General features: G+C 40.1%; 2 protein-coding genes, 1 long non-coding RNA gene and 3 pseudogenes across 3 annotated transcripts; 4 read left to right on the forward strand and 2 right to left on the reverse strand.

The window, feature by feature from the left end:
- Positions 1 to 7,068: 7,068 nt before the first annotated feature.
- LOC117080312 (mas-related G-protein coupled receptor member X1) lies at positions 7,069 to 8,306 on the forward strand. The gene has a single exon (XM_033205260.1). It carries the CDS (start codon positions 7,281 to 7,283, stop codon positions 8,247 to 8,249), a length of 969 nt encoding a protein of 322 aa, XP_033061151.1. The 5' UTR covers positions 7,069 to 7,280; the 3' UTR covers positions 8,250 to 8,306.
- Positions 8,307 to 14,893: 6,587 nt separating this feature from the next.
- Positions 14,894 to 26,965, reverse strand: LOC117080949. The gene is made up of 3 exons (XR_004436018.1): positions 26,955 to 26,965; positions 21,993 to 21,995; positions 14,894 to 15,041 (listed from the first exon to the last, which is right to left on the reverse strand). It is a non-coding gene; the product is annotated as an uncharacterized LOC117080949 (long non-coding RNA).
- A 2,410-nt stretch (positions 26,966 to 29,375) lies between these two features.
- Positions 29,376 to 30,727, forward strand: LOC117081285 (annotated as a pseudogene).
- Positions 30,728 to 41,009: 10,282 nt separating this feature from the next.
- Positions 41,010 to 41,717, reverse strand: LOC117080628 (40S ribosomal protein S8-like). The gene has a single exon (XM_033205825.1). The coding sequence runs from the start codon at positions 41,696 to 41,698 to the stop codon at positions 41,072 to 41,074; it is 627 nt and encodes a 208-aa protein (XP_033061716.1). The 5' UTR covers positions 41,699 to 41,717; the 3' UTR covers positions 41,010 to 41,071.
- A 7,099-nt stretch (positions 41,718 to 48,816) lies between these two features.
- LOC117081286 lies at positions 48,817 to 51,438 on the forward strand (annotated as a pseudogene).
- Positions 51,439 to 57,384: 5,946 nt separating this feature from the next.
- LOC117081287 lies at positions 57,385 to 58,417 on the forward strand (annotated as a pseudogene).
- The last annotated feature ends 13,672 nt before the right edge of the window (positions 58,418 to 72,089 follow it).

The raw sequence follows: 72,089 nt of genomic DNA on the forward strand, positions 1-72,089 counted from the left end.
TAATTCTAGAGGGCCTTTTATATTAGGTTTGTTTTTTTTTTTTGGGTAGCTACAGAGTATTCCATTGCACAGATAGACCATAATTTATACAGTATTGATGGCCATTTTGGCTGTTACAAGTTTTTGACTGTAAATAACACTGCATTTATTAACTTAGTACATAGATCTTTTGAACATGCACAAATATATCTGTAAGATAAATTCGTAGATGAGGAATTACAGAGAGAAAAGGATGATACTTTATACATGCTTTCATATGTTGAAAATTCCTTCACTGGAAGTTGTATCCATCTGCATCCTCAGGAGAAATGAGTGAGGGTACCTGATGCCACTCCATCCCCACACTGTATGCTATAAAACGTAATGGTTTTTAATATTTTGGTAAGTAAAATATAACTCTGTAATTTCAGTTGGCATGTCTTTCATTATGAGTTGAATTTCTCCTCTTTCCGTATGTTTAGGAGCCATTTTTATTTTTTAGAAATTGTGAATCATGACTTAAAGTTATTTTCTTATTAGCCTTTTCAATTTTGAATTATTAACATCATTTAGAAAAATTTGTATCAATAGAGAAAATTTATACTTTGGCTATAATATACATTACCAACTGTTCATTTATTTATTTAATTTTATTAATTTACTAATTTATTTTTTGAGATGCAGTCTCGTTCTGTCACCCAAGCTGGAATGCAGAGGCACAATCTTGGCTCACTGCAACTTTCAACTACTAGGTTCAATCCATTCTCTTGCTCAGCCTCTTGAGCAACTGGGATTACAAGCATGTGCCACCACAACCAACTAATTTTTGTATTTTTTTTTTTATTTTTTTGTTTTTTATTATACTTTAAGTTCTAGGGTACATGTGCATAAAGTGCAGGTTTGTTATATATGTATACTTGTGCCATGTTGGTGTGTTGCACCCATCAACTCATCAGCACCCATCAATTCATCATTTATATCAGGTATAACTCCTAATGCAATCCCTCTCCCCTCCCCCCTCCCCATGATAGGCCCCGCTGTGTGATGTTCCCCTTCCCGAGTCCAAGTGATCTCATTGTTCAGTTCCCACCTATGAGTGAGAACATGCGGTGTTTGGTTTTCTGTTCTTGTAATAGTTTGCTAAGAATGATGGTTTCCAGCTGCAACCATGTCCCTACAAAGGATGCAAACTCATCCTTTTTTATGGCTGCATAGTATTTCATTAATTTTTGTATTTTTAGTAGAGACCAGGTTTCACCATGTTGGCCAGGCTGGTCTCATACTCCTGACCTCAGGTGATCTGCCCACCTCAGCCTTCCAAAGTGCTGAGATTATAAGGGTGAGCCACCACACCTGGCCACAGTTTATTTATATCTTGATTATGATGGTTAATGTTGTGCTAAAAAAAAAAAACTTTTTTTTTTTTTTGAGACAAAATCTGACTCTATCAGTCAGGCTAGAGCGCAGTGGTGTGATGTTGGCTCACTGTAACCTCCGCGGCCTGGGCCCGAGCTGTCCTCCCACCACAATGTCCCAAGTGGCTGGGACTATAGACATGCACCACCCCACGTGGATAGTTTTTGTATTTTTTGTAGAGATGGGTTTTCACTATGTTGCCCAGGATGGTCTCAAACTTGTGAGCTTAAGCAATCCACCCCACATGGCCTCCCAAAGTGCTGGGATTACAGGAGTGGGCCATCACAGCTGGCCTTCTTTTTGTCTTTATAAATATTTTCTTTAATATCTTCTGAATTGTATCCCATAGTTGAAAGTCTTTTTCCACTTTGATTTGAAAACTATTTGGTTATGGCTCCTCCAGGTAATTGTATTTTCATTATAAAATTTTAAGTACTGTATTTGGATTTATCCTCAAATCATGTGTAAAGTATGTTTCCACCTTTATTCATTTCACACAGAAACTCAGTTGTCCCAATCCCATTCATTCAACAGTGCCCATTTTACACACTACTTTGATATACAACCTTTATCATAATAGGCATACATTGAAGACATTGGAAGTCTGCTTCCACTACTGCAATAAAGCAAATATTACAATAAAGTAAATCACATGAATTTTTGGTATCCTTGTACATGTAAAAGTTATGCGTACACTATACTGTAGTCTATTGAGATGCAATGGCATTATGTCTAAAGCAATGTGCTTGCATTACTTAAAAAATACTTTTTCACTGGGAAATCATAATCATCATCAGAACCTTTATCAGCCAAATGCTTTGCTGCTGGAGGGTCTTGCCTGATGTTGTTGGCTGTTGAGGTGGCTGCTGAAGGTAAGACAGGCTGTGCCAATATCTTAGAACAAGACAACAGTGAAGTCTGCCACATCAACTGACTCATCCTTTTATGAAAGATTTTAATGTAGCATGCAATGCTATTTGATAGCATTTTATACACAGTAGAACTTTTGAAATGGGAGTCCATTCTCTCAAACCTTGCCACTGTTTTTATCAAGGAAGTTGAACAAGATGGAATGTGATGGGAGAGGCTTATCTGTACTGAATATGGGACAGAGGCCAAGAATCATCTCAGGTAGGGTTTGTGTCTCCAATACCTCTGGCCGCTGATTTGTCCATAGTCCTCATACAGGAAATAACAAGTCTGTCCAGCATCTTCATAAGTCTGGATTGCTCACCAGCTTTGACTCCAGCTCCTGTGGGCATCTCCTGAATTTAAGCAACACAGAAGGCTCCTCTGAAGTCACTGAATCCCAAAAAGGCTCTCCACCTTTAGAACAAGGGGAGTCTTCACCACTGGACAAAAGAGAAAAAGATAAGGGTAAGTACCAAGAACTGTCTTCTTCCATAGTCAGTTACGGTTTTTGCTATAAGATCGTTTCTGTTTCCACCTAGGTGCTACAGGCAGGGGATCATGAGCTTGTTTTAGGAAAAGACAGGGGACATGAAGTTTCCTTCTGGAAACTGAGTGCTGCCAACCCAGACTGTGTGAGTTTCAACTGGGGTCCCCTCTTTGATTTATCTCTCCATATCACCACCCTTATTCCAATCACTGAATCTGTACTCATGGAGAGAATTCTGCCTCTCACATTCATTTAAGGAGCTAGAGGACATGCAGGCATTGCTTCGCAGAGTTGAACTGCTGTAGAAGCAGATTTTGTTGTTTTACTTACTTTTCTAAATTGTTAATCCTTGCCTGTCTGGAAAGGTTCAAGGAAGAAATAGATGGTCAGAACTGAAATGACTGAGGAGTGTTTCATGAGGAAAGTATTTACAAAGATGCACAGGGTTAAGGGAAAGAGACAATGCACGGGTCAGCACCCTAAGCAGCAATACATAGGGGAGCACTAAGTCCTCCCCTAGGCTGAAAGGGACAGAGAAGGAGCAGTTACCATTGTCGCCATAGCCGTAGCTATAGCCATAGGGGTAGAAGAACACCAGCAGGCAGGTGGAGAAGCCCTGCATGGCCAACACACAGCCACACAGGCTGATATGCTTTGGATCGGTGTCCTCCGCACCCAAATCTCATGTTGATTGTAATTCCCAGTGTCGGAGGGAGGGCCTGGTGAGAGGTGATTAGATCGTGAGGATGGTTTCTCATGAATGGCTTAATGCCATCCTCCTTTGGTACTGCTATAGTGATAGTGAGTGAGTTCTCATGAAATCTAGTTATTTAAAAGTGTGTAACACCTCTTCCCTGTCTCTCTTGCTCCTGCTCTCACCATGTGAGATGACTTGCTCCCCTTTTGCCTTTCACCATGATTGGAAGCTTCCTGAGGCCTCCCCAGAAGCAGAAGCTGCTATGCTTCTTGTATAGCCTGCAGAGCCATGAGCCAATTAAACCTGTTTGCTTCATAAATTTCCCAGTCTCAGGTATTTCTCTGTAGCAATTTGAGAATGAACTAATACACAGGCAGAGAACCAGGAGGTGGAAATCCCAAGTGGCTCTCCTGCTGTCCTCCAGTATCCTGCTGGTGTGTCCCAGTGTCACAATTCCACCAGATACTGGAACTAAAAAGAATCACACTGATGTGGTACATCGAAGCCACTCTCTTGGGATGTCAAACAGGATAGAGAAGAATGGAAAGCAAATCCTCATAGCAAATGAGACTATCCTCTCACCATCTTATATTCTCTTAATTCCTGGGACAGTCTCTGTCTACAGGTGATTGATTCCTGTCTCATTTCAGCTCTATCAGACTACTTTAATGTTTGGCATGTCTTTCTCTACTGTCACTTCTATGCAGAAATGTTTGCATTCTTCAAAAATGCATAGAAAATAAAATACAATTTTAAAAAGGGAACATATTTCTTTTTTTAGAATATAAGTTTGACCCCTCTCATAAAGACACGAAGTAGAAATGTCTTAAATAAGAAAGTACAGTTGTGTCTCCGGGTCACTAGGTCCAGAATCTGCAGATTCAACAAACTACAGGTGGAAACTATTCCAAAAATAAGGGTATGGTGGAGGTGTGTATTTACTGAACAGGTACAAAATGGTTTTTCCTTGTCATTACTTCCAAAATAACACAGTAAAACAAGAACTTACATAACATTTGCATTTTGTCAGTTATTCTAAGTAACTTAGAAATGATTTAATGTATCTGGGAGAAAGTGCATAGGTTTTGTACAATTACCACATGATTTTATATAAGGAAACTGAGCATCTGCAGATTTTGTTGTGTGCTGGGATTGCAGCACACACATCTGCCATATAGGAAAGGCCCTGTGAATACCCAGAAAAGACTATCTTTGAGATCAGTGTTGGAAGCTCCAAGGCATCGTACATCAGAATTCCAAAAACTGCTACTCCCCAGTTCCTAGAGAGCTGCCCTCATCCTTGTGATCCTACATGGTTCCAGCCACATCAGCATTCCAGCATGATGGAAAAAAAAATAAGGAAAGGAAACGTGTTACTCCTGCTATTGGTCCTGTGAGCCAGGACTTGCTCATATCACTTTTGTGCATCTTTTGTTGAACAGAACCTGATCATACAATGGCACCCGACATCAAGGAAAACTGGAATGTGGGTCCTTGTGCTTCTTTTAAACTCTCAGAATTTTTATGTGACCAAACAGGAAAATGAGCAATGGGGCAACCTAGCAGTCTCTTCTGCCTCTGACAGTCTCTGATTCTGTGCTCACATCAAGATTTTTCAGGAACTCCTCTAAGATAATGAATGATGGGGCAGAGAACAATACAGAAGTCTCATGCAAGGCTCCAGGGACCAGGGGCTGGTATTGAGCCTGCTCTTCGTGTTGTGAACTCACGAAAACACTGTAATTCTCTAGGCCTTGGCTTCATCTTATGTTATATTAAGATAATACCATGGATGATCTTTAAGGAGCACATGCTAAATGTTGGTAATACCACAGTGAAAAAGACAGGCATGACTAGTCGTTATGAAGCTTCAGGTTTCATGAGGAAGACAAATACACCATTACCCTAAATATAGATGGACAATGTGTTTAGTGCCGTGAGTGTGTATAACAGAGGTTCTCCTTTTCCTCCCATTTCCTTTTCGGGTCAAGCAAGGCTGTGGCAGCTTGTCTTTCTAAGAGAGCTCATGATGGATGCACTCACTCCTGATGCTCCTCTGTACTCCCAGAGGAGGGTGAGTCTTCTTTTCACCTGGAGGCCTCCTGCCCCTGTGCATTCTCGGGATTCCAGAGCAAAGGTGGCCTCTGATAGGCAAAAAGGAACTCCTGAATTTGTTACTAAATGACTTTCATTCTTCTCTATTTTGTTCCCTACTTGACTTGCTTCTCTTTCTCTATCTGAAGTTGTTCTAGGTTAGTTTTTTTTTTCTTTTCAACCCACAATTTTGCCTGCCAACTTGGATTTAATCTTGAGAATCCCTCCTCTCCTTTACCCCCTCTAACATGTATAATTGACACAGAGTGGTGCTGGGTGTAAAGGGCTGCTCAAAGACTGGGTCATGAGTAAGCCCTGCTGGTCTCAAATTCATACTATGTAAGTCCCAGAACAAATAATTCACTCTTTTTGTGCTCCAATGCATGATATTCCATATAGGAATAATGCTCATTCTTACCTCCTAGGCTCTTCAGATAATTAAAACAGACAATACCTAATAAACTCTCTGTCAGCTGCTCTTATTCTCCCAGATTAGACCTAGTCCTCATTCTCCAGTTGAAATCTGCATGAATATCTCTCTTTATACTCCAAGCCCTATATATCTCCTATTTCTCCTCATGGACTCCTCACATACAAATGTTTGCATCAACAAAGAAATGAACCAAAGATCTCCTGAAGGAGAGAATGAAATAGGTTTACATTGTGTATACTCAGCAGAACACTTAGTAGTTTCCCATACATATTCCCACACTTCAATTACCTGCTTCAGTGGCACTCAGACTTCACCCTCACTTAGTCTTTCCTTTGCTCCATTGCTGAGCAATTCAGCTCAGACCCACACCCTACCCAAACATTGTGTACAAAAATGCTTCTAGGTGTTCAGTAAAGCCACATTGGGTCCTCATTTCAAAGGCACATCAGTGGTCAATTTCAGGTTTGGGGCACACATGAATAATTCTTTTTAACACAGATAGAACTGTCCACAAATAGAATTCTGATGAATGAAATTTTCTATATCTAATTAAACATGTGTGTTCTAATAACTTACATTGTGCTTTCATTTTTATATTCCATTTCACCAAAATCTACCATTACCATTAGGCTCCTCATGCATGCATTCATTCATTGAATGAATATTTATGAAGAGCACAGTGTGCTGCTCAGGGAAATAGGCACTAGGATTATAAAACGTAAAATGTGGTCCTGTCTGCAATGACTGACACACTGAGTTATTTCTCACCCACTAGGCCCAGCCATTTTCATACTTATTCTAGCAAAGGTCACATTTTCCTCTGATTCATAATGAGTGGTCTTCTTTCCTGTCCATGGATGATCAGTCCTAGTCATGAGGGTGTCACAACCACCTCTTTGCATATCTGAATTCCTCCACCTAAGAGAAAATGTCAGGCCCAGGATAGAGTAATTATCGGGTCCACAGTCCTGGCCACTTGAGTGGGGGTGTTTTGATCCTAATGTTATTCCCACGTCAGTACAGAACTTGTGTGGCAGTAGAGAGAGGTCAGGCTTCAGAGTCAACAAGAACTGTATTTCGAACTGGATTTGAGGACCCCCACCTTTTGATAGGTGACTTACTCTCTGCAAGTCTCTGATCTCTCCTCTTTAATTGAGGAAGTAAATCCCACATGGCAGGGTGGTGGGGAGAATCAGAGATCATATAGCTGGTGATCACATCTGGTTTCTGTTTCCAGGGTCACCAAACTAGGGTTTCTGAGCATGGATCCAACCATCCCAGCCTTGGACACAGAACTGACACCAATCAACAGAACTGAGGAGACTTCTTGCTACAAGCAGACCTTGAGCCTCATGGGGCTGACGTGCATCATTTCCCTTGTCGGGCTGACAGGAAACGCGGTTGTGCTCTGGCTCCTGGGCTTCCACATGCACAAGAACGCTATCTCCATCTACATCCTCAACCTGTCCATGGCAGACTTCCTCTTCCTCAGTGGCCGCATTATATATTCCCTGTTAAGCTTCATTGGTGTGCCCCAAATCATCTCTAAAATCCTCTATCCTGTGATGATGTTTTCCTACTTTGCAGGCCTGAGCTTTCTGAGCGCCATGAGCACCGAGCGCTGCGTGTCCGTCCTGTGGCCCATCTGGTACCGCTGCCGCCGCCCCACACACCTGTCAGTGGTCGTGTGTGTCCTGCTCTGGGTCCTGTCCCTGCTGCGGAGCATCCTGGAGTGGATGTTCTGTGGCTTCCTTTTTAGTGGTACGGATTCTGTTTGGTGTCAAACATTGGATTTCATTACAGTCGCATGGCTGATTTTTTTATGTGTGGTTCTCTGTGTGTCCAGCCTGGTCCTAGTGATCAGGATTCTCTGTGGATCCCGGAAGATGCCGCTGACCAGGCTGTACGCGACCATCCTGCTCACAGTGCTGGTCTTCCTCCTCTGTGGCCTGCCCTTCGGCGTTCAGTTTTTCCTGTTTTTATGGATCCACGTGGATCAGAAAGTCTTATATTGTCATGTTCATCTAGTTTCTATGTTCCTGGCCGTTCTTAACAGCAGTGCCAACCCCATCATTTACTTCTTCGTGGGCTCCTTTAGGCAGCGTCAAAATAGGCAGAACCTGAAGCTGGTTCTCCAGAGGGCTCTGCAGGACACGCCTGAGGTGGATGAAGGTGGAGGGCGGCTTCCTGAGGAAACCCTGGAGCTGTCCGGAAGCAGATCGGAGCAGTGAGGAAGAGCCTCTGCCCTGTCAGTCAGACGGGACTTTGAGACCAACACTGCCCTGCCACCCTTGACAATTATATGCGTTTTTCTTAGCCTTCTGCCTCAGAAATGTCTCAGTGGTTCCTCACCGTCTTCCAATAGATGTTTATCTAACCTGACAGTTGCAGTTTTCACCCATGGAAAGCATTAGTCTGACAGTACAATGTTTAGATTCTCCTTGATATTACCAACATATTTTCCCTGTTATCTTACACTGAGTCTTTCCTTCTGAACACTTTTTCTGCACTTTTCATTGTAATAAAAGGAGTTCCTGTCCAAAACCCTAAAATAGTCTTTATGCTTGTTTCCTACCTGATAGTATCAAAAAGGAAGATTCCTTCTTAATCTCTCAGACTGTGTTTCCCTGAAAACCATGTTCCCTTCTATGACTGGAGGCATTACTGCAGTTGGAAGCTTGATTCTGAATAAGTGAGTTCTGCTATCTCTACATTCCATTGAATTCTCAGATACAGAGCAAAATAATGTCCTTAGAGATACTCTCTCTTCATAAAAACACTCTCACCAATTGGTTTTACGAAAAGTCCTCTCCTGTCATTTGTCCACAGCATGGTGACATGCTGGCCTTGGTTTCTAGTAAAGACAACCATGGCCCTTTCCCCTGAGAACTGGTAAGTGCTTATTTAGCTCTTCCTGAACTAATGGACCAGTGAGGAGCCCATAAATATGCCCCAGCTCCATTTTGGCCATTAGAAACCTCAATATTGGTTTCAAAGTGGAAATTGTCTTGAAAACCATTTATTATTTGCTTACAGACTCTTTCAGTTGTAGAAGAATTCTTCATACTTCCAGGTTTTGTACAAATTGTTCTGGCCGTAACTTTCAGTTAGTTAAATGGCCATTAACATGAGCGGCAAGACTGATAACATCTGACCTTTCCATGCTAATGTCAATTGTGGTATCTTGATAATAACTTACAGTTGGTACAGAATTCTGATACATGCTTGACATAGATGAACCTGCAAACATTGTGCTAAGGAAAATAAGCCAGATGCCAAAGAACAATATTGTAAGTTCAAATTCTACTAAGTATCCAAACTAGGGAATTCGTGAACCCAGAAACTAAATTAGGAGGATCCTGGTGCTGGATGACGGAGAGAATATGTAGCCATTATTAAATGAACACAGAATTTCTGTGTGGAATAATGAAAAGTTCTTAAAAGGGACAGTGGTAACCGTTACAACTTATTGTGAATATACTTACTGACACTGATTGTACACTTAAAATGGTTAAAGTTATAAAATGTATGTTATGTAAATTTTACCACAATTAAAAACAGTTAATTATAGAAATGAGATCAGTACAAAATTCAGGACTGTTCACCAGTGGTTATCCCTTCCACAGATAACTCAAGCAGACAGAAGAGATTATCAAGAGAAAATGTGACATCACAGCAATTAATCCTCACTGAGGGGAGCTGACAAGTGAAATTTGAGTATGCAGGAGACAGTACAAAGTAGCTAGGAAAGCAATAAAGAGGTATATAGTTTTCAATTTGTCCAACAAAATTTATTGGTGGATCTTATCACACTGTTCACGATGTTGAATTCAGGTCCCCTAAGTTCAGATCCATTGCTCTTCCAGGCCCAGCACTCTGCTGATGCTGAATCCTTTCTGTCCACCCTCAATTTCCAAATGCTGTAGTAGGACATGGCTGTAGGCAAGGGTTTTCTACAGGTCGGAGGAAGCAGGACCCAGTGTTTGCAGCCAATGCTCCATGCCAAGAGCTTTGATTTGATGTCTTTAGTTCAGACCGAGGGTTATTGGGAGAGTCCAATCAGGGAGTCTGTGATATCAATTGTACAGTGTTGGCTAAAGATGTTGTCTATCATGAGGAATTCTGTAGAGAATTTTCACCTGGCAATTGAATCAAACAGTGTTGGTCCTCACCTGGGAAACTGCTTATCTTGCTGTCAGTGACATTTCTTTTCTTTCGACGGAAGAAAACTTCAACTTCGGGAAGGCTTAAATTCTATCGCTAAAGCCCATTCTGAACTCACCTGATCTCACACATTGCTCTACTACAGCACTTATAACAGTGTATTGAATTATTTGTCCTCACCTCTTTCTCTTCTACTGCACCCTCAATTCTTTAAGAGCAGAGAGCATTTCTTTGAATTTCTAGTGCAACAGACTAGGTGTGGAATTTAAAAGATGCTTGGTAAACATTTTTCTCAAGCACCTCACACCTGAAAATCACAGGGTTGTCCAGCATCTTGCAGAGGCTGGCTCAGTCACCAAGTCTCACTGGAACTCCTATAGGCACCTTCCACTTAACAGAGTGTCCTCTGCAGTTGGTCATTCTGAGAACAGCTGTTCCCTTTTATTGCAGGTCTGCTCACTGCCTCTGGGAAGAAGAATGGAGGAGATCTGGGAGTCTGCTCATGAGCTGCCTTCTTTCCAAAGTCAATGATTTCATTCCCTCTCAGGTACATATCAAGGAAGAGCATGCAGGACATCCAGGAGTGTTCTCCAGAAAGTAAGAAATGATATGAAAATCTCTCATGGCACCTTTTGGGAGCTGCCATTCATGACTATATTTTAGGCATGAATTCAACAAACATTGAATCGTAATTCATCAGACACTGTGTTAATTCTACGTGAAAGCAAACACCTTTCAAATAAGCCTCTCACTAATACATTCTATGTCTATAACCAATCCTTTCACCCTCATGAAGAAAATACATTGATTGATTCCAAGCAAATGCTGAGTCTTCAGGGTAATTCACTGATGCTCTAGTACACCTGGGCTCAAGGACCCTGAGTCATCAACTTCACAAGAACCAATTGGATCTGTTTCTTGTCCTGCGTTTGCCAATTAGGTTTGTCAATATAATTTCCTAATTTATCAAAATACAGCACAAGTTAATGAAACAAGAGTATGAAAGAAGAATTGTGGTTTCCATAAAACTAATGTGAATGCTTAAATGGACAATAAAAGCAGGTTCCAAAATTATTGTTTAGTAGCTGTGAGTCTTCTAACTCTACAAGATTAAACAAAAATGAAAAATATTGAACAATATTTTTAGACAGAATCCTATGCATCTGATGCTAAGGTCTACACTTAAACTAATCCAACCTGCAAATCACAGAGAATGATTGATAGATATGCTTTCAGCAAGACAGAGTAGAATTCTATTTGCTGAAACCTACACAAAGGAATGTTCTTTAGTCTATTTCTATTATACCGAACAAATTATAGGTAAAAATGAAATATTCATGTTACAAATGTATCATTTTTTATAAATACTGATTAACAGACATTTCCAATTAACCTATCCACTTCTATTCCTGAATATATTATGACTGGGCTTTTCATAGCAATATCTCCCACTTATTTTACTATTGTTAAAATACATACTGAGCATCTTCTACTCTCCGGCTTGCATGCCAGATGCTTGGGAGTCAAAGTAAACACACCCACATTCATAGAGCACACAACATGTGAAGGAAGGACACTAGTGCAGGAAAGACAGCCTCCCAATGTGACACATGCTATCCAAGCATTGTATTTGTGGCTCAAGGGTTCTCACAGGAGAGGATATCTAAAAATCCCAACCTATCTTGCTGCCATCCTGAAGATGAGTGTCACACCCAAGCACCCAGCTGAAGCAGGACAACATGATTTTAATAAATTAGAGAATATTCACCAGGTGGCTGCCCATGCAAGACAACAATCTCCGCAGCAGTTTTGTAATTAATGACATCACAGAACGGATAGGCTGAATCTTACAACAGCCCTCAGTCGATAGTCCAACATCACACCAACGTACAATTCCTGAAAAGATTTTCAAGAGACCCTGCAGTTGTTTAGGCCACAGGCACTGCAGAACTACCTACTACCATTACCCTGTGTTCCAGCAGAAGAAACTCTTGCCTCCAGGCAAACCCAATTCAGCATCTGGAAATCCCAGGATAGGTAGGGAAGCAGGATGCACAAGTGCTAGAATGGGAAGAACACTCACCTGATTTCAGGGATTTGGGATTCTCAAGCTGACTGCATGGCTGACATGGGTCACATGCTCATTCCAGGTAAGCCAAGCAGATAGTGAGGTTATGGGATTGCCCCAGTCTGAAACTGTACCATTTGTGCATTTGCGTTCAGGTATCTCTTTTAAGAACATGTGGGTAAAGTGTGACTTTACCATAACCATGGACTGAAGAAAACTAGTGTTGTGATCCAGACCACCTGAGCAATTTACCTCTCTACACAGTGACTATAATCACAGTAAGCGTGTGTTCTTCTCATCTATGCGGCAGTGACCTAGAATCCGAAGAGACGGCTCTGATGCCTGTCCTGTATGATGGTGTGGAATCAGTTGGGCACCATTATTGTCAATGTACTAATGCTCACTATAGATATAGATGGCATTTGTTTGCTCTTATCTAGCTGTGACAGCAGAGTATGGAAAAAGAAATCTCAATGCTCATGCCCATCATATTGGTCCAATTGTTCTGAAACCTTGCAGGATGCAAACACAAGGAAGGAGAGTAGAGACAGAGCAGATTTTATTCCTAAGTGTGTATGTAGAAGTGAGTGGATCATGGAAGGCTTCGTGTAATAGGTAGAATTTTAACTGATGACTACAATTGACCTAGCACTCTTATTATAATTGTACCCTAGTAAATTTTGCCAATTACCTAAATTTTTGCACTGGGCAAGGAGAGGTAAATAGAATCTGGACAGATGGAAATGGGACAAGAGATAATTTACAGCAACACTGTTAATAAAAGCATAGAGTTTTTTGGGGAATGGTGAATAATTCATACATGAGTTTTATTCCTCGTGTCACCCCATGTATTTGGTCATGGTGGCAAGATCCCTCTTAAATAGAATCACAAGACTGGAGTGCTCTGAATAATGAGCATTAACTTTTGTGGCCTTGAAGTGATAGGGGTTGGTGTTAGTTTTGTGATATTCATAGTGGTGAACTCTATAATAATGTAAAGTCCAGAGAGGGCCAAGCAGGTCAGCCCAACAGGACAAATCACAAAGTCAATGCCCTGCTCTCCTTACCCTCCTCACAGTGATATGTCTAGCCCTGCAAGGTCAGAAGGCATCGATTAAAAAACAAAACACAAAACAAACAAACAAACAAAAAAAAAAAACAAGAAAAAGTGGGGGGTTTAAGGGAGAAGAGAGAAGCAATGGAATGCAGCCCCTTCTCTGGAAATTCAACATTGTAATTGTCACATAAAAATTCAAACCTAAACTTTGCATAGCCTTGATATGGAGGCCCAGAAATTTCTATTGAAATTCTGTCACCTAGCATCTCTTTGTAATGTAATATCTATAGTGACTTGACATTTAGTTTAATAATCCTGTTTTAACATCCTGGTACACAAGTGACAGAATAATACATATGAACTTCAGACGTTCTGAAGTTGAAGAAAGTTATTATTTCCATTCCAGGTGTGCAGGCACCCTTGCCTTCTTATCAAAGACGTGTACAATTATTGCTGAGAGTAGAGATGCATGATTCAGCCTTAAGTTGTCTGTAAAAGTGTATGTATTCATTTTAAGAGTTATTGGAAACAAATATGATAAAAATTTAGTATGTGCTTAATTTTGTGGAAGGTGTCTGTTAATACTTACTACATTATCTTCTAGCCTATGTGCCTGGTTTACAAACTTCCTTCCAGCATACCCCATGTCCTCATTCTTGGTGACTTCAATATCCATGGAGATAAGTCCATACAATGAACAGGACTTTGTTTTTAAGTTTTCATTCAGAATTAATTGTGGACTATGAAGAAGTTACAAAAACAGCACAAAGAGTTCCTGTATACCCATCACCCAATCTACAGCAATACTTACCTGTTAAATAAATGTATTATCAAAACTAGGAAATTGACATTGATACCATCTAATTATCTACACTTATCAAATTTCACCAAATATCTATAGTACCATCTTACTAAATTTTAGCAGTATTTGCATGCACTCGTTTTTGGAGTGAGATATTCTTCTATGTTTCATTCCATAACATTTTGTCACAGGTGTAGATTCATAACCACAATCACATTGAATTTAAAAGACTTTCTTCACCACAAAGATTTCCCTTGGGCTCCTCCTACTGTCACACCCACAGTATGCTTCTTCCCAAATTCCTCTGATGACTGATCTATTCTTCATCTCTATAATTTCATCATTTCAAAAATGTTACATAAATGGAATCATATAGTATCTAATCTTTTGACTTTCGCTTTTTTCATATAGCATAATGTCCTCAGGATCCACCCAACTTTTTGCAGGTATCAATAGCTTATTGCTGACTTCTTTTATACTACTGAGTAGTGTTCCATTGTATGGATGTACTATGCTTTATTTCACTATTCACAAGTGGAAAGACATTGCTGTTTTTTCTAACGTGGCATTTATAAATAAAGCAGCTACACACATATGTGCACAGACTTTTTTATTTTACTTTAAGTTCTGGGATACATGTGCATAATCCACAGGTTTCTAACATAGGTATACATCTGCCATGGTGGTTTGCTGCACCTATCAACCCGTCATCTAGGTTTTAAGCCCCATGTGCATTAGGTATTTGTCGTAATGCTCTCCCTCCCCTTCCTGCCTGCCGCCCGACAGGCCCCTGTGTATAATGTTCCCCTCCCTGTGTTCAACAGTTCTCATTTTTCAACTCCCAATTATGATTGAGAACATACGTTGTTTGGTTTTCTATTCCTGTGTTAGTTTGCTGAGAATGATGGCCTCCAGCTTCATCCATCTCCCTGCTAACATCCATCTCCCTGCTAAGGACATGAACTCATTCTTTCTTATGACTTCATAGTATTCCATAGTGTATATGTGTATATGTGCCACATTTTCTTTATCCAGTGTATCATTGATGGGCATTTGGGTTGATTTCAAGTCTTTGCTATTGTAAAAATAGTGCTGCAGTAAACATACATGTGCATGTGTCTTTATACTAGAATGATTTATAATCCTTTGGCTATATATCCAGTAATGGGGTTGCTGGGTCAAGTGGTATTTCTGGTTCTACATCCTTGAGAAATCTCCTCACTGTCTTCCACAATGGTTGAACTAATTTACACACCTACCAACAGTGTGAAAGCATTCCTATTTCTCTCCACAGCCTCTCCAGCATCTGTTGTTTCCGAACTTAAATTACCATTCTGACTGACATGAGATGGTGTCTCATTGTGGTTTTGATTTGCATTTCTCTAATGATCAGTGATGATGAGCTTGTTTTCATACATTTGTTGCCTGTATAAATGTCTTCTTTTGAAAAGTGTCTGTTCACATCCTTCACCCACTTTTTGATGTGGTTGTTTTCCTCTTTTAAATTTGTCTAACTTCCTTGTAAATTCTGGATATTAGACCTTTGTCAGATGGTGAGATTGCAAAAATTTTCTACCATTCTGTAGGTTGCCTGTTCACTCCGATGATAGTTTCTTTTGCTATGCAGAAGCTCTTTAGATTAATTAGATCCCATTTGTCAATTTTGGCTTTTGTTGCAATTGCTCTTGGTGTTTTCATCATGAAGTTGTTGCCCACGCCTATGTCCTGAATGGTATTGCCTAGATTTTCTTCTAGAGTTTTTATGGCTTTGGCCTTTACATTTAAGTGTTTAATCCATCTTCAGTTAACTTTTGTATATGGTGTAAGGCAGGGGTACAGTTTCTGTTTTCTGCATATAGCTAGCAAGTTATCCCAGCACCACTTATTAAATATGGAATCCTTTCACCATGCTTATTCTTGTCAGGTTTGTCGAAGATCAGATGGTTGTAGATGTGTGGTGTTATTTCTGAGGTCTCTGTTCTGTTCCACTGGTCTCTATATCTGTTTTGGTAACAGTATTGTGCTGTTTTGGTTACTGTAGACTTGTGATATAGTTTGAAGTCAGGTAGCGTGATGCCTCCAGCTTTGTTCCTTTTGCTTAGAATTGTCTTGACTATACAGGCTCTTTTTTGGTTTTAAATGAAATTTAAAGTAGTTTTTTTCTAATCCTGCATAGAAAATCAATGGTAGCTTGATGGGAATAGTACTGAAACTATAAATTACTTTGGGCAGTATGACCATTTTCACAATACTGATTCTTCATATCCATGAGAATGGAATTTTTTTCCATTTGTTTGTGTTCTTATTTCCTTTAGCAGTAGTTTTTGGTTCTCCTTGAAGAGATCTTTCACATCCCTTGTACATTGTATTCCTAGGCCTTTTATTCTCTTTGTAGCAATTGTGAGTGGGAGTTTACCCATGACTTGGCTCTCTGCTTGTCTATTATTGGTGTATAGAAATGCTTGTAATTTTGGCTGGGCGCGGTGGCTCACATCTGTAATCCCAGCACTTTGGGAGGCCGAGACAGGCGGATCACGAGGTCAGGAGATCGAGACCATCCTGGCTAACACGGTGAAACCCCGTCTCTACTAAAATACAAAAAAAATTAGCCGGGCGTGGTGGCGAGCGCCTGTAGTCCCAGCTACTCCGGAGGCTGAGGCAGAATGGCGTGAACCCGGGGGAGCTTGCAGTTAGCCGAGATCGTGCCACTGCACTCCAGTCTGGGCGACAGAGTGAGACTCCGTCTCAAAAAAACAAAACAAAAAAAAGAAATGCTTGTAATTTTTACACATTGACTTTATATCCTAAGACTTTGCTGAAGTTGCTTATCAGCTTAAGGTTTTGTGGCTGAGACTATGGGGTTTTCTAAATATACAATCATGTCATCTGCAAACGGAGACAATTTGACTTCCTGTCTTCCTATTTGAATAACCTTCATTTGTTTCTCTTGCCTGATTTCCCTGGCCAGAACTTCCAATGCTATGTTGAATATGAGTGGTGAGATAGGGCATTTTTGTCTTGTTTCTGGTTTTTAAAGGAAGTGTTTCCAGTTTTTGCCCATTCAGTATCATTGGCTATGTGTTTGTCATAAATACTTCTTACTATTTTGAGATATGTTCCATCAATACCTAGTTGATTGAGAGTTTTTAACATGAAGGGATGTAGAATTTTATCAAAGGCTTTTTCTGCATCTATTGAGATAATCACGTGGTGTTTGTTATTGGTTCTGTTTATGTGATGGATTACACTTGTTGATTTGTATATGTTGAACCAGTCTTGCATCACAGGGATGAAGCCAACTTGGCCATGATGGATAAGCTTTCTGATGTGCTGCTGGATTCAGTTTGCCATTATTTTATTGAGGATTTTTGCACTGATGTTCCTCAAGGACATTGGCCTGAAATTTTCTTTTTTTATTGTGTCTCTGCCAGGTTTTGGTATCAGGATGAGGCTGACCTTATAAAACGAGTTAGGGAGGAGTCCCTCTTTTTCTATTGTTTGGAATAGTTTCAGAAGGAACAGTACCAGCTCCTTTTGTAGCTCTGGTAGAATTTGTCTATCCATCTCTCTGGTCTTGGGGTTTTTTTCATTGGTGTGCTGTTAATTAGTGCCTCAATTTCAGAACTTGTTATTGGTCTATTCAGGGATTCAGCTTCTTCCTGGTTTAGTCTTGGGAGGATGTATGTGACCAAGAATTTATCCATTTCTTCTAGATTTTCTAGTTTATTTGCTTTGAGGTGTTTATAGTATTCTGTGATGGTGGTTTGTATTTCTGTGGGATCAGTGGTGATATCCCCTCTATCATTTTATTGTGTCTATTTGATCTTCTCTCTTTTCTTCTTTCCTAGTCTAGCTAGTGGTCTATCTATCTTGTTAATGTTTTCAAAAAAACATTATTGCTATGGCTAGCTCCCAGATTCACTGATTTTTTTGAAGGGTTTTTGGTGTCTCTATCTCCTTCAGTTTTGCTCTGATCTTAGTTATTTCTTGTCTTCTGCTAGCTTTTGAATTTGCTTGCTCTTGTTTCTCTAGTTTTTAAAATTGTGATGTTAGGGTGTTGATTTCAAGCTTTTTTAGTTTCTGATGTGGACATTTGGTGCTATAAATTTCCCTCTTAACACTGCTTCAGCTGTGTCCCAGAGATTCTGGTACATTGTCTCTTTGTTCTTATTGGTTTCAAAGAACTTCTTTATCAGCTGCGTCCCAGAGAATCTGGTACATTGCTTTAGCTGTGTCCCAGAGATTCTAGTATGTTGTCTCTTTGTTCTCATTGGTTTCAAAGAACTTCTTTATTTGTGCCTTCATTTTTTTATTTACCCAGTAATCATTCAGGAGCACCTTGTTCTATTTCTTTGTAGTTGTGCAGTTTTGAGTGAGTTTCTTAATCCTGAGTTCTAATTTGAATACACTGTGGTTGGAGAGATTGTTTATTATAATTTCCAATATTTTGTGTTTGCTGAGAAGTGTTTTACTTCCAATTAGGTGTTCAATTTTAGAATAAGTGCTATGTGGCGCCGAGAAGAATGTGTATTCTGTGATTTGGAGTGGAGAGTTCTGTCGATGTCTATTAGGTGCACTTGGTCCAGAGCTGAGTTCAAGTCCTGAATATACTTGTTAATTTTCTGTCTTGTTGATCTATCTAATATTGACAGTGGGGTGTAAAAGTCTCCTGCTATTATTGTGTGGGAGTCTAAGTCTCATTGTAAGTCTGTAAGAACTTGTTTTATGAGTATGGGTGTATGGGTGCTCCTGTACTGGGTGCATATATATTTAGGATAGTTAATTCTTGTTGCATTGATCCCTTTACCATTATGTAATGCCCTTCTTTGCTTTTTTTTCTGTGGTTTTTAGCCTGTTTTATTAGGGAGTAGGATTGCAACCACTGCTTTTTTTTTTTTTTTTTTTTTTTTTTTGCTTTCCATTTGCTTGGTAAATATTCCTTCATTCCTTTATTTTGAACCTAAGTGGCTTTGCATGTAAGATGGGTCTCCTGAATACAGCACACCTATGGGTCTGGACTCTTTATCTGATTTGCCCATCCTTGTCTCTTAATTGGAGCACTTAGCCCATTTACATTTAACACTAATATTGTTATGTGTGAATTTGATCCTGTCCTCATGATGCTAGCTGGGTATTTTGCACATTAGTTGATTCAGTTTCTTCATAGTGTCATTGGTCTTTATATTTTGGTGTGTTTTTGTAGTGGCTGGTACCAGTTTTTTATTTCCATATTTAGTGTTTCCTGCAGGAGCTCTTGTAAGGCAGGCCTGGGGGTGACAAAATCCCTCAGCATTTGCCTGTCAGGAAAAGATTTTATGTCTCCTTTGTTTATGGAGCTTAGTTTGGCTGGATATGAAACTCCGGGTTGAAAATACTTTTTTTTAAGAATGTGGAATATTGGCCCCCATTCTCTTCTGGCTGGTAGGGTTTCTACAGAGAGATCTACTGTTATTCTGATGAGCTTCTGTTTAAGATAGCCTAACCTTTCTCTCTGGCTGCCCTTAATATTTTTTACTTCATTTTAACTTTGGAGAATCTGACAATTATGTGTCTTGGGGTTACCCTTCTCAAGGAGTATCTTAGTGGTGTTCTCTCTATTTCCTGAATTTGAATGTTGGCCTGTCTTGCTAGGATGGTGAAGTTCTCCTGAATAATATCCTGTAGGGTGTTTTCCAGCTTTGTTCCATTCTCCTCGTCACTTTCAGTTGCACCAATCAATCATAGGTTTGGTCTTTTCACATAGTCCCATATTTCTTAGAGGTTTTGTTTGTTCCTTTTCATTCTTTTTTCTCTAATCTAGTCTTCACACCTTATTTCAGTAAGTTGATCTTTAATCTCTGATATTCTTTCTTCTGCTTGATTGATTCAGCTGTTGATACATGTGCATACTTCACAAAGTCCTTGTGCTGTGTTTTTCAGCTCCATCAGGTCACTTATGTTCCTCTCTGTACTGGTTATTCTAGTTAGCAGTTCCTGTAACCTTTTATCAAGGTTCTTAGCTTTCTTGCATTGGGTTAGAATATGCTCCTTTAGCTCAAAGGAGTTTGTTATTACCAACCTTCTGAAGCCTACTTCTGTCAATTTGTCAGTCTCATTCTCCATGCAGTTTTGTGCCTTTGCTGGAGAGGAGCTGCTAACATTTGGAGGAGAAAAGGCATTCTGGTTTTGGGAATTTTAAGGGGTTTTGTACTGCTTGTTCCTCATCTTTGTGGATTTATCTACATTTGATCTTTAAGGCTGATAACCTTTGGATGGGGTTTTTGTGTGGGGGTCTTTTTAGTTATTGCTTTCTGTTTGTTAGTTTTTCTTCTAACAGTCAGGCCCCTCTTTTGCAGGTCTGCTGCAGTTTGCTGGAGGTTCAATCCAGACCCTGTTCACCTGGGTACCACCAGTGGAGGCTGCAGAATAGCAAAGATGGCTGCCTGATCCTTTCTTTGGAAGCTTCATTCCAGAGGGTCACTGGCCCGATGCAACCAGAGCTCTCCTGTCTGAGGTGTCTGTCAACCCCGTTCGGAGTTCTCTTCCAATCGGGAGGCACAGGGGTCAGGGACCGACCTGAGGTGGCAGTCTGTCGCTTAGCAGAGCTGTTGCACTGTGCTGGGAGAACCCCCCTTGTCAGCATTAGCTGCTCTCTTCAGAGGCAGCAGGCAGGAAAGATTAAATCTATTGAATCTGTCCCTTCCCACAAGTTCTCTGTCCCAGGGAGATGAGAGTGTTATCTGTAAGCTCCTGACTGGGCCTGCTGCCTTTCCTTCAGAGATGTCCTGCCCAGTGAGGAGGAATCTAGAGAAGTAGTCTGGCCACAGCTGCTTAGCTGCACTGTGGTGAATTCTGCCCAGTCCAAATCTCCCAGCCTCCTTAGCATTGTCAGGGGAAAACCACCTACTAAAGCCTCAGGAATGGCAGATGACTCTCCTTTTACCAAGCTCCATCATCTCAGGTTGACTTCAGACTGCTGTGCTGGCAGTGAGAATTTCAAGCCAGTGGTTCTTAGCTTGCTGGGCTCCTTGGGAGTGGGACCTGTTGAGTGAGACCATTTGGCTCCTTGGCTTCAGCCCCCTTTCAAGGGCAGTGAACCGTTCTGTCTCACTGGGGTTCCAGGCACCACTGGGGTATGAAAAAACTCCTGTAGCTAGGTCAGTCTCTGCCCAAACAGCTGCGCAATATTTTGCTTGAAACCAAGAGCCCTGGTCGTGTAGGCGTATGAGGGAATCTCCTGATCTGCAGATTGCAAATACCATGGGAAAAGTGTAGTACCCAAGCTGGGGAGCACAGTTCCTAACAACTTCCCTTGGTTGGGGAGGGATGTCCCCTGGCTTCTTGCACTTCCCACATGAAGCAACGCCCCACCCTGCTTCTCCTTGCTCTCCATGGGTTGTACACACTGCCTAAAAAGTCCCAATCAGATGAACTGGGTACCTCAGTTGGAAATGAGGATATCACCATCCTTCTGCATTGGTCTGGCTGGGAGCTGCAGACTAGAGCTGTGTTTATTCAGCCATCTTGGCCTCTCTCCTGTACAGATTTTTAAGTGAACATAGTTTCCCAGTTTCTAGGATAAATTTTTCAGTTTCTAGGATACACTGGATTGCTGGATTGTATGAAAATGCAAGAGGATTTCCCAGAGTAGTTCTACTATTGTACTTTTTCATTGGTAGTGTATGAGACATCCAATTCCTTCAAACGTCAGCCAGTATTTGAAACTATCAGTATTTTATACTTAGCCATATTGAGAGGGTAGAGTGGTATCTCATTGCAATTTTTATTTATCGCCCTAAACATTAGTGATGTTGAGCATCTTTTTATGTGTTTATTTGTCATGCATATATCTCCTTGCTGAACTATCAGTTCGTCTTTTGCCCTGCTTCAATCCAGCTCTCCACTAACTCCGTGCCTGTTCCCACAGAACAGAGTGTGGCTGGAGCAGAACACACAACCATGCCTAGCAGTTTCACTGTACATTTATGACCTTGAACCTGAAATGTTCACTTATATCTCCTGAACAGTCATGTGACATTTCCATAATTGCATCTCACTCTCCAAAGGAAAATCTTCACGCCCCTCTTCTCTCTCCCGAAACCGCCTACTCCTCATTTTTTAAAAAATCATTCTCCGATGATGCTTCTCTGAGAATTACTCAATCTCCCCAGAGCGAACCTACCTGCCCATCTGCTTCTGAGCACATCTCTCTGCATGTTCTCTCATGCCAGGAAATGGGCTCTGCAAATTCCGGTTTGAAACTACCCTTTCCATTTGTGCAGTTTCCCCATTCCCTCCCTAGAAACATTTTATAGCATTATTGCCTCTGCCTTCTACATCATCAATGTTTCTTTCTCTAATGAATCCTTCCACTGCAATTGAAACACCCCATCCTATTGTGGGCTTAAAATACCATCTAAGCCCACATTCCTCTCCATCCACAGCCTGATTTCTCTACAATCCTTTAGAAAGAAATATATATGTCTTCCAAAGAGTTTCCTGTACTCATTATCTTCATGTCCTCACTCTTCCTCATCTCTTCTCATACCTCTATCTGTGTCTCTTAACTAGATCATTAAATTTAACTTTTTGCTTGATAATATATTTGTGACAGTAATAAAGTCAGAACTTTCAAAAATAATCTTTAAATACACACACTGCAAGCTGTCATTCCCATGTTAGGTCCTCAGGCATCCTTGCCTCGTTAACAAAGACGTCATATTATACTTAATAATAATTTTGTATTAATTCACAAATATTTAATGATAAAACAACTACATATTTTTATCATACAATATATACACTTGTCTGCATTCTTTTTAAAAAATCTAACAAATTCTGGGGGGCCTTTTATATTAGGTTTCTTGTTCTTTCTGTGTATCTACAGAGTATTCTACTGCATAGATAGACCATAATTTATACAGTATTGATGGCTATTTTGGCTGTTACCAGTCTTTTACTGTAAATAACACTGTATTTATTAACTTAGTACATAGATCTTTTGAACACGCACAAATGCATCTCCAAGATAAATTCCTAGATGAGTAATTACAGAGAAAAAAAGAATGATACTTTATAGATGCTTACACGAGCTGAAAATTGCCTTCACTGTAAGTTCTAAACAACTGTATCCTCAGCAGAAATGGGTGAGGGTGCCTGATCCCACTCTATGCCCACAGTGTATGCTATAAAACTTAATGGTTTTTTAGATTTTGGTAAGTAAAATAAAATTCTAATTTCAATTGGCATGTCTTTTATTATGAGTTGCATTTCTCCTCTTTCTATATGTTTAGGAGCCATTTTTATTTTCTAGAAGTTGTGAATCATAACAAAGTTATTTTCTTATTAGCTTTTTGAATTTTGAATTATTAGTATCATTTTAGAAAAATTTGTCTCAACCAAGAAAATTTGTATTTTGACTATAACACACATTACCAAATATCTCCCCGTTTATTTATTTTATTTCATTTGTTAATTAATTTTTTGAGACTGAGTCTCCATCACCCAGGCTGGAGTGCAGAGGTGCATTCTTGGCTCACTGCAACTTTCCTCTACTGGGTTCAATTGATTCTCTTACTCATCCTCTCCAGTAGTTGGGATTACAGGCCTGCGCCACCACACCCAACAACTTTTTGTATTTTTAATAAAGACTAGGTTTCCATGTTGGCCAGGCTGGTTTCATACTCCTGACCTCAGGTGATCTGCCCCCCTCAGCCTCCCAAAGTGCTGGTATTACAGGAGTGAGCCATCACGCCTGGCCACAGTTTATTTATATTTTGATTATGATGGTTCATGTCATGCTAAAAATAGCTTTTTTTGTTTTGTTTCGTCTTTGTTTTTTTGAGACAAGGTCAGGCTTTATCAGTCAGGCTGGAGTGCAGTGGTGTGATGTTGGTTCACTGTAATCTCCGCAGCCTGGGCTCAAGCTGTGCTCCCACCACAGTGTCCCGAGTAGTTGGGACTACAGACATGCACCACCACACCTGGCTAATTTTTGTATTTTTTGTAGAGACGGGTTTCACCATGTTGCCTAGGATGGTCTCAAACTTGTGAGCTCAAGCAGTCCACTCACCTTGGCCTCCCAAAGTGCTGGGATTATATGAGTGGACCATCACAGCTGGTGTTCTTTTTGTCTTCATTAATATTGTCTTTAATATCTTCTGTTTTCTATTCTATAATTGAAAGCCTTTTTCCACTTTGATTTGAAAACTATTTTGCTATGGCTCCTCCAGGTAATTTTATTTTCATTATAAAATTTTAAGTACTGTGTTCAGATTTATCCTCAAATTATATGTAAAGTATACTTCCACCTTTATTCACTTCACACAGAAACTCAGTTGTCCCAATCCCATTCATTCAATAGTGCCTGTTTTACACACTACTTTGATATACAACCTTTATCATATATAGGCATACGCTGAAGATATTGGAAGTCTGCTTAAACCAATGCAATAAAGTAAATATTACAGTAAAGTAAATCATATGAATTTTTGGTTTCCTGGTACATGTAAAAGTTACACTATACTGTAGTCTATTGAGTGTGCAATGGCATTATGTCTAAAGCAATCTACATGCATTACTTAAAAAATACTTTTTTACTAGGAAATCATAACCATCATCAGAACCTTTATCAGCCAAATGCTTTGCTGCTGGAGGGTCTTGCTTGATATTGATGACTGCTGAGGTGGCTGCTGAAGGTAAGACAGGCTGTGCCAATATCTTAAAACAAGGCAACAGTGAAGTTTGCCACGTCGATTGACTCATCCTTTTATGAAAGATTTTAATGTAGCATGCAATGCTATTTGATAGCATTTTACACACAGTAGAACTTCTTTTAAAATGGAAGTCAGTTCTCTCAAACCTTGCCACTGTTTTTATCAAGGAAGTTGAACAAGATGGAATGTGATGGGAGAGGCTTATATATATTGGATATGGGACAGAGGCCAAGAATCATCTCAGCTAGGGTTTGTGTCTCCAATACCTCTGGCCGCTGATTTGTCCATAGTCCTCATATAGGAAATAACAAGTCTGTCCAGCACCTTCATAAGCCTGGATTGCTCACCAGCTTTGACTCCAGCTCCTGTGGGCATCTCCTGAATTAAGCAACACAGAAGGCTCCTCTGAAGTCACCGAATCCCAGAAAGGCTCTCTACCTTTAGAACAAGGGAAGTCTTCACCACTGGACAAAAGAGAAAAAGATAAGGGTAAGTACCAAGAATTGTCATCTTCCATAGTCAGTTATGGTTTTTGCTATACGATCATTTCTGTGTTTCCACCTAGGTGCAACAGGCAGGGGATCATGAGCTTGTTTCAGGAAAAGACAGGAGACATGAAGTCTCCTTCTGGAAATTGAGTGCTGCCAACTCAAACAGTATGAGCCTCAGTTGGGGTCCCCACTTCTGATTTATCTACCCATATCACCTCCTTTATTCCAATCACTGATCTGTCCTCATGGAGAGAATTCTGCCTCTCACATTCATTTAAGGAGCTAAAGGACATGTAGGCATTGCTTCACAGAGTTGAACTGCTGTAGAAGCAGGTTTTGTTGTTTTACTTACTTTTCTAAATTGTTAATCCTTGCCTGTCTATAAACGTTCAAGGAAGAAAAAGGAGGTCCCAACTGAAATGACTGAGGAGTGTTTCATGAGGGAAGTATTTACAAAGATGTGCAAGGTTAAGGGAAAGAGACAATGCATGGGTCAGCACCCTAAGCAGCAACACATAGGGGAGCACTACTTCCTCCCTTAGGCTGAAAGGGAGAGGGAAGGAGCAGTTACCATTGACACCATAGCTATAGCTGTAGCTATAAGGGTGGGAGAGCATGAGCAGGCAGATAGAGAAGCCCTGCATGGCCAACACAAAGCCACACAGGCTGATATGCTTTGGATCTGTGTCCCCACCCAAATCTCATGTTGATTGTAGTTCCCAGTATTGGAGGGAGGGCCTGGTGGGAGGTGATTAGATCATGTGGATGGTTTCTCATGAATGGCTTAACGCCATCCCCCTTTGGTATTGCTGTAGTGATAGTAGTGAGTGAGTTCTCATGAAATCTAGTTGTTTAAAAGCGTGTTGCACCTCTTCCCTCTCCCTCTTGCTCTTGCTCTCACTGTGTGAGATGCCTCACTCCCCCTTTGCCTTTCACCATGATTGGAAGCTTCCTGACGCCTCCCCAGAAACAGAAGCTGCTTACTGTATAGCCTGCAGAGCCATGAGCCAATTAAACCTGTTTGCTTCATAAATTTCCCAGTCTCAGGTATTTCTTTATAGCAATTCGAGAATGAACTAATACACAGGCAGAGAACCAGGAGGTGGAAATCCCAAGTGGCTCTCCTGCTGTCCTCCAGTATCCTGCTGGTGTGTCCCAGTGTCACTATTCCACCAGACACTGGAATTAAAAAGATTCCCACTGATGTGGTACATAGAAGCCACTCTCCTGGGATGTCAAACAGGATAGAGAAGAATGGAAAGCAAATCCTCATAGCAAATGAGACTATCCTTATCTCCTTCTTATATCCTAATTCCTGGGGTTTTCTCTGACTAAAGGTGATTGATACCTGTCTCATTTCAGCTCTATCAGACTACCTTAACGTTTGGCATGTCTTTCTCTACTGTCACTTCTGTGCAGAAATGTTTGCATTCATCAAAAATGCATAGAAAATAAAGTGTAATTTTAAAGAGAGAATGTATTTCTTTTGTTAAGAATATAAGTTTGGCTGCTCTCATAAATACACAAAGTAGAAATATCTTAAACGAGAAAGTACAGTTGTGCCTCTGGGTCACTAGGTCCTGAATCTGCAGATTCAACAAACTATAGGTGGAAACTATTTTTAAAATAATGGTATGGTGGAGTTGTGTATGCATTGCACAGGAACAAACTTGTTTTTCCTTGTCATTACTTCCAAAAAATACAGTAAAACAAGAATTTACATGGCATTTGCATTTTGTCAGTTATTCTAAGTAACTTAAAATGATTTAATGTGTCTGGGAGAAAGTGCATAGGTTTTGTATAACTATCACATCATTTTATATAAGGAAATTGAGCATCTGCAGATTTTGATGTGTGCTGCGGTTCCAGAAACAAGCCTCTTGAATACCCAGAAATGACTATCTTTGAGATCTGTGCTGGATGCTCCAAGGCATTGTACATCAGAATTCCAAAAATTAGTACTCCACAATCCCTAGAGAGTTACCCTCATCCTTGTGATCCCACATGGTTTCCAGCCACACCAGCATTCCAGTATGATGGAAAAAAATGAAGAAAAGAAGGAGTTTTGCTTATTTGATTGATCCTCTGAGCCAGGACTTGCTTATATCACTTTTGTGCATCTTTCCTTGAACAGCACTTTGTCATACAATGGCTCCCTCCATCAAGGAAAACTGGAATATGGGTCCTTGTGCTGCTTTTAAACTCTCAGAATTGTTACGTGACCAAAGAGGAAAATGAATATTAGGGCAATGTAGCAGTCTCCTCTGCCTCTGACTGTCTCTGATTCTGTGCTCACATCAAGATTTATCAGAAACTCCTCTGAAATGATGAGTGATATGACAGAGAACTGTATAGAAGTCTCATGAGAGCTCCAGGGACGCGGGGCTGTTACTGGACCTACTGTTTGTGTTGTGATCTCAGAAAAACCCTTTAATTCTCTAGGTCTTGGCTTCATCTTACGTTATATGAAGATAATACCGTAGATGATATTTAAGGAATACATGCTAAATGTTGGTGATACCACAGTGAAAACGACAGGCATGACTTAGTTGGTATGAAGCTTCAGGTTTCATGAGGAAGACAAGTACACCATTACCCTAAATATAGATGGACAAAATGTTTAGTGCTCTGAGTGTGGGTAACAGATGTTCTCCTTTTCCTCCCGTTTCCTTTTCAGGCCAATCAGGGCAGTAGCAGCTTGTCTCTCTAAAAGAGCTCATGATGGATGAACTCACTCCAGTTGCTTTTTTGTACTCCCAGAGGAGGCTGCATCTTCTTTCTACCTGGAAAGCTCCTGCCCATGTGCATTCTCAGGATTCCAGAGCAAAGGTGGCCTCTGATAGGCAAAAAGGAACTCCTGAATTTGTTCCTAAATGGCTTTCACTCTCCTCTATTTTGTTCCCTATTTGATTTGCTTCTCTTTCTCTATCTGAAATTTGTTTAGGTTAGTTTTTTTTTTCAACCCACAATTTTGACTGCCAACTTGGATTTAACTTGAGAATCACTCCTCTGCTTTACCCGCTCTAACATGTATAATTGACAGAGTGGTGCAGGTCTAAAGGGCCGCTCCAAGACTAGATCGTGAGTCATCCCTGCTGGGCTCAAATTCACACTATATGAGTCCGAGAATGAATAGTTCACTTTTTGTGTGTTCCAGTGCATTATCTGCCGTATGGGAATAATACTCATTCTTACCTCCTAGGCTCTTCAGATTTTTAGGAGAGACAATACCTTAAAAACTCTCAATCAGCTGCTGTTATTCTCCCATATTAGACCCAGTCCTCATTCTCCAGTTGAAATCTGCATGAACATCTCCCTTTATACTCCAAGCCCTACACATCTCCTATATCCCATCATGGACTTCTCTCATACAAATGTTTACAGCAACAAAGAAATGCTAACAAAGATCTCCTGAAAGAAAGAATGAAATCGGTTTACATTGTTTACATCCAGCAGAACACTTAGCACTCCCCCATAGATATTCCAACACTTCAATAACCTTTTTCAGTGGCACTCAGACCTCGCCCTCACTTACTCTTTCCTCTGCTATATGGCTGAGCAATTCAACTCAGACCCAAACTCTACACAAACATTGTATACAAAATGCTTCTAGATGTTCAGCATAACCACATCGAGTCCTCATTTTAAAGACACATCAGTGGTCAATTTCAGGTTAGGCACACATCAATAATTCTTTTTAACACAGATAGAGTTGTCCACAAATAGAATTCTGATGAATGAAATTTTCTTCATCTAATTACACTTATGTGTTCTGATGTTGTACATGGTGCTTTCATTTTTATTTTCCATTTCACCAAAATCTACCATTACCATTAGGCTCCTCATGCATGCATTCATTCATTGATTGAATGTTTATGAAGAGCACAGTGTGCTGCTCATGGAAACAGGCACTGGGAGTATGAAATGTAAAATGTGGTCCTGTCTGCAATGACTGACACACTGAGTTATTTCTTACCCACCAGGCCCAGTCATTTTCACACTTATTCTAGTGAAGGTCACATTTTCCTCTGGTTCATAATGTATGGTCTTCTTTCCTGTCCATGGATGATCAGTCCTAGTCATGAGGGTGTCACAACCACCTCTTAGTGTATCTGAATTCCTCCACCTGAGAGAAAATGTCAGGCCCAAGATACAGTAAGGATTGGGTCCACAGCCCTGGCCGCGTAAGTCGGGGTGTTTTGATCATAAGGTTATTCCCATGTCAGCACAGAACTTGTGTGGCAGCAGACAGAGGTCAGGCTTCAGAATCAATAAGAACTGGATTTCAGGCTGGATTTGAGGACCCCCACCTTTTGATAGGTGACTTATTCTCTGTGAGCCTCTGTTTCTCTCTCCTTAAAATAAGGACAGTAAATCCCACATGGCAGAGTGGTGGGGAGAATCAAAGATGATACAGCTGACGATCATGTCTGGTTTGTGTTCCCAGGGGCACCAGACTGGGGTTTCTGAGCCTGGATCCAACCATCTCAGCCTTGGGTACAGAACTGACACCAGTTAACAGAACCGAGGAGACTCTTTGCTACAAGCAGACCCTGAGCCTCATGGTGCTGACGTGCATCATTTCCCTTGTCAGGCTGACAGGAAATGCAGTTGTTCTCTGGCTCCTGGGCTTCCGCATGCGCAGGAACACTGTCTCCACCTACATCCTCAACCTGGCCGCGGCCGACTTCCTCTTCCTCAGTGGCCACATTATATGTCCCCATTATGTCTCATCAATAATGTCCATCCCATCTCTCTAATCCTCTATCCTGTGATGACATTTCCCTACTTCGCAGGCCTGAACATTCTGAGCACCATGAGCACCGAGCGCTGCCTGTGCGTCCTGTGGCCCATCTGGTACCGCTGCCGCCGCCCCCACACACCTGTCAGCGGTCGTGTGTGTCCTGCTCTGGGCCCTGTCCCTGCTGCGGAGCATCCTGGAGTGGATGTTCTGTGACTTCCTGTTTAGTGGTGCTAATTCTGTTTGGTGTCAAACATCAGATCCATCACAGACGTGTGGCTGATTTTTTTATGTGTGGTTCTCTGTGTGTCCAGCCTGGTCCTAGTGATCAGGATCCTCTGTGGATCCCGGAAGATGCCGCTGATCAGGCTGTACGTGACCATCCTGCTCACAGTGCTGGTCTTCCTCCCCTGTGGCCTGCCCTTTGGCATTCAGTGGGCCCTGTTTTCCAGGATCCACATGTCCTGGTCTTATATTGTCATGTTCATCTAGTTTCCATTTTCCTGTCATCTAACAGCAGTGCCAACCCCATCATCTACTTCTTCATGGGCTCCTTTAGGCAACATCAAAATTGGCAGAACCTGAAGCTGGTTCTCCAGAGGGCTCTGCAGGACATGTCTGAGGTGGATGAAGGTGGAGGGCGGCTTCCTGAGGAAACCCTGGAGCTGTCAGGAAGCAGATGGGGCCAGTGAGGAAGAGCCTCTGCCCTGTCAGTCAGACAGGACTTTGAGACCAACACTGCCCTGCCATCCTTGACAGTTATATGCATTTTTCTTAGTCTTCTGCCTCAGAAATGTCTCAGTGGTTCCTCAAGGTCTTTGAATAGATGTTTATCTAACCTGACAGTTTCAGCTTTCACCCACGGAAAGCATTAGTCTGATAGTGCAATGTTTAGATTCTCCTTGATATTACCAACACATTTTCTGTGTTATCTTACACGGAATCTTTCTTACTGAACACTTTTTCTATAATTTTCATTGTAATGAATGGAGTTCCTGTCTGAAACCTTAAAACTCTTCTTTATACTTGTTCGTACCTGACTATATCAAGAAGGAAGATTCCTTATTAATCTGTCAGACTATGTTCCCCTAAAAATCATGTTTCCTTTTATGACTGGAGGTATTACTGCAGTTGGTAACTTGATTCTGAATAAGTGAGTTCTGCTATCTCTAAGTTCCATTGAATTCTCATATATAGAGCAAAATAATGTGCTTAGAGACAAAATCTCTCTTCATAAAAACAGTCCAGGGAATTGGTTTTACGAAAAGTCCTCTGATGTCATTTGTCCACAGAATGGTGACATGTTGGCCTTGGTTTCTAGCAAAGACAACCACAGCCCCTTCCCCTTAAGAACCAGTAAGTTCTTATTTAGCTCTTCCTGGACTAATGGACCAGTGAGGAGCCCATAAATATGTCCCATCAGTTCAACTTGGCCAGTGGAAACCTCAGTATTGGTTTCAAAGTGGAAATTATCTTGAAAATCATTTATTTGCTTGCACATTGTTTCAGTTGCAAGAGAATTCTCCATACTTCCGGGGTTTGTATAAATTGTTCTGGCTTAACTTTCAGTTAGTTTTATGGCTGTTAACATGAGAAGCAACACTGAAAACATCTGACCTTTCCATGCTAATGTCAATTATAGTATCTGGATAATAACTTACAGTTCGTACAGAATTCTAATACGTACTGTGACATAGATGAACCTGGAAACATCGTGCTTAGCAATATAAGCCTGATACCAAAGAACAATATTGTAAGTTCAAATTTTATGAGGTATTGAAACTAGGAAATTCATGAATACAGAAAATAAATTAGGAGGAGCCTGGTGCTGGATGATGGAGAGAATGAGTAGCCATTATTTAATGAGCACAGAATTTCTGTGTGGAATAATGAAAAGTTCTTAAAGAGCACAGTGGTAACAATTACAACTTATTTTGAATGTACTTACTGACACTGAATTGTACACTTTAAATGGTTATAGTTGTAAAATGTATGTTATATAAATTTTACCACAATTAAAAACGGAATTCTAGAAACGGAATCAGTATAAAATTCAGAACTATTTTCTACCAGTGGTTATTTCTTCCCCAGATAACTCAAGCAGACAGAAGAGACATCAAGAGAAGATGTGACATCACAGCTGGCTGTTTGCTTCTCACCGACAGTGAGGCTGCCCCTCAGATTGACCCTCTCTGAGGGGAGCTGACACATGCCATTTGAATGCAGGAGAGACATTGCAAAGGAGCTATGAAAGCAATAAAGAGGTATATAGTTTTCAATTTGTTCAAACAAATTTATTGGTGGCTCCTATCACACTGTTCACAATGTTGAACTCAGGTCCCCTCAGTCCAGATCCATTCCTCTTCCAGGCCCAGCACTCTGCTGCTGCTGAATCCTATCTGTCCATTCTCAATTTTCAAATACTGTATTAGAACGTGGCTGTAGGTGAGGGTTTCCTAAAGGTCGGAGGAAGCAGGAAGGCAATGTTTGCAGCCAATTCTCCAGGCAAGGAGCTTTTCAGACTGAGGGTTATTGGGAGAGTCCACTCTGGAAGTCTGTGATATCAATTGTACAGTTTTGGCTAAAGATTCTATCATGAGGAATTCTGTAGAGAATTTTCTTTTTTTTTTTTTTTTTTTGAGACGGAGTCTCACTCTGTTGCCCAGGCTGGAGCGCGGTGGCCGGATCTCAGCTCACTGCAAGCTCCGTCTCCCGGGTTCACGCCATTCTCCTGCCTCAGCCTCCTGAGTAGCTGGGACTACAGGCGCCCGCCACCTCGCCCGGCTAGTTTTTTGTATTTTATTTTTAGTAGAGACGGGGTTTCACCCGGTTAGCCAGGATGGTCTCGATCTCCTGACCTCGTGATCCGCCCGTCTCGGCCTCCCAAAGTGCTGGGATTACAGGCTTGAGCCACCGCGCCCGGCCCTGTAGAGAATTTTCACCTGGCAATTGGCTCAAATAATTTCGTTCCTCACATGAAAAACTGCTTATTTTGATGTTAGTGACATTCTTTTTCTTTGACAGAAGAAAACTTTAGCTTCAGGAAAGCTTAGATTCTGTCCCTGAAGCCCGTTCTGACCCACTTGGCCTCACACGTTGCTCTACTACAGCACTTAAAACACTGTACTTGAATTATTTGTTCACACATCTTTCTCTTCTACCACACTCTGAAGTCTTTAAGAGCAGGGATTCATGTATTTGAATTTCTAGTGCAACAGACTAGGTGTGAAATTTAGAAGATACTCGGTATTTTTCTCAAGTAGCTCCCACCTGATAATCACAGGGTCATCCAGCATCTTGCAAAGGCTGGCTCGGTCACCAGGTCTCACTGGAACTCTTATAGGCACCTTCCACTTCACAGTGTTCTCTGCAGTTGGTCGTTCTGTTCCCTTTCATCGGAGGTCTGCTCACTGCCTCTGGGAAGAAGAATGGAGGGGATGCGGGAGTCGGCTTATGAGCTGCCTTCTTTCCCAGGCCAATGATATCATTTCCTCTCGGTTTCATATGGAGGAGGAGCATACAGGACATCCAGGAGTTTTCTCCAGAAAGTGAGAAAATACATGAAAGTCTCTCTTGGCACTTTTTGGGAGCTGCCATTCATGACTATATTTTAGGCATGAATTCAACAAACATTGAATCATAATTCATCAGGCACTGTGCTAATTCTACATAAAAGCAAACACCTTTCGAATAAGTCTCTCACTAATATGTTCTATCTGTATAATTAATCGTTTCCACTTCATGAAGCAAATATATTGACTGATGCCAAGCAAATGCTGAGTCTTCATGGCCATTCACTGATGCTCTAGTACACCTGGGCTCAAGGGCACTGAGTCATCACAATCACAAGAACCAATTGAATCTGTTTCTTGTACTGCTTTTGCCAATTAGGCTTGTGAATATAATTTCCTAATTTATCAAAATACAGCACAGATCAATGAAAAAATAGTGTGTAAGAAGAATTGCAGTTTCCATAAAAACTAATGTGAATGCTCCAATGGAAAATAAAAGCAGGTTCCAAAATTATTGTTAGGTTACTAGGTGTGAGTCTTCCAACTCTACAAGATTAAACAAAAATGAGCAATATTGAACAATTTCCTAAGACAGAATGCTCTGCATCTGATGCTAAGATCTACACTTAAACTAATCCAAACTGCAAATTATAGACAATGATTGATAGATATGCTTTCAGCCAGACAGTAGAATTCTATTTGCTGAACCCTACACAAAAGATTGTTCTACAGTCTAGTTCTATTATTGTGAATGAATTCTAGGTAAAATTGAAATATTCATGTTACAAATGTATCCCTTTTTATAAATACTGGTTAACAGACACTTTCAATTACTCTGTCTACTTACACTCCTGAATATATCATTAAGTGGGCTTTTCATAGCAATATCTCTCATTTATTCTACTCTTTGTTATATAAATATATACTGAGCATCTTCTATTCTCTAGCTTGCATGCCAGACACTTAGGAGTCAAAGTAAACACACCCACATTCCCAGAGTTCACAGCCTGTGAAGGAAGGACACTAGTGCAGGAAAGACTGCCACCCACTATGACACATGCTATCCAAGCATTGTGTTTGTGGTTCAAGGGTGCTCAGAGGAGAGGGTATCTAAAAATTCCAAGTTATCTTGCTGCCATCCTGAAGAGGAATGCCACACCCAAGCACCCAGCTGAAGCAGAACAACATGATTTTAATAAATTAGAGAATATTCATGCCAGGCGCGGTGGCTCACGCTTGTAATCATAGCACTTTGGGAGGCCAAGGGGGGCAGATCACGAGGTCAGGAGATCGAGACCATCCTGGCTAACATGATGAAACCCCATCTCTACTAAAACTACAAAAAATTAGCTGGGCATGGTGGTGGGTGCCTGTAGTCCCAGCTACTTGGGAGGCTGAGGCAGGAGAATGGCATGAACCCGGGAGGTGGAGCTTGCAGTGAGCGGAGATCGCACCACTGCACTCCAGCCTGAGCGACAGAGTGAGACTCTGTCTCAAACACACACACACACAAAGAATATTCACCAGGTGGCTACTCATGCAAGACAACAATATAAGCAACGGTTTTATAATTGATGACTGAATAGGCTGAATCTTACAACAGTCCTCATTCTATAGTACAACATCACACCAATGCAAAATTCCTGAAAGTATTTTCAAGAGATCCTGCAGGTGCTTAGGTCACAAGCAATGCTTGTGACAACCATTACCCTGTGTTCCAGCAGAAGAAACCCTTGCCTCCAGGCAAACCCAATTCAGCATCTAGAAATCCAGGATAGGTAGGGAAGCAGAATGTGTAAGTGCTAGAATGGGAAGAACACTGGACCTGGTTTCAGGGATTTGGGATTCTTAAGCTGACTGCATGGCCAACATGGGTCACATGCTCATTCCAGGCAAACCAAGCAAAAGTGAGGTTATGGGATTGCCCCAGTCTGAAACTGTGCCATTTGTGCATTTGTGCTCAGGTATCTCTTTTCAGAATATGTGGGTAAAGTGTGACTTTACCATAATCACAGGCTGAAGATAACTAGTGTTGTGATTCAGGCCACCTGAGAAATTCACATCACTACACAATGACAATAATCACGGTAAGCATATATTCTTCTCACCTATGTGGCAGCGCTCTAGAATCCGAAGAGACTGCTGTGATTCTTGTTCTGTATGATGGTGTGGTATCAGTTGGGCACCATTATTGTCAATGTACCAATGCTGGCTATAGATACAGGTGGAATTTGTTTGCTGTTATCTAGCAGTGACAGCAGAGTATAGAAGAAGAAATCTCAATGCTCATGCCCATCATATTGGTCCAATTGTTCTGAAACTTTGCAGGATGCAAACACGAGGAAGGAGAGAAAAGACACAGCAGATCTCATTTCTGAGTGTCCATGCAGAAGTGAGTGGATCATGGAAGGCTTTGTGTAGTAGGTAGAATTTTAACTGATGACTACAACTGACCCAGCATTATTGTTATAATTGTACTCTGTAAATTTTGCCAGTCACCTAAATTTTTGTATTGGGCAAGAGGAGCTAAATAGGATCTGGACAGATGGAAATGGGGAAAGAAATAATTTACAGTGGCACTGTTAATAAAAGCACAGAGTTTTTAGGGAATGGTGAAGAATTCATACATTTTATTCCTTGTGCCCCACCATGTACTTTGGTCATGGTAGCAAGATCCCTCTTATTTAGAATGGCAAGGCTGGAGTGCTCTGAATAATGAGCATTATCTTTTGTGGCCTTGAAGTGATAGGGCTTACTGTTAGGTTTGTGATATTCATAGGAGTGAACTCTGCAATAATATAAAGTCCAGAGAGGGCCAGGCAGGTCAGGCCAACAGGACAAGCCACAAAGTCAATGCCCTTCTTTCCTTACCCTCCTCACAGGGATATGTCCAGCCCTCCAGGGTCAGAAGCCATGGATAAAAATACAAAACAAAAGTGTGGGGGATAGGGGAGAAGAGAGAAGGAATAGAATGCAGCCCCTTCTCTGGAGCAGCATTTTTACCTGCAAAACGCCCACATTGGGAGTAGGGGAGATAGTTAATCTTTGAGTTAAATTCACCATTGTAATTGTCACATCAAAATTTAAATCTAAACTCTGCATAGCCTTGATATGGATGTCCAAAAATTCCTATTCAAATTCTGTGTTGTCTAGAACCTCTTTGTAACATAATTTCTATAGTGACTTGACATTTTTAAATTCTGGTAAACATGTGAGAGAATAATACATATCAACCTCAGACATTCTGAAGTTGAAGAAAGTTGTCATTCCCATTCCAGGTGTGCAGGCGCCCTTGCCTTCTTATCTAAGATATGTGTAATTATTGGTGAGAGTAGAGATGCATGATTCAGCCTTGTGTCTGTAAAAGTGTATATATTCATTTTAAGAGTTATTGGAAACAAATATAAAAATTTAATATGTGCTTAATTTTGTGTTGGGTTGGTGAATGCAAATTATATTACCTTCTACCTATGTGCTCAGTTTACAAACTTCCTTCCAGCATACCCCATGTCCTCATTCTTGGTGACTTCAGTATTCTTGGAGTGAGTCCACACAATGAACCAGTCTCTCAGTTGTTTTTAAGTTTTCATTCAGAATTAATTGTAGACTATGAAGAAGTTAGTAAAATAGTACAGAGAGTTCCTGTTTGCCCATCACTCAACCTACAGCAATACTGACTTTTTAATGGAATGTATTATCAAAATCAGGAAATTGACATTGGTATCATCTAATTATCTACACTACAAATCTTCTCAAGGCTCTAGAACCGGAAATATCATTTGACCCAGCAATCCCATTAGAGAAATGCCAAATATCTACAGTACAATCTTACCAAATTTTACCAGTGTTTGCATGCACTCATTTTTGGAGTGAGATATTCCTCTATGTTTCATTCCATAATATTTCGTCACATGTGTAGATCATATAACCAGAATGACATTGAATATAGAAGTGTTTCTTTACCACAGAAGATTTCCCTTGGTTTCCCCCTACTGCCACACCCACAGTATTCTTCTTCCCAAATCCCTCTAATCACTGATCTATTTTTCATCTCTATAATTTCATCATTTCAAAAGTGTTACATAAATGGAATCATACAGTATCTAATCATTTGACTCTGGCTTTTTACATTCAGCATAATGTCCTCAAGATCCATGCAAGTTTTTGCAAGTATCAATAACTTATTGCAAATTTTTCATACTACTAAGTAGTGTTCCATTGTATGGATGTACTGTGCTTTGTTTCATTATTGGTAAGTGGAAGGATATTGCTGTTTTTTCTTTTTTTTTTTTTAATTATACTTTAAGTTCTAGGATACATGTGCACAACGTGCAGGTTTGTTACATATGTATACATGTGCCATTTTGTTTGTTACATATGTATACATGTGCTGCACCCATTAACTTGTCATTTACATTAGGTATATCTCCTAATGCTATCCCTCCCCCTGCCCCCCTTGCCACAATAGGCCCCAATGTGTGATGTTCCCCTTCCTGTGTCCAAGTGATCTCATTGTTCAATTCCCACCCATGAATGAGAACATGCGGTGTTTGGATTTCTGTTCTTGCGATAGTTTGCTGAGAATGATGGTTTCCAGTTTCATCCATGTCCCTACAAGGGACATGAACTCATCCTTTTTTATGGCTGCATAGTATTCCATGGCATATATGTGCCACATTTTCTTAATCCAGTCTGTCACTGGTGGACATCTAGGTGGATTCCAAGTCTTTGCTATTGTGAATAGTGCTGCAATAAACATATGTATGCATGTGTCTTTATAGCAGCATGATTTATAATCCTATTGCTGTTTTTTCTTTTTTTTTTTTTAATTATACTTTAAGTTCTAGGATACATGTGCACAACGTGCAGGTTTGTTACATATGTATACATGTGCCATTTTGTTTGTTACATATGTATACATGTGCTGCACCCATTAACTTGTCATTTACATTAGGTATATCTCCTAATGCTATCCCTCCCCCTGCCCCCCTTGCCACAATAGGCCCCAATGTGTGATGTTCCCCTTCCTGTGTCCAAGTGATCTCATTGTTCAATTCCCACCCATGAATGAGAACATGCGGTGTTTGGATTTCTGTTCTTGCGATAGTTTGCTGAGAATGATGGTTTCCAGTTTCATCCATGTCCCTACAAGGGACATGAACTCATCCTTTTTTATGGCTGCATAGTATTCCATGGCATATATGTGCCACATTTTCTTAATCCAGTCTGTCACTGGTGGACATCTAGGTGGATTCCAAGTCTTTGCTATTGTGAATAGTGCTGCAATAAACATATGTATGCATGTGTCTTTATAGCAGCATGATTTATAATCCTATTGCTGTTTTTTCTAATGTGACATTTAAAAATAAAGCAGGTATAAACATATGTGTACTTTTTAAAATTTTTAAGTTCTGGGATACATGTGCAGAACATACAGGTTTCTTACACAGGTATACATGTGCCATGGTGGTTTGCTGCACCTATCAATTCATCATCTATGTTTTAAGCCTCACACGCATTAGATATTTGTTGTAATGCTCTCTTTCCCCTTGCCTCTGACCCAACAGGCCCTCATGTGTGATGTTCCTCTCCCTGTTCCATGTTTTCTCATTGTTCAACTCTCACTTATGAGTGAGAACATGCGGTGTTTGGTTTTCTATTCCTGTGTTAGTTTGCTGAGAATGATGGCTTCCAGCTTCATCCATGTCCCTCCAAAGGACTGAACTCATTCTCTTTTATGGCTGTATAGTATTCCATAGTGTATATGTGTCACATTTTCTTTATCCAGTCTATCATTGATGGGCATTTGGGTTGGTTCCAAATCTTTGCTATTTTAAACTGCTGCAATAAACATATGTGTGCATGTGTCTTTATAGTAGAATGATTTATGATACTTTGGGTATATACCCAGTAATGGGATTGCTGGGTCAAATGATATTTCCGGTTCTAGAGCCTTGAGAAATCTCCACACTGTCTTCCACAATGGTTGAACAATTTACACTCCCACCAACAGTGTAAAAGCGTTCCTATTTCTCCACAGTCTTGCCAGCATCTGTTGTTTCTTGACTTTTTAATAATTGTCATTGTGACTGGTATGAGATGGTGTCTCGTTGTTTTTATTTGTATTTCTCTAATGATCAGTGGTGATGAGCTTTTTTTCATGTTTTTTTTTTTTGTTTTGTTTTGTTTTGTTTTGTTTTGCCACAAAAAAATGTCTTCTTTTGAGCAGTGTCTGTTTATATCCTTTGCCCATTTTTGATGAGGTCATTTTTTTTTTTCTTGTAAATTTGTTTAACTTCGGCCAGGTGTGTTGGCTCATGTTTGTAATTCCAGTACTTTGGGAGGCCAAGGCAGGTGGATCACCTGAGGTCAGGACTTCGAGACCAGCCTGGCCAACATGGTGAAACCCCATCTCTACTAAAAATAAAAAAATTAGCCAGGCGTGGTGGTAGGCGCCTGTAATCCCAGCTACTCGGGAGGCTGAGGCAGGAAAATCGCTTGAACCCAGGAGTCAGAGGTTCAAGTGAGCTGAGACTGTGCCAGTTCAGACAGTTCATGTCTCCATATAGTGACTGTAATCACAATAAGCACATGTTCTTCTCACCTACCTGGCAGTTACCCAGAATTCGAAGAAATTGCTGTAATGCTCCTTCTTTATGATTGTATGGAATGGACTGGGCAGGGATATTGTCAATGCACCAGTGCTGGCTATAGATACAAATGGGATTTGCTTGTTATCTAGCAGTGACATAGAGTATAGAAGAGGATCCCATACTCATGCCAAACATATTGGTAAAACTATCCTGAATCCTTGCTGGATGCAAACACAAAGGAGGGAGAGAAGAGATGGAGAAGATATCATTAGTAAGTGTGTGTGCGATCAGGGAGGGCTTCTTGAAATATTTAGAATTTGAACTGATGACTCTACCATTTACTCAGTATATACCCTCTGTCACTTCTGCCAGTCACATAAATTTTTCTATTGGTCAAGGAGACATGAGTAAGATTTAGTCAGATGGAAATGAAAGAAGTCATTTATGATGGCACTGTTAATAAAAGCATGGAGTTTTTTAGGAAATGGTGATTAGTATGTCATGTGTTTCATTCTTTGTGCCACCCCAAGTGCTTGGTTGTGCTTGCAAGATCCCGTGTAAGAAGGATCATAAGGTGGAGTACTCTGAACATTGAGTAATGTCTGTTGTGGACTTTACGTGATAGGACTTGGAATTAGTTTTACTATATTACCTTGAGAGAACTCTACAATGTTGTAAATTCCAGAGACGGCCAGCCAGGTCAGCCCAGCAAGACAAGGCAAAAAGGCAATGTCCTGCTCTCCTGACCCTCCTCACAGGGATACAGCCAACCCTTCAGGGTCAAAAGGCAATGATAAAGAAAAAACTACAAGTGTGGAAGTTAGGGTAGGAGTGAGAAGCACTGAAATGTACACACTCCTCTTATATAATTTTTTTTTTTTGAACAGAACAATAAACACCTTTATTACACGGGTGAAGACAAAACGAGGATTTATTTGCCTTTCCGGGCCTTGATTTTCCTAAGATAGAACTCCAACTCTTTGCCCTCTAGCACATAGCCATCTGCTCGGCCACACTGTCCCGGCCTGGAAGCAATGCATGCAAGAAGCTTGCCCTGCTGGAACTGCTCCTCCAGGAGACTGCTGATTTTGGCATTCTTTTTCCTTTCATCATATTTCTTCTGAATTTTTTTAGATCGTTTTTTGTTTAAAATCTCTACTTCCTCAGGAGTCAGCTTGGCTCCCTTCTTGCGGCCCAGGGGCAGCGCGCAGTGGGACTGGTACCACTGTCGGTAAGGTGTGCTGTCGATGAGCACGATGCAATTCTTCACCAGAGTCTTGGTACGGACCAGCTCATTATTAGATGCATTGTAGACAACATCGATGATCTTTGTTTTACGAGCACAACCCTCTAAGCCCCAGGAGAAATTCCCTATGTCCAACCTCAGGGCACGGTATTTCTTGTTACCTCCCGGCACACGGACTGTGTGGATGCGGTGGGGGCCAATCTTGGTGTTGGCAGCCGGGCGCCCCAACTCATACTTCCGCTTCTTGTGGTAGGGCTTTCTCTTGCCCCCGGTTTTGCGGCGCTTGTGCCAGTTGTCCCGAGAAATGCCCATCGCTCGGCGCTGGCTGGAAAGAGCTTATATAATATTTTTACCTGCAAAAGGCCCAAATTGACAGTGGGGAAGATAGGTCATCTTTAAACTAAGTTCAACATTTTGTCATATAAAAATTCAACTCTAAACTTTTTCATAGCCTTGATGTGGATGATTGCTTACAAGTTGGTAACCCATTATCAGAAAATTTGTACTGAAATTCAGCATGTCATCTTGCACCTCTATTATAACATAGTATTTATTGTATCTTGATATTTTGATTAAAATTCCTGTTTTAATGTATTATTACACATGTGAGAGAATAATGCATATTAGCTTCAGAAGTTCTGAAAAGATCAGTGAGAGGAGAGATGCAGGTTTGAGCCTTTAGTTGTATCAGTACATTTTTATTTATTCATTTTTAGGAGAGATTGGAAGCAAATATGACAAAATGTTGATATATACATCATTTTAGGGGTGGGTATGTGAATGTTTATTATATTATCTTATGGCTTGTGTGTCTAGTTTACAAATTTCTCTCCAGCATAACTCTGGTCCTCATTCTTGATGACTTCAATATCCACGTAGTCAACCCAACTAACTGAACTTTTAGCTGTTCTTTATCTTCTCATTCTGAATTATTTGTAATCTAACAAAAAGTTATGAAAATAGTACTGAGAGTTCCTGTGTACCCATCACCTAATCTATACCAATGGTGACATGCTACATAGAGTTTATTATCAAAACCAGGAAATTGATGTTGGTACAAAACAATTGTTGGTACATAAGATGTATAATATAGATCTTATGGGATTTCACCAGTGATTACATGCAACCAATTTTTTAGGAGTGGGATATGTCTTTGCAAGTAATTCTATAACATTTTGTCACACATATAGATTCATTTAACCACCACCACATTGAAGATATGGGAGTGTTTCTTCACCACAAAAGAACTCCCTTGGGTGACCCATATTGTCACACCCACCCCATGTCTCTTCCCAAACCCTTCTAACCACTAATCTATTCTTCATCTCTATAATTTTGTGATTTCAAAACTGTTACAAACTTGAAATCATACAACAATTAATCTTTTGAGTCTGGCTTTTTCACCCAGCATAATGTCCTCAACCAATCCAAGTTGGTGCAGGTATTAGTAGCTTGTAGTTGATTTTTTTTTTCATGGCTGAGTAGTATTCCTTGGTTCTGATGTTTTGTTTCACTATTCATAAGTGGAAGGCCATTGCATTTTTATCTAATGTCTTTTATATATAAAGCTGCTATAAATATATGTGCATAGATTTTTTAATGAATATAGTTTTCTAGTCTCTAGGATAAATTTCATAATTGGATTGCCGGGTTGTATGTCAAATATTCTATGTTTAATTTTTTTAATGCAAGAGTTTTTCAGATTAGCTCTACCATTTTACTCTCTCACTAGCAGGGTATAAAACATCCAATTTCTCCAAATCTTGACCAATATTTGAAACGATCAGTATTTTGTATTTTAGCCATATAAAAAGGTGTGTAGTAGTATCTCATTGTGTTATTAATTTGTATTTTCCTAAAGGTTACTAATGTTGAACATCATTTGATGCCTTCATTTGCAATGCATGTATCTCCTTGGTGAAGCATCTGTCTTTTGCCTTGGTTGAATCCAGCTCTCCTATTAACTCCATATCTATTTTCACAGACATGAGCGTGGCTGGAGAACAACACGCTACTATGCCTGATGGTTTCACTTCACATTTATGACCTTGAGCCTCAAATATTCACTTGTATCTCTGGAACAATCATGTAACATTTCCATTGCTTCCCAGTCTCCAAGGAAACTATTCACACCATCTCCTTTCTCCTGAAACCACCTCCTCACTGTTTTATCACTCTCAGATGATGCTCTGCCGAGAATTACCGCATCTCCCCACACCAAATCTACCTGTCAGTTATCCTCTGAGCTCATTTCTCTGTCTTCCCTCCCAAGTAAGGGAAAGGGTTCTGCATGCTCCTGACCTTAACCATTCTTTCCCCTTGTGTGATGGGTTCCCTCCTTGCACTGAAACACTGTGTGTAAGCACCACCTCTCCCTCCTGCTTCTGCAATGCTTCCTCTTCTATTGGGTCATTCAGCATGGTATAAATAAGCTATCTTATCTCCTTAAAACACCACTCAAGTCAACATTTCCCTCCATCCACAACCTGATTTCTCTATTTTCCTTTAGAGAAAATCACTTTAGAAGAGTTTTCTACACTCATTGTCTTCATTTTTTCAGCTCCAATTAACTCTCTCTCTCCCCGTCTCTTTCCCAACTAATTAACCTTTTCATTATCTCTTTATGTGTATGTGTTCTTCTCATATCCCTATTTCACTCTCTTAGCTAAATCATTGCATTTATCACTATACATTTCCTTTATTTTAAAATTTATTTTTAAAGTAAAATTTTAAATTTTTTTTAAAAATTTTGTTTTTAAAATAGTAAGATAGTCACAGGTTTCAAAAAATTTTTTCACGCATATGTTGAAAATGGTCATTCTCATTCTAAGTACTCGGGCTTCTTTGCCATATTATCAAAGACATACATTTTTATAGTTCTTAATTTTTTAATCTATCTAAAGAGATTAAAAGTATCTAAAGATACTTAATGCTAAAACAACTATATATAGTTGTTATATATATATATATGTTTTATATATATGTAGTCTGTCTCATACAAAATACACATTGGTCTGCATTCCTTTTTCTTTATTTGACATATCATGAAGGCCCTTTCATATCAGGTTTCTTGTTTTTTCATTTCATTTACTCAGCATCTCACTCTGTCACCCTGGCTAGAGTGTAGTAGCCCAATAATGGCTCACTGCAGCCTCAAACTCCTGGGCTTAAGCAATCCTCCCGTGTCAGCCTATCAAGTAGCTGAAACTACAGGTGCAAGCCACCATGCCCAGCTAATATTTTCATTTTTGTAGAGAAGGGTTCTCCCTATGATGCCCAGGCTAGTCTCAAACTCCTGGGTGCAAATGATCCTTCAACCTCGGCCTCCTAAAGTGCTGGAATTACAGGTGTGAAACAACATGCCCAGCCTGTTGTTCTTTTGATACAGTCACAGAGTATTCTATTATATGGATAGACCATAATTTATACAGTATTGATGGTCATTTTGGCTGTTACCATTCTTTTATTGCAAAAATGCTGCATTTATTAACTTTGTATACATATATATATGCATGTGTGTGTATATATATATATCTTCAACATGCACAAGTATATCTCTAGGATACATTTCTAGATGAAGAATTATAGGGAGAAAAATATGATACTTTATATATATTTCTATATGTTGAAAATCATCTTCCCTAGAGGTTATTATATCCATTTGCACCCCCAGCAGAAAGGAGGGAGAGTGCCTGGTCCCATACCACCCACATGGTATATGCTATCAAAACATTTGGCTTTTTACATTTTGGTAAGTAAAATAAAACTCTGTATCAATTCATTTTTCATATCTCTTATTAAGAGTTGGGATTCTCCTCTTTCCATATCTTTAAGAGCCCTTTTTACTTTCTAGAAATTGTAAATCATGACCTATAGTCATTTTCTTATTAGCTTTTCAGATATTGAATTGACATTTTACAGAACATTTTATAAATAGGGGAAAATGACAGTTAGACTATGATATACATTATCAATATTTTCCTAACTTATTCAACTTTTCATTATGATGGTTCATGCCATGCCAACAAAGTCTTTGTTTTTGTCTTAATTAATATTTTCTTTAATGTCTTCTAAAGTTTGTCCTATAATTTGAAAGTTATTCCCCACTGGGAGTTTTAAAAAGTCTTCCTATGTTTCTCTAGGTTCTTACATTTTTTTCATTATAAATTTAAAAGTATTTGTTATACATGATATAAACGTTATGCACATGTACCCTAGAACTTAAGTATAATAAAAAAATAAAAAATAAAAAAAATAAAAATAAATAAAAAGTATTTCATATATCTGTATTTATCCCAAAATCATATGTAAAGTATATTTTCATCTTAATTTTATTTCAGATGACCACCCAGCATCCCAGTCCCATTCATTGAATAGTCCATGTTTTACACTGTTATTCAGTATACAGTCTTTATCATACTAAGTTTCAATGCACATTCAGTTTAATCTTGTGATGTTTTTATTGATCTACTTTTCCATATATGGATCAATACTGGAATGCTGTTCTTATTCAAAACTTACACTAGATTTTAAGCATTCTCATTACCCTTCTTTTTCAGAAGATGTAATTGAGGTTCATTTTATTTCTTCCTACTGCCTGTTTTGTATATAGAAACACTGCTGGTTGTTTATACAATAACATGGCATGCAGCTACCTGCCTTAGCTATCTCCTTCTCTACAGTGTTTCAGCTGATATCTGGGGTGTCCAGGAGTCCCATCACACCACCTGCCATTCTCTTGTACACCTTCTCCAGTTAGTGTTCGGGCCATTCTTCCTCTGTAACCACATTGACAACATCAGCAATGACTCCCATGTTGCTCACCAAGGGTCAATTTTATAACTGCTCAGCTGCTACTGACACTATTACCAACCAATAACTCCATGGCTTAAAATTCTCAAACACCGTACTTCCTAGCATTCTTCCTTCCCCCACAATTGCTTCTTTACATGTTTTCCTCAAATTTTTGACATACGACTTTTATCATATACTACATTCACAAATGTATTTCTGTCTAATTCTAAGACTTTTTCTCCATTGGTAAGTTTCTCTATGGATGGTTTGCTGGATCCAACTTCTCCAGACATTTCATGGATGAAGACACTTCTGACCTCTTCTCTTTTCAGTCTCTATTTACTTTCTGAGGGCATTGATTCAGCCCTTTGGAAATAAACTCCAAAAGCCCATGGTACAGTTTTACTCACACTGAAACTCAAGTGACTGAAAAAAATCCTGAGACATGGTACATCTCTATTAGTTTTCTAGGACTGCCACAACAAGGTACCACAAACCGGGTGGCTTAAACCACACAAGTTTATTTTCTCACAACTTTGGAGGCTAGAAGTCTGAGATTAAGGTGTAGGCAAGGTTGGATGGCATCTTCTCTTCCCTGTGTCTTCACATGGTTTTACCTCTGTGTGTCTGTGTCCTAATCTCCTATTATGGGACCACCAGTTCTGTTGAATTAAGGCCCAAGCTAACAGCCTCTTTAACTTGCTTACATCTTTGAAGTGCCTGTTCTCAAATATTATACAGCAGCATTCTGACTTAGGTGTTAGAACATTAACGTATGAATATTGTAGAGACAAAATACTGCCTGTAACAAGGTCCTTATTACATATTTGCTGACATAATCCATTAAAGAACTTTTCTCAGTTTTCAAAATAGAATCTAATTCAAATTATATTATTTAAAATGAAAGTGGCTTGATTTGGCTGTATCATGAGGCAGAAGAATGGAAGCATAAGAGGAAAGATATAAAATTATGAAAATTCACAACTAACAAATACAAAGAACAAATGGCATCAAATAGAGAAGGAAAATAAGAGTGCTGAACCCTCTACATTGTGTAAAAGAATCAACTGGTCCACTTGTTCATACCGACAATTAAAATGAAATATAAGTGTATTATTCAGAGCTGATAATAATTTTAAAAATGTGAACTATAGCAAGCGGTGGCCTCTAGAGAATAGGATTCAAGGACATTTTGACCTTGAATTCACTTCTTTGCCATTTGTAAAGAAAATATACACCTGAATGCATTATTATCTTTTTTTTTTTTTTTTTTTTTTCTTTTTTGAGAGGGAGTCTCCCTCTGTCACCCAGGCTGGAGTGCAGTGGCGTGATCTCAGCTCACTGCAAACTCTGCCTCCCAGGTTCATGCCATTCTCCTGGCTCAGCCTCCCGAGTAACTGGGACTACAGGAGCCCGCCACCAAGCCCGGCTAATTTTTTGTATTTTTAGCAGAGACGAGGTCTCACCATGTTAGCCAGGATGGTCTCGATCTCCTGACCTCGTGATCAGCCCACCTCGGCCTCCCAAAGTGCTGGCATTACAAGCGTGAGCCACCGCACCCGGCTGCATTATCTTGATAAAGAAAACACAAGCCGCTAAAATACCACCACTTTGATAAAGAAAACACCCTTTCTACACTGAAACACTGTGTATAATGACCACATCTCCCTTTGCTTCTTTCTATTGGATCATTCCAACAAACAAGCTATCCTATCTCCCGGCTTAAATCACCACCCATGTCCACATTCTCCTCCATCCATGTATCCATGACCCGGTTTCTCTTATTTCCTTGAGAGAAAATCTTTTCAGAAGAGTTTTCGATATTCATCATCTTAAGTTCCTCACCACCAATTAACTCTCTCTTTCTCCTTCTGTCACATCTTTTCAAATTTTTACCTCCTTCTTTTAGCTACATCAGTAAACTTATTTTTGTGTTTGAAAATTTATTTTGAAAATAATAACACACTCACAGATATCAAACAAATTCTTTGCCTGCATACATTGAAAGTTGACATCCTATTCCAGATCCTCAAAATTCCATGCAAGACAAATATATTGAAGAAGTTTTCTGAATATTTGAAACAGTTTCTAATTGAAATAACTTAAATGAAAGGAAGTCATAGGAAATAAGACTAGAAAATTTTAACATTTACACTAAATAAAAATAAACAACAAATTTCATGAAGTGGAGAAAGATATTCTATGTGTGCTGCTTACATTTTATAAGAAAAGTAAGTTGATCCACTTGATAATACTAATAAATGCAAAACATAAATATAAGCTTACTATTCACAGCTAATAATAATCATCAAATAAGAATGGCAAGTGTAGCAAGTGGTGGCTTTTCAAGAAAGAGACTCAGGAGACTTTCACTTTGCATGCACTTCTCTGTCATTGGAACGAAAGTAGACGTATGAATGCAATAACCACTGTGATTTTTAAAATATATGAAAGAAAAAAGTCAACTGTGATCAGGCCATGGTGAGCCTTGGATGACATTCTGCTATACCTTTTTCTTTATTTATAAAGCCCCGCAATACACTCTCATGTTGCTTGACATTGAACCTAGGCTCAAAGGGGCATTTAAAGGTCTACAACAACAATTGATTACAGGGAGGTGGGCCACATGGGATGAGATGGGGGAGGCTGGCAGTTCAAACTGCAGGAGTTCCCAATGGAGTCAAGCAGACCTTTCTACTGATCCATTTACCCATAATGAGTTAGGATTGCTTGCAGATGAAATTAAAATCTATGACAAAAATAATGACAAAGTTTTTGTCTGTGCTAGGAAGGTTAAAGGATCAAGCAGGTGGAAAATACGTCTTAGTCACTGGGATCACGCCCACCCCTCTAGGAGAAGGGACAAGCACAGTTATGACTGGGTTGTGCAGGCTCTGACCATGCACCTGCTTGTCACCTCCTTTGCCTGTATAAGGCAGCCTTCCCAAGGACTGACTTTTGGAGTGAAAGAAGGGGCCACGGGTAGTGGATATGCCCAAATCATCCCCATGGAAGAGTTCAACCTTCACTTAACTGGAGACATCCATGCCTTCATAGTTGCCAATAACTTACCAGCTGCTGCCATCTACTCAAGGATTCTGCATGAAAATGTGCAGACAAGGCTCTGTATAGTCGGCTGAGATTCCTTTAATAAATGGTGTCAGAGAATTTTCAGAAATTCTCTGATTGCTCGACTAAAAAAACTGAGAATAAGATGGATCCAAGCACACTGACAGAAGAGGAAGTGAGTAAATTTGCCTGTCTCGACACCAACCCTTCCAACATCGCATGGCAGAGAGTATTGAATAAAAATGACTGCTTTTTCCAAAAAAATAGTAGATGTTGGCATGGATGTGGTGATCTACACTGCTGGTGGGAATGTAAACAAGTACAACTACTATAGAAACCACTTTAGAGATTCCTTAAAGAACTAAAAGGAGAACTACCATTTGATCTGGCAATACCACTACTGGGTATCTACCCAGAGGAAAAGAAGTCATTATACAAGAAAGATATTTGCACACGCATGTTTATAGCAGCACAATTCACAATTGCAGAAATGTGGAACCAACCAAAATGCCCATCAATCAGCAAATGGGTAAAGAAACTGTTATATATATAAACAGTAGTGTACATATATATACACACACTGCATATATATATACACACACACACTACATATATATACACCACATAATGGAGTACAACTCAGCCATGAAAAGGAATGATTTAATGGCATTCTCAGTGACCTGGATGAGACTGGAGACTATTATTCAAAGTGAAGTAACTCAGGAATGGAAAACCAAACATTGTATGTTCTCACTGATATGTGGAAACTAAGTTATGAGGATGCAAAGCCATAAGAATGACACAATGGACTTTGGGAGCTGAGGGGGAAAGGGTGGGAAGGGGATGAAGGATAAAAGACTACAAATTTGGTGCAGAGTATACTGCTCGGTTGATGGGTGCACCAAAATCTTACAAATCACAACTAAAGAACTTACTCATGTAACCAAACACCACCTATTCCCCAATAACCTACGGAAATAAAAAACCTCAATTGAAAAAATACAAATGACTGATTTCTACCAAAAAAAAACCATCAGGCAGGCAAACACAGAGAAGGGTTCCTCGGCAGATGTTGTTTGACATCATGGTGGCCAGCTGGATCACGGTGGTGCCGGCCTTTATAGACAACCTCTCGGACATGAAGACATGGCTGGGAAGGATGTTGGTGGCCAGCGACAAAACCAGGCAGCCTGTGATACCAAATGATTTGGGGGTGACCAGTGTTTTGACAGTTTTGATGAAAGATGCAATGAAACCAAATCTGATGCAGACTCTGATCCGGACACCTGTATTCATGCACATGGGCCCTTTTGCAAACATCACTCATGGCAACTCTTCAGTGTTAGCTGATAAAATTGCCCTGAAACTGGTTGGTGAAGAAGGATTTGTAGTGACTGAAGCTGGCTTTGGTGCTGACATTGGAATGGAAAAAAATTTCAACAACAAGTGCCAAGCTTCCAGCTTGGTGCCCAGCGTGGTTGTGTTGCTGGCAACGGTGCAAGCTCTGAAGATGCACAGAGGCAGGCCAAGTGTAACGGCTGATGTTCCTCTTAAGAAAGAACATAAAGAAAAGAACATCCAATTGGTGGCAGATGGCTGCTGTAACCCCCAGCAGCAAATTCAGATTGCTCAGCTTTTTGGGGTTCCCATTATGGTGACTCTGAAGGTCTTCAAGATCCATGCCGGTGCTGAGATTGACTTGGTGTGTGAGCTCACAAAATGGGCTGGTGCTTTTGATGCAGTCCCCTGCTATCACTGACCGGTTGGTGGAAAACGGTTAGTGGACTTGGCTTGGGCTGTGAGAGAAGCTGCAAGTAAAAGAAGCCAATTCCATTTCCTGTATGATGTTCAGCTTCCAATTGTGGAAAAGGTAAGAACCATGGCCCTGGCTGTCTACAGAGCCAAAGATATCAAACTCTCTCCTAAGGCACAAACCAAAATAGATTGTTAACACTCAACAGGGTATTAGAAATTTGCCCATCTGCCTGGCAAAGACCCACCTTTCTCTGTCTCACCAACCTGACAAAAAAAGTGTACCAAAGGACTTTATCATACCGCTCAGTGATGTCAAGGCCAGCATAGGTGCAGGGTTCATTGGCCCTTTGGTTAGAACGAGGACTGCCACTTGGCCCTACTTTCATGACATAGACCTTGATATGGAAACAGAACAAATTAAAGTCTTGTTCTAAGTGAACAAGGCTTTCATAGGAATTGATTCAGGTTCCTGAAACAGACTCCTCCTTGCCTTTTTGCTGTAGTTGGAGAAGAAACTGAATTTTTAAAATGTCTTTTATTCAATGTTGGAGAAATGGTGAAATAGGCCAAGGATTTCTTCATTGAAGGTGTATTCTTTTCACAACAGAGTATAGTGTTCAGTAAAAGGACCTCCACCAAGTCTGAAAAAAACTAATTTACTTAAGTTTCAATAGCGTTTATATTATTTCTACTGCTTATACTTTAGAATGTTTATTTTATGGGACTAAGGGATTAAAGGAGTGTGAACTACAAGGTAACATTTTCCACTCTCGAGTTTTCTACTTTGTGTTTGAACAGAAAATAATCATGGGCCTAGAAAACCAAAGCCCCCCCCCCAACACACACACACAAGTGGGATCAAGCCATTGTGAGCCCTGAAAGACCCTATGATCTACTTTAGTTTTCAGTTATAAAGCCTCACAAAACAAGCTCACATTGCTTGATATTGATACTTAGGCCCATAATAAATTGTAAAGGTCAGAACAGCAATTACTTACAGGAAGTTGAATGAGATGGGACACGATGAGAGTGGCAGATATGTATTAATAATGGGACAGAAGCCAAGAAACATCTTAGTTAGGGATTGTGGTTCAAACAGCTGTGGCCTCTGATTTGCCCGCAGTCCTCATACAGGAAATCACAGGTTGTCTTCATCTTCATAAATGTGGATTGGTCGTCAGTTCTCATTTCAGCTCTTGTAGGCATCTCCTAAATGACCCAACACAGAAGAGTGCTCTGAAGTCACTGAATCCCAGAAAGACTCTACGCCTTTAGCAAGGGGCAGCTCTTCACCTTCAGACAGAAGGAGGAGGAAAAGGTAAGGGTATGTTCCAAGAACTCTCTCTTTCCACAGCAAGTTATTGTTTTGCTATAAATTCACAAACCTGTGTTTCCATCTTGGGGTCCTATATACAAAGGGTCATAAGTTTCCTTCAAGAAAAGGCAGGAGACATGAAGCTTCCTTCTGGAAACTGTGCTGGCAGCCCAGACTGGGAGTTTCAGATGGGGTCAACAGACCTTCCTCCCTCTAATCCATCTCTCCATATCACCCACTTTATTCCAACCATTCAATCTGCTTTCATGGAGATAATGATGCTTTCCAAATTCACTTAAGGAGCAAGGGGATATGCAAGGCATTGTTTCCTACAACTGAACTGTGATAAAGGGGTCTTATTATTTTACTTACTTTCCAAAGTTATTCTTCTTTGCCTATCTGGAAAGGTCTAAGGAAGAAACAGATGGTCCAAAATGAAATAAATGAGGAGTGTTTCATGAGGGGACTACGTACAAAGATGGGCAGGGTTAAGGGGAAAAGACAATGCCTAGGGAAGCACCCTAAATGGCAGTGGTGGAGCACTGCTTCCTCCCCTAAGCTTAAAGGGACAGGGAAGGAGCAGTTACCATTGAGAACATAGCCATAGCCATAGCCATAGCTGTAGCTGTAGGGTTGGGAGAGGATGAGCAGGCAGGTGGAGAAGCCCTTCATCACCAACACACAGTCATAAAGGCAGAGGCCCAGATGGTGAAAATTCCAAATCACTCTCCTCCTGCCTTCCAGTCTCCTACCAGTGTCTCTCAGTGTCTCAGTTCAACCAGAAACCAAAAGGAAAAGAATATCACTGATGAGGTACAGAGAAGCCACCCTCTTGGGATGTCAAATAGGGTAGAGAAGATTGGGAAGCAAATCCTCATGGCAAATGAAACTATCCGTCTCACCTCACCTTTGTACAGCTTCCTCCTACCTCCTGGGGTTTTCTCTAAATCTCATTGAATCATGTCTCATTTCAGCTCTATCAATCAGAGTTTTTTTTATGTTTGGAAATTCTTTCTCTATTGTCAATTTTATGGAGAAATACCTGCATTTATCAAAAAATGCCTAGGAAATGATGTAGGGAAAAGAAAGAAAGATCAGACTGTTACTGTGTCTATGTAGAAAGGGAAGACATAAGAAATTCCATTTTGACCTGTACCTTGAAAAATTGCTTTGGTGAGACGCTGTTAATTTGTAACTTTGCCCCAGCCACTTTGCCCCAACCTTGTGCTCACAGAAACATGTATTGTATGGAATCAAGGTTTAAGTGATCTAGAGCTGTGCAGGACATGCCTTGTTAACAAAACGTTTACAAGTAGTATGCTTGGTAAAAGTCATTGCCATTCTCTAGTCTCAATAAACCAGGGGCACAGTGCACTGTGAAAAGCCGCAGGGACCTCTGCCCTGGAAAGCCGGGTATTGTCCAAAGTTTCTCCCCATGTGATAGTGTGAAATATAACCTGGTGGGATGAGAAAGACCTGACCTCCCCTAGTCCGACATCCATAAAGGGTCTGTGCTGAGGTGGATTAGTAAAAGAGGAAAGCCTCTTGCAGTTGAGATAGAGGAAGGCCACTATCTCCTGCCTGCCCCTGGGAACAGAATGTCTCAGTATAAAACCCAATTGTACATTTGTTCAATTCTGAGATAGGAGAAAAACTGCCCTATGGCGGGAGGTGAGACATGTTGGCAGCAATGCTGCTTTGTTATTCTTTACTCCACTGAGATGTTTGGGCTGAGAGAAACATAAATCTGGCCTACATACACATCCGGGCATAGTACCTCCCCTTGAACTTAATTATGACACAGATTGTTTTGCTCACATGTTTTCTTGCTGACCTTCTCCGTATTATCACCCTGCTCTCCTACTGCATTCCTCTTGCTGAGATAATGAAAATAATAATCAATAAAAATTGAAGGAACCCAGAGACCGGTGCCTGTGCAGGTCCTTGCTATCCTGAGTGCCGGTCTCCTGGGCCCACTGTTGTTTCTCTATACTTTGTCTCTGTGTCTTATTTCTTTTCTCAGTCTCTCGTCCCACCTGATGAGATGGACCCACAGGTGTGGAGGGGCAGGCCACCCCTTCAAATGAAATGTAATTTTAAAAAGAGAAAACATATTCCTTTTTGTTAGAATGTAAGTTTGGCTGCTCTAAAAGAGATACAAAGTAGGACTATCTTCAACAAGAAAGTACAGTTGTCCCTCCATGTCAGCAGGTTCCGAATCCACAGATTCAACAAACCATAGGTAGAACATATTCCAAAAAAAGGACAGGAGTAGCTGTATAGGTACTGAGCAGGTACAGACTTTTCTTTCCTGTCATTATGTCCTAAATGATATCATACAACAATTATTTACATAGAACTTACATTTTCATAGGTATTATAAGTGGTCTAGAAATAATTTAAAGTATAAAGGAGAAAGTTCATAGGTTATATTCAAATACTACATCATTTTCTATAAGGAAATTGAACATGGGCAGATTTTGGTGTGTGCAGGGGTTCTAGAACCAATCCCCTGTGGAAACCCAGGAGTGACTATATTTAAGACCTGAGCTGGAGGCTCCAAGGCGTCATACATTAGGACTCCAAAAATTGCTGCTCCCTAATGTCTAGAGAGTTGCTCTCATTCTTGTGGTCCTACTGCCTGCCAACCACCTCAGCATTCCAGCCTGATGGAGAAGGAAGAGGGGAAGGGAAGGCTGTGCTCCTCCTATTGATCCCTTGAGCCAGGACTTGCTTACATCACATCTGCTCACTTCCCATTGACCATAACCTGGTCATATGATGTCATCCAGCATCAAGGAAAACTGGGATGTGGGTCCTTGTGCTGCTTTTAAATGCTCAGAATTGTTGTGTGGTTGAAAAGGAAAATGGATATTGGGGCCATGCAGTAGACTCTAAAGCTCCTGATTGTCTCAGATTCTGTGCTCACGTCAAGATTTTTCAGGAGCTCTTCGAAAATAATGATTGATGAAGCAGAGAACAGTAGAGAAGTCTCATGCAGGGCTCCAAGGACCAGGGGCTTATACTGGATCTGCTCTTCATGGTGTGATCTCAGGAAGATCCTTGGATTCTTTAAGCCTCAGCTGCTTATGTCTTATGAGGATATTACAATAGATGGTCTTTGAGGAACACATGCTAAATGTGGGCAATATTATAGTGAACCAGAACAGGCATAGCTTAGTTTTTATGGAGCTTCAGGTTTCATCAGGAAGGCAAATATATCATGTCCTAAAAATGGATGGACAAACTCTTAATCTTAAGTGTCCTCAGTGTGGTTAACAGAGGTTCTAGTTTTCCATTAATTTCCTTTTCAGGACAATGAAGGCTGTGGCAGCTTTTCTCTCTAAGAGAGCTCAGGATGGATGCATCCACTCCTGATGCTCCTCTGTACTCCCAGAGGAGGGTGTGTCTTCTTTCCACCTTGAGGCTTCCAGCCCCTGTGCATCCTTGTCTTTCCAGAGAAAAGGCAGCCTTTGTAATGCAGAAAGGGGCTCCTCCATTTGTTCCTAACTGGATTTCATTCACCTCTATTTGGTTCCGTTTGCTTTGTTTCTCATTCTCTGTCTGGAGTTTGTTTAGTTAGCTTTTTTTTCCAACCCAAAATTTTGACTGCCAACTTGGGTTAAATTTGAGAGTCACTCCTCTGCCTTCCCCCTCTATCGTGTATAATCGACATACAGTGGTGCTAGGTCCAAAGGGTTGGTGAAAAGGATGGACCTTGAGGCACCTCTGCTGGGTCCAGATCCACACTATGTAAGGCCAGAGACAAATAACTCATCTTTTTGTGCTCTAAATGCATTCTCTGCCGTACAGGACTAATACTAACTCTTACCTCCTAGGCTCTTGAGAGCATTAAGACAATCCCTAATAAACTCTCAATCAGCTGCTGTTTTTCAGCCAGATATGAGCTAGATTTCACCAGTTGAAATCTACATGAACATCTCTCTTTGCATTCCAAGCGCTGAACTTCTGTTTCCTCTCATGGACTCCTCTTACACAAATGTTTGCATCAACAGAGAAACTCTACCAAAGATCTCCTATGAGACAGAATCAAGTAGTTTTGCACTGTGTACCTCCAGCAGAACAGTTAAGAGTCCTCCAAAGATATTGCCACATTTCAATTACCTCTTTCAGCGGCACTCAGACCTCACCCGTGCTTACTCTTTCCTCTTCTGTATTGCTGAGCAGTTCAGCTCAGACCACACCCTTCCCCAACACTGTGTACAAAAGAGATTCTAGGTGCTCAGCAAAGCCACACCGAGTCCTCATTTCAAAGGCACATCAGTGGGCAACTTTGGGTATTTGGGCACATATCAATAATGCCTTTTAACACAGACAGAACAAATAAAATTCTGATGAATGAAATTTTTACATCTCATTATATGTGTGTGTTCTAATGCCTTTGTGTTTTTATTTTCCTTTTAATCCAAAGCTATCACTACCATTAGGCTCTTCATTCATGCATTTATTCACTGAATGAATATTTACACAAAACAGTGTGCTTCACATGGAGCCAGGCACTGGGGATATAAAAGTGCTCCTCTCTGTAATGATGGACACACACTGAGCCATTTCGAGCTCACCAGGCCCAGTCATCATCACATTTGTCCTAGCAAAACGTCACATTTTCCTCATGTCAATAATGCCTGGCCTTCATTTTCATCCATGATGACCACTTTTATCATGAGGGTGTCCACCTCTTTATCCAAACTCCTGCACCTGAGAGAAAATTTCTGACCAAGTCGGAGTGATGCTTGGATCCACAGCCCTGGCCAGTTGAGTGGGGATGTTTTGATCATAATGTTATTCTCATGTCAGTAGAAAAATTGTGTTGCAATAGAGAGATCCCAGGCTTTAGAGTCAGCAAGTACTGGATTTGAAACTGGAGTTGAGCACTCCTCACCTTTTGACAGGTGGCTTATTCTCTGCAAGCCTCTGTTTCTCTCCTGTGTAAAATGGGAACAATAATTCTCACATAATAGAATGTATGTGAAATCAGAGATCATACAGCTGCTGATCACATCTTGTTTGTGTTCCCAGGGGCACAAGACTAGGGGTTCTGTGCATGGATCCAACCATCCCAGCCTTGGGTACAGAACCGACATCAGTCAATAGGACTGAGGAGGCCCATCTTCAACATTGTGGCATGGAGATCATGATCCTCATGTTGCTGCTCCTCATCATTGACCTGGTCAAGCTGGCAGGAAATGCAGTCATGCTCTGGCTCCTGCATGCACAGGAACACCTTCTCCCTCTACATCCTCAACCTGGCTGGGGCCAACTTCCTCTGCCTCTTCTGCCAGATTTTAGAAACCGTGAATTTCTACAGTGACTTCTTCCTTTCCTTCTCCACCTATTTCACCACTGTGATGGCCTTTGCCTACTTTACAGGCCTGAGCATGCTGAGTGCTATCAGCATCGAGTGCTGCCTGTCCGTCCTGTGGCCCATCTGATATCGCTGCCGCCGCCCCACACACCTGTCAGCGGTCGTGTGTGTCCTGCTCTGGGCCCTGTCCCTGCTGCGGAGCACCCTGGAATGGATGTTCTGTGACTTCCTGCTTAGTGGTGCTGATTCTGTTTGGTGTCAAACATCAGATTTCATCACAGTCATGTGGCTGATTTTTTTATTTGTGGTTCCCTGTGGGTCCAGCCTGGTCCTGCTGGTCAGGATCCTTTGTGGATCCTAGAAGATGCCCCTGACCAGGCTGTACGTGACCATCTTGCTCACAGTGTTAATCTTCTTCCTCTGCGGTCTGCCCTTCAGCATTCAGTTTTTCCTATTTTTCTGGATCCACATGGATTTGGGAGTCTTATATTGTCATGTTCGTCTAGTTTCCATTTTCCTCTCCACTGTTAACAGCAGTGGCAACCCCATCATTTACTTCTTCATGGGCTCCTTTAGGCAGCGTCAAAACAGGAAGACTCTCTAGCTGGTTCTCCAGACGGCTCTGCAGGACACACCTGAGGTGGATGAAGGTGGAGGGCGGCTTCCTGAGGAAACCCTGGAGCTGTCGGGAAGCAAACTGGGGCTTCCCAGGGCTGCCTCTGCCCTGTCAGTCAGACGGGACTTTGAAAGCAACACTGCCCTGCCACCCTGACAATTATATGCATTTTTCTCATCTTTGTGCTTCAGATATGCCTCAATGATTCCCCCAATATCTTCAAATAGTTTTATTTTTAATCTCACATTTCTAGTTTTACTAAGATAAAGCATTAATTAAGATAAATAATAAGATAAAGCTGTTTAGATCCTTCTTCATATTTCCAACAAATTTCTCCTGTTATCTTCCATTAAATTTTTCTTACTGAAAACTTTTACTTTCAATTTTTATTGAAATGGAAAGAATTCCTGTCCAGAACTGGAAAGCTCTGTTTTATAACTATTTCCTACCTGACAGTATCGAAGGGAACATTCCTTACCTTTCTCTCAGACTACGTTCACCTAAAAATCATGTTTCCTTCTATGATTAGGGGTATTGCTGCAGGGAGGAAGCTCATTCTGGATAAGTGAGTTCTGCTGCCTCTAAATTTCATTGAATTCTCAGATATAGGGGAAAATAATGTCCTTAGAGACAGATTCTCTGTAGTCATAGAAATAGTCTAGGAAATTGGTTTTATGTAAAGTCCTCTGCTGTCATTTGTCCATGGCATGGTGACATGTTGGCCTTGGTTTCAAGTAAAGATAACCATGGTCCCTTCCCCTTGAGAACTAGTAAGTACTTATTTAGCTCTTCATGGACAAAGGGACGAGTGTAGAGTCTATAAATATGACAGGAATTCTAATTTGGCCATCTGCAACCTCAGTATTGGTTTCAATGTAGAAATTATCTTAAAACCATTTATCATTTGCTGACATTCTTTCAATTGTACAGGAATTCCTACTTCTCATTTTTGTACAAGTTGTTCTGGCTGTAACTTTCAGTTAGTTTCATGGCCAGCCACCATAAGAAGCAAGATTGAAGGTATCTGACCTTTCCGTGATAATGTCAATTACAATATCTTGATAATAGCTTATCACTGCAACATAATTCTGATACATGCTGCAATATAGATGAACCTTGAGAACATTGTGCTAAGCGAAATAAGCCAGACACAAAAGAACAATATTGTAAGTTCAAAGTTTTCTGGTATCCAATCTAGGAAAATTGATGAACACAGAAAATAGATTAGGAGGAACCTGATGGTGAGGGATGGGGAGAATATGAAATCATTATTTAACAAGCACAAAAATTTTTGTTTGGTAACAGCTACATCTCATTGGCAATGTACTTAAAGCTACTGAGTTGTATACTAAAAATCGTTAAAGTAGTAAAATGTATGTTATGTAAATTTTACCACAATTAAAACCATTTCATTATGAAAACTTAGGATCAGTACAAACTTCAGGACTCTTCTCTGCCAGTGGTTACTCCTTCCACAGGTAACTCAAGCAGACAGAAGAGACCACCAAGAGAAGATGGGACATCACAGTGGGCTCTGAGCTGCTCATAGACAGTGAGGATGCCCCTCAGATTGACCTTCACAGAAGGGAGGTGACAAATGTAATTTGAGTACTCAGGACACAGTATAAACTGGCTATGAAATTGAATAGAGCAATAGCAGGCTCTGAAATTGAGGCAATAATTAGTAGCCTACCAACCAAAAAAAGTCCAGGACCAGATGGATTCACAGCTGAATTCTACCAGAGGTACAAAGAGGAGATGGTACCATTCCTTCTGAACCTATTCCAATCAACAGAAAAAGAGGGAATCCTCCCTAACTCATTTTATGAGGCCAACATCATTCTGATACCAAAGCCTGGCAGAGACACAACAAAAAAAGAGAATTTTAGAACAATATCCCTGATGAACATCGATGCAAAAATCCTCAATAAAATACTGGCAAACTGAATCCAGCAGCACATCAAAAAGCTTATCCACCATGATCAAGTGAGCTTCATCCCTGGGATGCAAGGCTGGTTCGACATATGCAAATCAATAAATGTAATCCAGCATATAAACAGAACCAAGGACAAAAACCACATGATTATCTCAATAGATGCAGAAAAGGCCTTTGACAAAATTCAACAGCCCTTCATGCTAAAAACGCTCAATAAATTCGGTGTTGATGGAACATATCTCAAAATAATAAGAGCTATTTATGACAAACCCACAGCCAATATCATACTGAATGGGCAAAAACTGGAAGCATTCCCTTTGAAAACTGGCACAAGACAGGGATGCCCTCTCTCACCACTTCTATTCAACATAGTGTTGGAAGTTCTGGCTAGGGCAATCAGGCAAGAGAAAGAAATAAAGGGTATTCAGTTAGAAAAAGAAGAAGTCAAATTGTCCCTGTTTGCAGATGACATGATTGTATATTTAGAAAACCCCATGGTCTCAGCCCAAAATCTCCTTAAGCTGATAAGCAACTTCAGCAAAGTCTCAGGATACAAAATTAATGTGCAAAAATCACAAGCATTCTTATACACCAGTAACAGACAAACAGAGAGCCAAATCATGAGTGAACTTCCAGTCACAATTGCTTCAAAGAGAATAAAATACCTAGGAATCCAACTTACAAGGGATGTAAAGGACCTCTTCAAGGAGAACTGCAAACCACTGCTCAGTGAAATAAAAGAGGACACAAACAAATGGAAGAACATACCATGCTCATAGACAGGAAGAATCAGTATCGTGAAAATGGCCATACTGCCCAAGGTAATTTATAGATTCAATGCCATCCCCATCAAGATACCAATGAGTTTCTTCACAGAATTGGAAAAAACTGCTTTAAAGTTCATGTGAAACCAAAAAAGAGCCCGCATTGCCAAGACAATCCTAAGTCAAAAGAACAAAGCTGGAGGTATCACGCTACCTGACTTCAAACTATACTACAAGGCTACAGTAACCAAAACAGCATAGTACTGGTACCAAAACAGAGATATAGACCAAATGGAACAGAATAGAGTCCTCAGAAATAATACCACACATCTACAGCCATCTGATCTTTGACAAACCTGAGAAAAACAAGAAATGGGGAAAGGATTCCGTATTTAATAAATGGTGCTGGGAAAATTGGCTAGCCATAAGTAGAAAGCTGAAACTGGATCCTTTCCTTACTCCTTATACGAAAATTAATTCAAGATGGATTAGAGACTTAAATGTTAGACCTAATACCATAAAAACCCTAGAAGAAAACCTAGGTAATACCATTCAGGACATAGGCACGGGCAAGGACTTCATGTCTAAAACACCAAAAGCAATGGCAACAAAAGCCAAAATTGACAAATGGGATCTAATTAAACTAAAGAGCTTCTGCACAGCAAAAGAAACTACCATCAGAGTGAACAGGCAACCTACAGAATGGGAGAACATTTTTACAATCTACTCATCTGACAAAGGGCTAATATCCAGAACCTACAAAGAACTCAAACAAATTTACAAGGAAAAAACAAACAACCCCATCAAAAAGTGGGCAAGGGATATGAACAGACATTTCTCAAAAGTAGACATGCATACAGCCAACAGACACATGAAAAAATGCTCGTCATCACTGGCCATCAGAGAAATGCAAATCAAAACCACAATGAGATACCATCTCACACCAGTTAGAATGGCAATCATTAAAAAGTCAGGAAACAACAGGTGCTGGAGAGGATGTGGAGAAATAGGAACACCTTTACACTGTTGGTGGGATTGTAAACTAGTTCAACCATTGTGGAAAACAGTATGGCGATTCCTCAAGGATCTAGAACTAGAAGTACCATATGACCCAGCCATCCCATTACTGGGTATATACCCAAAGGATTATAAATTACTCTACTACAAAGACACATGCACACGTATGTTCATTGCGGCACTATTCACAATAGCAAAGACTTGGAATCAACCCAAATGTCCATCTGTGACAGACTGGATTCAGAAAATGTGGCACATATACACCATGGAATACTACACAGCCATAAAAAAGGATGAGTTCATGTCCTTTGTAGGGACATGGATGAAGCTGGAAACCATCATTCTCAGCAAACTATCACAAGAACAGAAAACCAAACACCGCATGTTCTCACTCATAGGTGGGAACTGAACAATGAGATCACTTGGACTCGGGAAGGTGAACATCACACACTGGGGCCTATCATCGGGAGGGGGAAGGGGGGAAGGATTTCATTGGGAGTTATACCTGATGTAAAGGGCGAGTTGATGGGTGCTGACGAGTTGATGGGTGCAGCACACCAACATGGTACAAGTATACATATGTAACAAACCTGCACATTATGCACATCTACCCTAGAACTTAAAGTATAATAATAATTTTAAAAAAGAAGAAAAAAAAAAAGAAAGTGGTAAAGAAACCTATTGTTTTCCATTTTTCCCAAAAAAAAATGCATTGATGGCTTTTATAACACTGTTCATCATATAGAACGCAGGCCTTCTGAATCCAGATTCATCGCTCTTCCAGACCCAGCTCTTTGCTGATTCTGTATCTTATGTATTCACGTTTGATTTACAAATACCATAGTAGGACTTGGCTGTATGTGAGGGTTCCTACAGGTCAGAGGAAGCAGGAAGACGGTGCTTGCAGCCAATGCTCCAGGCATGGGATTTAGATGTGATGTCATCGGTTCAGTGTGGGGGTTACTAGGAGAGTCTACCCTGAGAGTTTGTGGTATCGTCAATCGTTCAGCTTCAGCTAACAATTTTGTCCATAATGAGGAGCCCTGGAGAGTAATTTCACCTGAAAATTGAAACAAAGACTGTTGGCCCTCTCTGGGCAACCGGTTATTTTGATTTCAGTAATATTCCTTTTTCTTCTGACTGTAAGAATAAGCTCATATAAAATATCATATTATCTTTTAATCTATATGCCAAGTGTACAAACTTCTTTCCAGCATACCCCATGTTCTCATTCTCGGTGACTGCAGTATCCATGGAGGTAGTCCATACAGTGAATTGACCTTTCAGTTGTTTTTTTTAACTTTTCATTCTCAATGAATTGTAGACTAACAAGAAGTTACCAAAAAAATGGAGACTTCCTATATACCCATCAACCAAGCTACAGCAATAAAGACATGTTACATAAATGTATTATCAAAACAATGAAATTAATATCAGTACAATACAGTTATCTACAATACAAATCTTATCAGATTTCACTAGTATTTACATGTACTAATCTTTTAGGAGTGAGATACACCTTTGTGTATAATTCTATAATATTTTGTCACATGCATAGGTTCTTGTGTAGGTTCATGTAACAAAATGAATTCATATAACCATTATATAACCATCACCACATTGAAGATACAGAAGCATATCTTCACCACAAAAGAACTGCCTTGGGCTGCCCCTACTGTCATATCCATTTCATATCCCTTCCCAAATCCCTCTAATCACTCATCTAGTCCATGTCTTTAATTTTGTCATTAAAAGTGTGTGATATAAATGGAATCATATACTATCTAATGTTTTGAGTTTAACTTTTTTTTCTCAGCATAATGTCCTCAAGACCCACCCAAGTTGTTGCAGTTATCAATAGTTTGTTGTTGATTTTTTAAAGTACTGAGTAGTCTTCCATTGTTGGCTGCGCTATGTTGTGTTTCACTATTCAAAAGTGGAATGACGTTGTGGTTTTTTCTAATGTGGCATTTATCAGTAAAGCAACTATAAACATGTGTGTACAGATTTTTAAGTGAACATAGATTTCCAGTCTCTAGGATAAATTCCATGGTTGGAATCCTGGGTTATATGTTAAGCCTATGTTTAACTAGTTTTCTTAAAAATGCAGAAGAGTTTTCCAGAGTAGCTCTACCATTTTACTTTCTCACTAGCAGTGTCTGAAAAATCCAAGTCTCAACTCAATCAGAAACCAGGAAGTAAAGAATCCCGCTGATGAAGTACATAGAAGCTACCCTCCTGGAATGCCAACCAGGGTAGAAAAGGATGGAAAAGCATTCCTCAAGGCAAATGAGACTACCCCTCCCACCTTCTTATATCCTTCTATTTCCTGGGTTTTTCTCCATCTAAATGACATTGAATCATGTCTCATCTAAGCTCCATCAATGTTAATTTTTTTCTGTTTGCATCTTCTTTCTCTAGTGTCAATTTTATAGACAAAGACCCACATTCATAAAAAATGACTAAATTGTAAGTAATTTTAAAAATGGAAAACATGTTTCTTTTGGTTAGAGTAGCTTACTTGTTCTAATACAGACCCAAAATAAAAATATCTTAAACAAGAAAGCATAGCGGATCCTCCTTATCCGTGGGTTCCACATTCAGGATTCACCAAATTGCAAATCATATGTTCAGAAGAGGAAGAAAAAAAAAAGATGACTGCATCTGTACTGAATGGTTACAGAATTTTTTCCTTTCCCTATTCTCTAAAAAATACAGTATAGCAGACACTTACATGGCATTTATATTGTATTAGGTATTGTAAGAACACTAGAAATTATTTAAAGTATACAGGAGAATGTGGGTAGGTTATATAAAAATATCACACCATTTTATGTCAAGAAATTGAGCACCTGCATATTTTAGTGTACACAACGGTCCCAGAATCAATCCCCTGTGGATATACAGGGTTGTATTTTAAACTTCAGCTGGAGGCTCCAAGGCATCATACATTAAGACTCCAAAAACTACTGCTCCCCAATCCCTAGAGAGTTGCCCTCATCCCATTGTGGTCCCAGGCACATCAACATTCCAACCTGATGAAAAAGGAAGAAGAGAAGGAGAGGTTATGCTCCTTCTATTGATCCCATGGGCCAGGACTTGCTTACATCACTTCCTCTCATCTCGCTTCAGGCAGCATGTAGTCACATGGCGTCATCGAGCACCAAGGAAAACTGGGATGTGGGTCCCTCTGCTGCTTTTAAACTCTCAGAATTGTATGTGACAGAAGAGGAGAAGGGAGATTACTCTGATCTAGCAGTCCCTACAGCCCCTGATTGTTTCTCAGATCTGTGCTTACATCAAGAATTTTTTTTAAGAGTTCCCCAGAAATACTGAATGATGGAGCAGAGAAGAGAGGGGAAGCCTCAGACAGGTTCCAGGACATCAAAGGTTGATGTGGGCCTGGTTTTCATGGTGTGATTTCAGAAAAATAATTTTGACTCTTTGTGTCTTAGCTTTTTCTTACATTAAATGAGGATATTACAGTAGACGGTCTTTAAGGAATACAGGCTAAATGTTGTCAATGTTACAGTGAACAAAAGCAGGCATGGCTTAGTCTTTATGGAGCTTCAGGTTCCATAAGGAAGACAAATATTTCAAGAGTTATATAGGGTATATCAAATGTATACCCTAAATATAGATTATAAAGTGCCTTGAGTGGAGATCACAGAGGTACTGGTTTTCCTGCCATTTTCTTTTCTGGGCAACCAAGGCTGTGCAAGCTTGTCTAAGAGAGTTCATGACGGATGCATTCAGTCTTTGATCCCTCTCTCCACCTCCACAGAAGGAAGAGCCCTCTGTACACTTGGAGGCCTCCTGCACCTGTGAGTTCTCTAGATTCCAGAGCAATGGCTGCCTTTCAGGCAGAAAGGGGCTCTTAGATTCTGCTATCTGTTCCTAATTGACTTTGACCCAATTCTCTTTTGTTCCTTACTTAATTGGCTTCTTTTCTCTGTTCCTGGAATTTGCTCATGCTTTTTTTTCATGCACAATTTTGACTGCCATTTTGGATTTAACTGGGAATTACTTTGCTACCCACTCCAGTTCATGTGTAAGTGATACACAACGGTGCTGGGTCCAAAGGGTTGGTCAAAAACATGGACCCTGAGGCAGCCTTGCTGGGTTCAAATCCATACTATGTTAAGACTAGGAACAAATAACTCATCTGTTTTGCACTCCAATTCCAATCTCTCCAAAATGAGAACAACACTGATTCTTACTTCACAAGCTCTGAAAGAATTAAAAAAGACAGTACCCAGTAAAATCTCAATCTGCTGCTGTTATTCACCCCAATGGGAGTTATACCCTTTCTCTAGTGGAAATCTGTAGGAGAAACTCTCTCTACATTCCAAGTCCTGCACTTTTTCAACTTCCCCTTATAGACTCCTCTCACAGAAAAGCTTTCATCAGCAAAGAAAACTCTGCTCAAGACCTCCTGGGAGAAGGAATGGAGTAGGTTTATATTATACACGCCATAGCACATCACTTAGTAGTCCTCCATAGATTCTCTCATAATTCAAATACCTCTTTTCAGTGGCACTCAGATCTCATCCTCATCCTCTTCCTCCTTTATTTTGCTGTGCTGTCATATTACAGGTTCCCTGGTAAAATTCTTCAACTCTTTCCTTTCCAATTCCATTTTCATTTCCACTGTAAGGATCTTTTCCTGCATCACAAGCCGATATGCTCAGAGCCATTAGCACCAAGTGCTGCCTGTCCATCCTGTGGCCCATCATCTGGTATTACTGTAGCCACGCAGGATTCCTGTCAATGATCATGTGAGCCCTTCTCTGGGCCCTATCCATGCTGCTGAAACTCCTGGAGGGTTATACAAGTGCAGGTGTCCTTTTGGTAGAAAGATTTATTTTCTTTCGGATATATACCCAGTAGTGAGATTACTGGATCAAACAATAGTTCTAAGTTCTTCTTTAAGAAATCTCCAAACTGCTTTCCACAGTGGCTGAACTAATTTACATTTCCTCCAACAATGTATAAGCATTTTCTTTTCTCTGCAGCCTCACCAGCATCTGTTGTTTTTTGCTGGAGTACAGTGGCACGATCTCGGCTCACTGCAACCTCCGCCTCCCAGGTTCAAGCAATTCTCTGCCTCAGCTTCCTGAGTAGCTAGGATTACAGGCACCCACCACCATGCCTGGCTAATTTTTGTACTTTTAGTACAGATGGGGTTTCACCATCTTGGCCAGGCTGGTATTGAGCTCCTGACCTCATAATCCACCCACCTCAGCCTCCCAAAGTGCTGGGATTACAGGCGTGAGTCACCGCGCCCGGTCACTTTCTTGACTTTTTAGTAACAGTCATTCTGACTGGTGTGAGATGGTATCTCATTGTGGTTTTGATTTATATTTCTCTGATGATTAGTGATGCGGAGCATTATTTCATATGTTTGTTGGCTGCTTGTATGTCTTCTTAGGAGAAGTGTCTATTCTTGTCTTTTGCCCATTTTTTCACACAGTTATTTGGTTTTTGCTTGTTGAATTGTTTAAAGTTCCTTATTGATTCTGGATATTAGACCTTTGTCAGATGTATAGTTTGTGAATATTTTCCCCCATTCTGTAGGTTGGCTGTTTAATCTGTTGCTAGTTTCCTTTGCTGTGCAGAAGCTCTTTAATTAGGTTCCACTGTCAATTTTTGTTTTTGTTGCAATTGCTTTTGACAACTTACTAAAAAATTCTTTCCCAAGGCTGATGTCCACAATGATGTTTCTTAGGTTGTCTTCTACGATTATTACAGTTTGAGGTTTTATATTTAAATATTTAATCCATCTTAATTTTTGTATATGGTGACAGATAAGGATCCAGTTCATTCCTCTGCATATGGCTAGCCAGCTATCCCAGCACCATTTATTGAATAAGGAGTCCTTTTCCCATTGCTTATTTCTGACAATACTGTGGAAGATCTGAGGGTGATAGGTGTGCAGCTTTATTTCTGCATTCTCTATTCTGTTCCACTTGTCTGTGTGTCTGTTTTTATACCAGTTCCATGCTGTTTTGGTTACTCTAGCCTTATAGTACTGTTTGAAGTCAGGTAATGTAATGCATGCAGGTTTGTTCTTTTTGCTTGGGATTTCTTTGGCCACTTGGACTCTTTTTTGGTTCCTTATGAATTTTAGAATAGCTTTTTATAAATTCTTTTCATTATTTTCTGTGAAAAATAATGTTGGTAGTTTGATAACAATAGTGTTAAACTTGTAGATTGTCTTGGCAGTATTGCCATTTTAACACTATTGATTTTTCCAATCCCTGAGAACGAAAGTACTTTCCACTTGTTTGTGTCATCTATTATTTCTTTTAGCAGTGTTTGTAGATCTCCTCATAGAGAGCTCTCATATCTTTGGTTAGATGTATTCCTAGGTTTAATTTAATTGTTCATGACTATTGTAAAGGGGATTGCATTCTTGATTTAGCTCTCAGCTTTGAACATTGTTAATGCATAGAAATGCTACTAATTTTTGTAAATTGATTATGTGTCTTGAAACTTTGCTGAAGGCCGGGCGCGGTGGCTCAAGCCTGTAATCCCAGCACTTTGGGAGGCCGAGACGGGCGGATCATGAGGTCAGGAGTTCGAGACCATCCTGGCTAACACGGTGAAACCCCGTCTCTACTAAAAAATACAAAAAGCTAGCCGGGCGAGGTGGCTGGCGCCTGTAGTCCCAGCTACTCGGGAGGCTGAGGCAGGAGAATGGCGTAAACCCGGGAGGCGGAGCTTGCAGTGAGCTGAGATCCGGCCACTGCACTCCAGTCCGGGTGACAGAGCGAGACTCCGTCTCAAAAAAAAAAAAAAAAAAAAAAAAAAAAAGAAACTTTGCTGAAGTCATTTATCAGTTCTAGGAGCCTTTTGGCAGGGTGTTTAGGGTCATCTAGATATAGAATGATATCATCCTCAAAGAGAGATAGCTTTACTTCCTCTTTTCCTACTTGGAGGCTCTTTATTTCTTTCCCTTGCCTAATTGCTCTGGCCAGCACTTCCACTACTATTTTGAATAGGAGTGGTGAGAGTGGGCATTCTTGTCTTGCTCTGGTTCTCAAGGGGAATGCTACCAGTTTTTGCCCATTCAGTATGATGTTGGCTGTGGGTTTGTAATAGATGGCTCTTATTATTTTCAGGTATATTCCCTCAATGCCTAGTTTCTTGATGGTTTTTATCATGAAGGAATGTTGAATTTTATCAAAACCTTACCCACATCTATTGAAATAATCATATAGTTTTTGTTTTGAATTATGCTTATGTGGTGAATCACATTTGTTGATTTGTGTATATTGAACCAACCCTGCATCCCAGGAATGAAGCCTACTTGATCATGGTAAATTAACTTTTTGATGTGCTGCTGGATTTAGTTTGCTAGTATTTTGTCGACGATTTTTGTTTGCTAGTATTTTGTTGAGGATTTTTGTGTCTATGTTTGTCAGGATGTTGGCATGTGGTTTTCCTTTTTCATTTTGTCTCTGCCAGGTTTGGGTATTGGTTTTATACTGGCTTCATAGAATAAGCTGGGGAGGAGTCTCCTCAATATTTTGGAATAGTTTCAGTACCCACTCTTTTTGAACATCTGGTATATTTCAGCTGTAAATCAGGACAGATGATCAAGGCAGAAAACTAACAAAGAAATTTTGGACTTAAACTAGACACTTGACAAAGTGGACCTAATAGAGATCTACAGAATACTCCACCTATCAACCATGGAATATACATTCTTCTTGTCTACACATAGAACATACATTAGGATTAACCACATACTTGGCCATAAAGAAAGTCTCCAGGGTTTTTTTTGTGGTCCAGGGCTTTTTTGGTTGGTAGACTTTTTTATTACCACTTCAATTGTGGAACTCAATATTGTTCTGTTCAGGATTTCAATTTCGTCCTGATTCAATCTTGGGAAAGTGTGTGTTTCCAGGAATTTACCCATTTCCTCTAGATTTTCTAGTTGTTATACATAGAGATATTCATAATAATCTCTGGGGATCTTTTTGTTTTTCTGTGGGATTAGTTGTACTGTCACCTTTGGAATTTCCAATTGTGAACATTTGGATCTTCTCTCTTTTCTTTATCAAGCTTGTGGTCTATTGATCATGTTAATCCTTTCAAACAACAAACTTTTTTGTTGTTGTTGATTCTTTGTATGGATTTTTGGGTCTCAATTTAGTTCAGTTCTGCTTTGATTTTAGATATTTCTTTTCTTCTACTGGATTTAGGATTAGTTTGTCCTGGTTATTCTAGGTCTTTTAGGTGTGATGTTAGATTGTTAATTTTAGATCTTTCTAACTTTCAAGGTAGGGGTTTAGCACTATACTTTCCTCTTAATGCTGCTTTTGTTCTATCCCAAAGATTTTGGTATATTGTGTCTCTGTTTTCATTTATTTCAAAGAAATTTTTGATATCTGCCTTAATTTCATTGTTTACCCAAAGGTCATTCAGGAGCAAGTTGTTTAATTTCCATGTAATCATGTAGTTTTGAGAGATCTTCTAGATATTAATTTCTATTTTTATTCCACTGTGGTCTGAGAGTATCGCTGGTATTTCAATTTGTTGGAATTTATTGAGACTTTCTTTATGGCCAAGCATGTGGTTAATCCTAAAGTATGTTCTATGTGTAGATTAGAAGAATGTATATTCCATGGTTGATAGGTGGAGTGTTCTGTAGATCTCTATTAGGTCCAATTGGTCAAGTGTCCAGTTTAAATCCAGAATTTCTTTGTTAGTTTTCTGCCTCAATGATCTGTCAAATCATGACAGTGGAGTGTTGAAGTTCCCCACTGTTATTGTGTGGCTGTCTAAATCTTTTTGTAGGTCCAGAAGTACTTGTTTTGTGAATGTGGATGTTCCAATGTTGGGTACATACATATTTAAGATAGTTAACTAAGTCCTTTTTTTGAATTGAACCCTTTGTTATTTTGCAATGCCCGTCTTTGTCCTTTCTTACTGTTGTTGATTTAAAGTCTGTTTTATCTGATATTAGAGTAGTTACCACTGTTCTTTTTTGCTTTTCATTTACATGATAGACCTTTCTCAACCCCTTTACTTTGAGGATATGGGTGTCATTATGTGTGAGATGGCTCACTTGAAGACAGCAAATGAATGGGTCTTTTATAATCTAACTTGCTACTCTGTTTCTTTAAAGTGGGACACTTAGACCATTGTTAATTTAAGAACTTTCTAACTTTCGAGGTAGTCATTTAGCACTATAAACTTTCCTCTTAACAGTGCTTTTGTTGCATCCCAGATATTTTGGTATGTTGTGTCTTTGTGTTCATTTATTTCTAAGAATTTATTGATAACTGCCTTAATTTCATTGTTTACCCAAAGGTCATTCAGGAGCAAGTTGTGGGCATTTCGATCATTTACATACAAGTGTATTTGGGGCATTTAGACCATTTACATACAAGGTTAGTATTGATATATGATATTCTGATCCTGTTATTAAGTTGTTAGCTGGTTGCTTTGTAGTTTCCATTGTATGGTTGCTTTATAGAGTCTGTGGGCTATGTGCTTAAGTGTGTTTTTGTAGTAGCATGTATCTTTTTTGTTTGTTTCAATATTTAGAACTCCCTTCAGGGTCTCTTGTAAGGCTAGTCTAATGGCAAAAATATTCCCCTAGCACTTGCCTATATGGAAAATATTTTCTGTCTCCCTTGCTTATGAAGTCTAGTTTGGTGGGATATGAAATTCTTGGTGGAAATTTCTTTTCTTTAAGAATGTTGAAAAAAGGCCCCGAATCTCTCCTAGCTTATAATATTTCTGCTGAGAAGACCACTGTTATCCTGATTGGGTTCCCTTTGCATGTGACCTGACCCTTTCTTTTTGCTGCCTTTAAGATTGTTTTCTTTGGTGTTGACATTTGGACAATCTGGTGGCTATATGCCTTGATGATGTTTGTTTTGTATAGTATATTGCAGGTGTTTTCCGGATTTCTTATATCTGGATGTCTACCTCTCTAGCCAGATTAGGGAAATTTTCTTAGATTATTTTCTCAAATATTTTTTCCAGGTTCTTTACTTTTTCTCCTTCTCTGTCAGGAATGCCTATAATTTGTAGGTTGGGTAACTTTCTATAATCTCACATTTCTTGAAGACTTTGTTCATTTTATAAAATTCTT

Source organism: Trachypithecus francoisi, unplaced genomic scaffold, assembly GCF_009764315.1.
Source record: "Trachypithecus francoisi isolate TF-2019V2 unplaced genomic scaffold, Tfra_2.0 Lachesis_group8, whole genome shotgun sequence".
Classification (NCBI taxonomy): domain Eukaryota; kingdom Metazoa; phylum Chordata; class Mammalia; order Primates; family Cercopithecidae; genus Trachypithecus; species Trachypithecus francoisi.

Bases quoted from the DNA above. Each gene is read 5' to 3' on its own strand.
- LOC117080628 (XM_033205825.1), bottom strand. From the start codon at position 41,698: ATGGGCATTTCTCGGGACAACTGGCACAAGCGCCGCAAAACCGGGGGC.
- LOC117080312 (XM_033205260.1), top strand. From the start codon at position 7,281: ATGGATCCAACCATCCCAGCCTTGGACACAGAACTGACACCAATCAAC.